This window comes from Xenopus laevis, chromosome 1S, assembly GCF_017654675.1.
Source record: "Xenopus laevis strain J_2021 chromosome 1S, Xenopus_laevis_v10.1, whole genome shotgun sequence".
NCBI lineage: Eukaryota > Metazoa > Chordata > Amphibia > Anura > Pipidae > Xenopus > Xenopus laevis.
Window position 1 is genome coordinate 98,307,011 of NC_054372.1, and position 72,089 is coordinate 98,379,099.

General features: G+C 38.4%; 1 protein-coding gene across 1 annotated transcript; it reads left to right on the plus strand.

Annotated features, from left to right (window-relative positions):
* Positions 1-22,303: 22,303 nt before the first annotated feature.
* ugcg.S (UDP-glucose ceramide glucosyltransferase S homeolog) lies at positions 22,304-52,491 on the plus strand. The gene is given in 9 exon segments (NM_001095097.1): positions 22,304-22,632; positions 32,357-32,498; positions 41,162-41,264; positions 43,715-43,816; positions 45,118-45,230; positions 45,454-45,632; positions 47,068-47,154; positions 48,372-48,561; positions 49,259-52,491. Coding segments are annotated over 9 exon segments (1,185 nt in total). The 5' UTR covers positions 22,304-22,534; the 3' UTR covers positions 49,430-52,491.
* The last annotated feature ends 19,598 nt before the right edge of the window (positions 52,492-72,089 follow it).

A 72,089-nucleotide genomic window follows, 5' to 3' on the forward strand; every position in this document is an offset into this window, starting at 1 on the left:
CAAGGTCACACTGCTGTCTCAGGGGCCCCCCACCCTTCTAGGCAAGGAATTTAAACTGGTTGTTTGGGCCTGAAAGCAAAGTCACACTGCTGTTTCAGGGGCCCCCCACCCTTGCTGTGAAGCCCCCTCTTGGCCACCCATCCTTGTCGTAACCACCCTCAAGTTGCCCCCCCACATGAACAAGTGCACACACATTTTATTGGCAGGAGAAGAAGATTGGGACAGTGGTGACAGATTCAGACAGGGAGCACATCTGGGCTTACGAGAGCCATGTCCATCCGTTTTTTTCCTGGTGTCCTGCTGGCCCAGTTCGACCCTGCCTAATGAGAAAGATAAGTAATAAAGTAAGAATGACGATAAAATCGAAATCTCAAAGTCAATCTTTTTTTGACTATTGACAACTAGATATTATTTTCAGCTATAGGCTGGGAAAAGCTAGAATAGGAAGTATAATAATGCAAAAATTAAAAAAAAAATTAAATCCAAATGAAAATATGCTTATAATATATACATCTATAACTTATTAAATAATTATAAAGCTGAACTTGACCACTGATTTAATACATTAGAGTCCATGTCTTAGCATTACCTTTTATTAATATGTATGTATTTATTTGTATGTATATTTTTATTAATATAGGGCTACTTATGTACAGTAGAACATTACATCAATAGAACAAACTGGGTCAATATACTAATAAAATAAAATCAATACAAAATACAGTTACTTTTAAGTGCAAAGTGTTAAAGAGACAAGGGGAAGCAGGTCCTTGCCAGCAGAGCTTACAGTCTAAGGGATGGATAACTTATAGACATCAATAGGAGGATAATAAGTACCTCAGTTTACACTGGATGTCCCTTCCTCATAACTCTTTGTACTTAGTCAGATGTCATGTAAGTAGTGTTACGTTTTTATTTTTTTTATTTTTTATAATACCGTAAATTAATTTTGGTTTTCTCAAATTGGGTGTGCTATCCATTCCTTGCAGCATGTAAGTAGTGTTGGACTTGAGGACCTTGGGGTCCAGTCGAGGACCTGACATTCAATTCCCCATTTCTCACTTTACCAATGAAAAATTAATTTTTTGTGCTCTGCATATTCTCGCTTACTTGATACTTATACTTTATGTATGGTAAGGCTTTTAGTCTAATTATAATTTAAAGGTTTTATTTTATGTATCTTTTGAATTGTCATGGCAATAATTCATACTTACTTTTGAATTGAAAATTGAAAAATCTTGATTCCTGTAGCTGTTCCACCCAGGCTACCCTTATTTATAACGATTCATGTATGTGAGTCTATGCAATGCTTTTAAGCTTGTTTCGCTTTAGTACCTAAATATAAATATACAGACAATATAGGTAAATATATTTTATGAGAGTATCTATACATTTTCAGAACATTTATAAATACATTAATAATACTGTACCTTTGTTGTCGCACAGTACACGTCTAGCATTTCCAGTGCATAGGTTATATTTTCATAGTTGCTATTTTTCAAACACTCACAGGGTAACTAGGTGGTGCTTTTTCTCAAAAACCATTAAACAGTTATAAATGGTAAAATGATTCTGAGAAGTTTAGCATTATTTAAGATGCCCAGTTTTATAAATACTGGTAATCTGTGTTACACAAAGAGATGTATCCATGGTTTGTCACAGCAAGCTTTCTCTGGAAAATTAGCACCAAAGAAAATGTTAAGAATTATAGCTAATCACTTTCTGTTGTATAGATTTGCAGCTGGTTCTGGTACACCTACATGATTTCTCATCACTTCAAATACAGTGGTGAAAAATCAGTGGTGAAAAAAAAAAAATCAACGGTGAAAAAAATCTCATCATCTTTGTGCCATTAAACTAGACAGAAGGATATCATGACTAAAGTACAGAGACACAGAAATATTAATTAAAATGAATACAGAATAAGAAACATTTCATTATTTTAGGCAAGACTAGAACGTATGTTTACACATGGTAACCATATCAGTACCATAGTTTATTTTTCTAGGTTATCATTCAACCTAAAGATAGTGACCAAGTGTTCTTCTAAGAATCTAACAAGTTGGACAGCTTCCAGGGAGGAAAAAAAGCTCCAAGTAATTTTAGGGTTTATATGTATAAATTATCCCAACACTCTAATCAATGGCACTTAGTCATATTTGGTAAAAACCACAGCACACCACTACTATGCTTCAGGATACTAGGACTGACATAAGGGCAGGTTTCTGCATGTACTCTAACATGAGCATGAGCATTAATGAGTGAGGTTTTTTCATATATGTCTAGTTGTGGTTTAGTAGCAGCAACCTAGAATAGTACAAACTAAAACAGAACCCATTAAAGTAATTAATGAGTCGTTTTTACTTGCTCATAACTACCACAACATAGATCCACGTAATCACATAATTATTGAAGCCTGGGGAAAAAAAGCCACACATATTACTTTAAATTAAAACCAGACCTATTTACTGCTAATCCAAAGAAAGGAGAACAAATCCATTTGAGGTCACTTGGAATTTTTCTTCAAAAAGGGGAAAAAGGGAAACATATGCTGTGACTCAAAAAAAAAAAGGAGCTTGAATACTGTACTACATGGAGTGAAATAATTGTCACACAAGAATATATATTACAGTAATTAACTTTAGCACTACCATCATTATTTTCATACTACAAAAGAAAAAAATGACCAAAGAATGAACTTTCGTTATAAATATGCCTAAACTTTTTTTTAAAATAAATATATTTATATTAAATATTTCTTTCAAGGTATCACTATTATTACGACTGCTCTGAAACTGCTTATATATATTTTCTAATGAGTCCACTACTAAAGACTTCTAAAATCAGTAACCTGGCCTCCACTGCAGCCCCTTTCAGGTTTAACATGTTTATTCAGGTTTAACATTTTATACAAAATGCCAATGAATAGTTGTAATTTGCAATTCTGTATCACAACACACAATAAAATAATATAATATTAAGGAAAAGAAAAGAAAGTAAAAATAAAAACAAACATTTTGCATACATTTTCTGTTGTCACCCTGTCATTGATTCAAGTTTCCTACATGAGCAGAGAATATAGTCATATCACATTCAGTGGGGTATAAACAAGTGGGATCGTCTTTAGTAATCCAGGGATTCCATATTAGATCATATTTGTCCAGCTTATCTTTCAGCAGGTATGTAATTTTTTCGTTGGCCACAATCCACCATATTTTCCTTTCCAGCGCTGATCGGTGAGGGCCAGAGCCCTTCCACATTGAAGCTAAAACACATCTTGTGGCGGAGCAGATTTGAGTAGCTAATTTATTGTGATTTCTGGAGAGCTGTAAGCGTCTGCCAAATAGCGCCGCCCATGGGTCTGGAGCAACATTAGTTTGGAGAATCGTGGAAATCATGTTGAATGTATCAGTCCATATATGTCGAACTATTGGGCAAGTCCACCAGTTGTGCCAGTTATCAGCTTCCTGACCACAGCCTCTAAAACACGTCTTGGGTTTAGTAGAATCCCATTTGTGGAGTAAAGTGGGTGACACGTACCAATCATACAATATTTTGTATGGTTTTTCCTTTATGATAACATTCAGAGAAATCTTTGCTATGTCGATGAATATTTCTGTCCATTGCTCTTCCGGTAGGCTTTCGCCTATGCGCGTCTCCCACCGTATTTGGTGTTTAGTTTTCGCTGGTGGCCTATCATGCCATATCAGTCTATAAAGTTCTGAAATTAAAGCTTTACGGAAAGACAAGTTACAATATAACCATTCAAACCTAGTCAGTTTAGCTATAGGCGTTATAGGAAATCGAGTAGAGATGAAATGAGATATTTGCAAATATTGGAACTGGTCCTGATCTGTCATATTAAATTTATCCTTACAGGTGCTCCATGGAAGCAATTTGTCCCATTGAATAACTTGATGTAAGGACCATAGCCCTTTGGTGGCCCAGCGTTTGTAGCCTAGGGTCACCAGGCCTGGGGCAAAATCTGGATTATCATGAATTGGGACAATCAGACCTGGTGAGCCTTGAAGATTATATTTTAAATGGCAAGAATCCCAAACCAGTAACGTATGGTATATATAAGGAGATAAGTATTCTGAGTGTGGTGGTCTATGTTTTTTGGTGAGCCATGGTAGCCCTTGGACCCCAATAGGATAAGTGAGATAATGCTCAATTTCAACCCATCTATGAGTCCCTGTAGCCGAGTTCCATTGGACCAACTGTGATAATCAGGCTGCCAGATAGTAGCTTTTAATGTCCGGCAGTCCCCACCCACCCCTGCCTTTAGACCTGGCCAATATAGCTGTTGAGATTCTAGCCCTCTTGTTTTGCCATATAAAAGATGTTACATAAGATTGAAAGGCTTTTATTTCTTTCTCTGGTATTGTAATGGGCAGTGCCCTAAACAGGTATAATAGTTTCGGTAGTATTTGCAGCCCCTTTCTAACCAGATTTGTTAAGCTCCCATCAGCAGTACTGATGCATGCGGAAACTCCCATGCCCTAGGAAGAGACTATTTTATGTACTGTGCCAGACAAGACTCAAGAAATCAGACCTCAAGAATAGAACCACCCTTGTCACAAAGCACATTAATGAAAGGTATAAATCAAACCTCCTATTTAGTTTTTAGTTTCAAAACATGGGGGTGGTTTGGGAAAAAAGAACAGTAATTGCAGGTCATTATTATGTTGGCCTATTAATATTAAGTAATTTGATGGTGTGGGCACAGGAAATGCTGATACCTCCTGTGGTGGTGTCATTTAAACCTACTTCTGTCAGATCAGAATTTGCTATGAGGCTTAAATAAACATATGATAGGAAAGCTTGCAATTACTTTGGTTCACATGCAGTGTAAATCAGATATTACAATTATTAGAAAAAAATATACAAAGGTCCTGCAGACCGTCCTTTTTTAAGGGGTCTTTTCATTCCTTGACCTCCTCCTCTCACTGAGCACTGGATTTGCTGGCACTTAATTAAAACTGAATGGGAGGTCTTACAAGTCCCCTAAAAGTCAGAGAGTGGATATTGATTGAGGTTCAACCCAATCCCTTTATTATCCCTTTATACTTTATGCTGTAAAGGTGTTACTGAGTTCTTGCAGGGCCATTATCTTTCCCCCTATGTCTGTGGATAGCTGGAAAGGTACTCTGCATAGAAGTGAAGTGAGGTCCTACATGTCCCCTATTAGCCAGAGAGTGGATATTGATTGAGGTTCAGCTCCATTCCTCTATCCTATTATTTATGCTTTAAAAAGTGTTACTGAGTTTCTGGAGGGCCATTATCTTCCCTATGTTTGGAAGATAATGGTGGTGAATTGAGGTTCAGCTCCACTCCTCTATCCAATTATTTATGCTTTAAAGAGTGTTACTGAGTTCCTGCAGGGCCATTATCTTCCCTATGTTGGAAGATTGGAAGATAATGGTGGAAACATTCTGTACATGGAATCTTGGTCAATCGCCATCCGAATGTGTGGAGAAATAAGAAGCATACAGTATGTAGGCCACCTGTGATTGAAACCCTTTAACTCCCAACTTGGGAAATGCTATCATTCCCAGCAAGGAAATCCTAGATGAGCACTCATAATCTTGGATGCTGGTGTGCAAATGCAAAAGTAATCATTAGTTTTAGCAAAAATTGATTGGTTACTGTGAGTTACACCACCTGGTACAAACTTTGTTACTTTTATTATATTACACCTTGAAGCGACACGGACACGTTCCTATAAAAATCATAGAAATGTGTCCATATCAAGGAGGTCCTCTAATAGCCCCCAAAGCCACCCCAGCCCCATGAACCTTTGTTAAGCTGAAGATCTAATGGATCCTCTGCATTATTTTAATGACGTGGGGCTGGGGGCGGCACAATCCTTCCATAGGCTAATTACAATTACTTCAGCCTATGGAAGGATCACTCTGCCCCCAGTCCAGCATCACTAAAATAACACAGAATATCCTTTAGCAGTGTCAGAGGGTCAGCTTCACAAATGTTTGCGGGGCTGGGGCTGGCTTTGAGGGGGCTTTTAGAGGAAAATATTCGGCGTGCAGCAACTCCTTTATATGGACACGGTCCTATGATTTTTATAGGAACGCCTCGGTATCGCTCTAACTGTGAAGGAATGTTTAAATGTAATGATTGCTCCATTGTTGTTAGGTATGCACTGAATCCAGGCACGTGCTGCATGTGAGGTCAAAAATGTCAGCTTCTTTGAGTGTGTGTGGCAAAAATTCACATGATTTGCATCTGGTTTGCATCAAGCACTTAGATTCAGCCAAATCTGAATCCTGCTTAAAGGCCAAATCCAGAATTGAATCCTGGATTCAGTGCTTTTCTTATTATTGTTAATTATTTTCCCCATGAACAAAAGACACAAAAGTTTGCCCAGCAAAAGTTTGCTTAGCAACCAATGAGATGCAGGTGACCAATAAATGCCACCTACTTCATTGCAATTAGACCTTCAGCAAACATTGCACCTATTAGTAAACCAAAAATATAACCCACATTTTGATATGAGCTCATTCAGTTGGGCTTATGTAGAAAACATAAACTCTATCTGAACTTCCAAAAAGGAACCATTTAAACCATGTTAACCCTCCCTCACTTTGCCCAACTTTTTCAAAATTAAAAAAAAGGGGCTGAAGAAGGCTGCAGGCAGAGAGAATGGAAGCTAAAATTCAGCCCGAACCTGACTGTGGCTCGAGGACATACTACAGAAGTCGTCCGAAAACCGCCTGACCCGTGGGTCCCCCTGGCTTCGGGCCAGCCCGCACATCACTACTGTACATATTTTTTCCCTGTTGAACTCTGAAGTGGCAATATTTGCCTATACATATTTTTACACAAGCACAAAAAATAGATGCTGAAAATGTATTCTGTCTATTCTTCTAAATTGCAGATTGTTGTTTTATTTTTATTGAATTTGGAGAGTTTGTTTAGTAGAAATGTGATTAACTAGATTCTCTTTCTCCCGCAGTTTCCCAGAACAACCACAGAAAGTTGGAAATAAGAAAAGAACATAGATATTTCATCAAAAGGGAAAAGTATGTATGTTTAGCATGAGCCATATTTTTTGAAATTGTGATGAACCAGGGTGTATACTGCTCCTTTAAAAGGTTATGTAAAGGGAATAACATTGCACCAAGTCTAGCAACCGATTAAATGTTTGTATACTAACAGGTGAGCAGTGTATACCACCAACTGACTGGTTGGTATTGGCTACTGGACCTGGCACAAACTTTGTTTGTTTTGTTACATAAACATGAAACTTTTACTCTGCAGTGCACTTCTTCCTCTTTCGTAGAAAAGCAGCATTTTATTAAGATTCTTTCCTTTTCCTTGTTGCCTCAGTTTATTGTTACACCGCAAAGACCTAAAAGGTTTCCCTGTCCAAATACTTTATGTATGAATAATTATTTGAGTATAATTATTCCTGTTTTGCAGGAGGAAAGCAGTGACATGTGAAAGATAATCTCAGAGTATACGTCATGGTAATGCTGAGTAATGCAACCAAGACTTTCACACAAATGTTAAGGCAAGGCAGTCATATGACAGGGCAAGGTTTCAGATAGGGCCATGTTCAGCTTCCTTTTTTGCCTTTTTTCACTTTTTGGGTCAGGGCACACAGGCAAATTCGGGGAGATTAGTCTCCTCTTCTTCAGGGTGACTAATCTCCCAGAACTGTACCCCCTGCCTTCCCGCCGGCTAAAATGTAAATCACCGACTGGATGGCACTCGGAACGATTCGTTTTCCGAAGTTGCCCGAAGTTTCCTCGGGCAACTAATCTCCCTGAATCTGCCTGTGTGACACACAGAGCTAGTAGCAGTTACTTATCATGGCTACCAAATACACAATAGTGATAATTGGTTTAGCTACTGTAACTCACTACGTGTGTTTTAGAAGAGGCAATTCTTAGTATTGTTCATGGTAGGATATTTTGTTGGCATTTTGTAGCCAATTAGAACTACTAGTACCCAGTTTCTACCCTTGCACAGTATCACATACAGACACACACACTTGTCTCTGTTTTGATTCCCTTAATAGTTTATCGTGTTTATGAAGACAAAGTAGATTTCTTCTGCAGTTCATAAAAATTGCAGAAGTTGATGTTCATTAATACAGCAATGTATTTAAAGTAATTTTTCGCCATGTATATGTAACCCTTTCGACACCCCTTTGTCGATGTTACACTCCACATGTGGCGCTTACCTGATGGCATGAGGCAAACCTGAGCCACTCCACAGTGGTATTGGGAGAGACTGGGTACCTGGTACTTACTAGCACAGTGCCTACACCTAGTGGGATTCATGAATGCACCTACGGGTGGGCCCCACTAGGAACAAAATAATAATGCCCACACAGTATTGGTTAAACTGAATAACTCTTTATCTAAAATAAATGGCCCACTAATACATGCAGCAATCCTAATCGGTGGCAATAGGGCCTCACTAACTAACTTGCTAGCGCAATCTGTCTACCTAACTTAAAAAGGCCTTTAATGTCCATTCAATAAACAGTGTCTGTATCTTCAAGCGCTTCTTTTAGGTGCTTTACCTTTAAACAGGATACTCACTCCAAATCCTCTTCGGATGCTTTACAGTTTGTTATCAGGCGAGTCCAGCACATTCAGACATACAGTGCGACCGGCCCCTTTGGATGCTCACATTGGAATCTCCTGCTGGTTGTTCCTCCAGTCTGAATTCCTTTCACACTCTCTGGGGGCAGATCTGCTAAAGGGCAAAGTGACTAACGCTGGAGAAAATTTGCCAGCGTGACATCATTCAGGCACTTCGCCGATTTACAGGCACAGGCATAACTTCGCTAGCGATAGATACAGACGATAGAGATCATTCGCACTCTATGACCAGGCGAATTTTCAATCTGGCGAATGGACGTAACTCCGCAAATTCACTAAGATGCGAATTTTACTGAACGTTACCTCTTTCACCAGACTTGCCTTCGCCAGCTCAGACCAGGCGAAGTGCAATGGTGGGTGTAGGACTGCTTTAGGTGGAGCCTCTCAGCTCTCTGGTCTCTTTCTAAGTCCACCATGTGGTTTTCTATGCCAGGCTGTTCTCTTTTGCCAGTATCTGCAACTTTCTCTTCCTTCCAGCCATTCACTAGCTGCCGTGTCACTTCCTGCTGCAGATCACTGAACAGCTTGTTGCTAGGTAACAGCTTACAGCACACAGACACAGGTTCTGTGCTTGACCTCTTATAGGGATAAGTGCAATGGTCTTGTACTGATTCCCTACATATAGTTTTGCGGAAAATTTCTGCAGCAGCGAAAAGTTTAGCAGAAAGACACCAAAAATTGCCACATGGTCAGTTTTGCGCGGTAGACAAAAGTGTCACGGTAGTCAAAAAAGTTGCCCATAGACTAATATATTTTGGTAAAAAAAAGTTGCTGCGCCAAAAATGTTGCTGCAACAAAAATGTCGAACATAGACTTTAAAGTGTTTTGCGAATTTTTCGCCGTTTCAAATATTTTCTAGTAGTTTCACAAATTTTTTGTGAAACGGAACAGATTTGCTCATCACTATTTTCTACTTTTTTATGTATCAGAGACTGATACAAGGGATCATTCACCATGACACTCAACATAAGTGCTAGAGCACTAACCGTCATAAAATTGTTCCCCTTGGTGCTCATTCACATACCTCCCAACTGTCCCATTTTCTGCAGGATAGTCCCGATTCTGACAGCTCCTGAGTCTCTCTTTCATTTCCTGCACTAATGCTAGAAAAAGATACAAAGCTTCTGAAACTTCATTTTTACTCAAAACTGTCAAAAAATATTTATGCTAAACTAAAAGAACTCCATCTCCACCATAAAAAAAAAAAAAAAAAAGAATAATAGTGGACAAAAATGTGCATTTTAAACATCTCAGATAAAATATAATGGAATATAGGAGCAGTATAACAAAAAGGCACAGAGCAAATCTTTACAATAAAAATGTATACAGTCAGGAAGAAAATGAGCAGTATAGTAATATTTTCCAGTATCAGTAATCTGCAAATGTGCAAGGCCAAATGTATGGTAGGGATTCCTGGGAATTAGAGTTAAGATAGTGGCACAGCACTTTCTTAGAATCTTTGGACTAATGGTTCATCATCATTTGTCACTTACATAATAACATGCATAATAACTGGGTGTGATTAACAGGGCACATTAAGTTATTTATTGTGTTGTGGAACATCAAGAACTGGGGACCATTTCAGGTGAAAATAGTTTATTTGACACAAGCTCTGAACCCTGATCAAAGAAATCACAACGTTTTTATAAACTTGAGAACATATGACATATGGCATAAAAGGATGTTACTATTGCGAGAGCATAGAGATATCTCTTCACAGCACAGAAAAATAAAGAACTGCCCAAATAACCAATGTGATGGTCTTCCTCAATGTCAAGGTATTATTACCAAGGCTATCCTGAGAAAAGAATCCATCCAGGTCAGGGGGGCTCCCAGGGGAATCTACCTACACAGACAGAGCGGTGCCAACTCAGCCAGGCGCCCTATGCAATCTAGCCGGCCACGGCGCCGGCTGAGTGCGTGCTCTGGTGCGCATGTGCGAAACTGCGAAAGCACAATTACGAAAAAATATCCACGGCAGTCGGGGAGAGACAGGACCGGACAATGGGGTAGGCAACAGAGCAGGTAGGTGCCTCGCGCCCCCCCAGCTTTGTGCCCTAGGCACGTGCCTACTCTGCCTACCCCTAGTTCCGGCCCTGTACACAGAATTTAATTCTCTCTCAATAGCTTGTCTGCTTCTGAAGAATCTGCCAAAAGTTTGTTCCTACTGTATGTGCGACTTTATGGTTGCATAATCTAAATATAAATATTAATAAATGGGTGGACATGTTAAGCTAGAGCGTTTAACATCCCATTATACGTGTAAAGAAGTCATCGAGTTATGCAAGTTTAATTTTCATTACAGAATACACACCTATATTTACCCAGCTTTGTTTCTTCTGCATACAAAAAGTACACAGAGAACAGGGCTATACAGAAAAAATACAGAAACAACTTGTTTTCTGGAACAGTTAGTTCGTTTTTATTGGCATAAAACCTTTTTCTGCTTCAAACTAGAAAAGACAAAGTGAATTTCAGCAAAAGGTTTATATAATTTTAAGGCCTATTCCATCTAACATAAAGTTGATCCAGTGTGAACATACATGTTAAAACAGCTCAGATATGTAAACATTATATAAAAACTTAGCATGTATTCCAAAAATGTAATGCCATTTTAGGTAAAAGTAATTAAAAAACTGCTGTGCTAAACCACTTGGGGCAAAAAGTTTGTGTGATTGTTTTCTGATTGCCCCCTACATGCGTGGGTATTTTTCTAAAATAACTTACAGGGCCAGTAACATTAATTTTTTTTTATTTAAAAAAATCAGTTCTAAAAGCTACAACTAATGGTCATACCCTAATACATTTATATAATACCTTACATTTTTTTAAAAAAAATCCTTCTGCCCATTCACAATGGAAAAAGGCAATAGGGCGTCCAGCTCTCCACTGCGTGGTCTTCCCCGATGCTGTTCTTTCACACAGTACTCCCGCTGTAAGAAACTCAGAGCAGCCACAAGGTAAGTTGTAATGGCTGGGAAGAGGCAGAGCGACTGAACAGGAACAGCTTGGGAAGATTGGCTGCAGGGATAGAGGGAACGGCTGGGGAAGAGTGACTATGGTCATGGGAGAGGGACAGCTGGGGAAGATTGGCTGTGGGGAGAGAGAGAAATGCTGGGGGAGGGAAAGGAACAGAACGACTGGGGAAGAGAGGGAACAACTATCATCCAGAGGAGCTTCTCTGGTGTCTTGGTTAATGTGTGATGTCACTTCCGGAATTGACGTCATGAAACAGGAAGTCGGATCACAGCTGCACGCACGTAGGGGAGAAGAAGGAAAAAGAAGCAAGAAGATGGCGGGAACCCCTTGGACACCGTGGGACAGCGCCAGTTTGAGTTTTTTCTGATGTCTTACACAAATGCCAAAGAGCAGCATATTGGAAGTAAGTAATGTATAGTGATGGGCGAATTTATTCACCAGGTGCGAATTTGCGTAGAATTCCTGCGATTCGCTGCAAATTCCCGCGATTCGCCGCGGGCGAATACATTTGCGAAACCGATGCGAAAATTCGTCGGCGTCAAAAAAAAGGACACCGGCACATTTTCGTGAGCGCCGTTTTCCGAATTGTTCGACGTTTTGCGAATTTCGTGGGAAATTTGTGAATTTTTCGGCAAAACGCTCCAAATTCGCCCGTCACTAGTAATGTATATTAATTCTTTTTTATTGTGCCATTTAAAAATGGTGTTACTAGTGCTTTAAATATATCATGCTAGCCCCTTTGATCACTGCATGCTCAAAGAAAAACATTTTTTAAGTGCTTTAACTTCATATGAAAACACTTTTAGTCACCAACTAAATCCTTAATCACTAAAATATATATTTTCACTGATTCCATTTATTGCCAGTTATTAATTTTATCAACTTACAATGTTTGACAGATCTGAGCTGTGCTCGACACTCCTTTGACTAAAAAAATAAACTCGAGTAGAGAAGCCTGTCTCATGTTCAGATTTGTTTTTGCAATTAATATTTCATGTAAGTTCACTAAAGCTGAGCACTTACGATAAAAAGGACCAGTAGAAAACACTTCAGGCTGTGACACAAAATAAAAGCCACAGTTTAATTAGTTTCTACGGTGCTATTCTGTAAGTGGGTTTGAAAAATTCCAACATAAAAGGCTCTTATTTAACTTGCCAAAATTATATACATCGATATATGTGCACCTTGATCAAACAACATGCTAAAAATATTTTTGAAATCATTCTATTTATCCTATAATTCAACATATATTTATATTTGTAATTATAGGTAAAACCAGATACTGAAAGTGCTTTATTTTTGTCTACTTGGCTATAATGTGCATCTGCAAAGATGGTCACATATCTGTCTTTTACTAACTAAACAAACCACACTCATTAATTCACTTTTATTTTTGGGTGTATCCTTGATTTTGCCCTATCCTTTATTCTTTATATCCAGTCACTTACTAATTAATATAACTTTCACCAATGGAATATTTTCAAAAACACCATAATGTATCAACCAAGATGACACCAAAATGTGGATTCACTCTCTCTTATCATATCACACTGACTACTGTAACTCTCAGATAACTGACCTTTCCCTCCCTCCAGAGACTGTCACCTCTCCAGTGCATAATGAATACTGCTGCCAGGCTCATACACCTCAGGAACTGTTACTACACTCCAGTCTTTTCTACTACCTTTCATAATAAAATTCAAACTAATGACTGCAGTTAATGAGGTTGCAGAACGTAGCTCCATAACGGCATGTTATGCTCCATTACTGATCAACTGCTCAGCTTATCTCTTGTTACCTTCTCACACATACTCGCTTTGCAGGTGCTGCACCATTTCTCAGGAATTCTCTACCTTGTTCTGTCTAATGTTCTCCCAATCTTTTAAAAGTTAAAAGGATTTCAAAAGATCTTTTAAAACACATTAAAATAAGCTTGTCCTCATCTAGCTTAGAATAGCTTAAGTGTGCACTATAGGCAATGTTCTCATACAGCCATACAGTATAGTTTTTCATAATTGGATCCTCTGTATACAGTTCTTTTTTTTAACTACTAGCCGTTATGATGTATGGCGCCTTGATCCCCACAACAACGTTAAAAAAAACAGCAAGCTGATGTGGAATTATGAAATGGTGGGGGTCTCATGGTAAAGTAAGTAGTTGGCATATATACAGTAGTGTGTCATGGTCATAAATACATAACCAAATATGAACATTTATGTTTTATTTTTAAACTAGGTTTTCTTCATCTACTTTAAGGACTTGAAAATCAGGTGATGTTTTAGGTTACATTCACTCAATTTCAGTCAAATTCAGCCACTTTCAAGCACCACTTTCGCTTTATAGACGATTTGTTTGTACTATGCACTGGTTCTACAGAACAGTTCTGGACAATGGTCCAGGAATTGAACACACTCCCTTTGACCATTCGTTTCACAGCCAACATTGATGAATGTTAAATTTTTCTTAAATCTCACATTAACTTTGTCTGGATCTAGACTTTCAACAGCCACATACAGAAAGGATACTGGGCACAATACTACACCGCACCTCCTGTCATCCTCCCCACTTGTTACACAGTATTGTTACACAGTAAAATCTCAGATGCTTCAGTGAGGAACAATTCAGAACCAGACCAGTTGATGCAACATCACTGGCGAACCAGCCGAGATAAAACTTACACAGCCCTGCAGTTTAATGCACTTTGATGCAGTGTGGTCTTTGGTCACCGCATATGGATATAGGTGCCCTGTTATAGCACCCGTTCACCAGCCTGGCATATAATATAATAGTAATAAATAGTAATAAAAGCAATACCTATACAAATATTGGGAATGTATGCTCTTATCTTTTGGCCTGTGTCATAAATATTACCTGGCAAGTTGCTAACCCCTTGAGGATGGTGTGTATGGTGTATATGGGAGTTGTATATAAATATATATATGTGTGTGTGTATATATATATATATACATACTGTGTGTGTATAGTGGTAATCACCTGAGCAAGATGACGTGATCTGCAGCAAGTAGGGGATTAGATGGCCACCACATGTAATAGCCATTAAAAAACACAGGACTCAATTACGATTGGTATGCTAAGTTGGCTGTTGGCTGTTGCTTAATTGTCTGCTTAGATCTCCATTTACCCTGTATTTGTGCTAAAAATTATATTTTGCTTTATACTCATTTCTAAAACACACTAACAGGTACGTAACATTATGAGAGAATCTCCAGGCATCTCTGTATTCCTACAAAATAATAATAATGAATGTATATTATAGTTCCTATAGTTACTACTGCTTGCACTATACAAGAATGCTATACCCCAACCAAACCTTGCTGTTTGGCGTATTCTAGCATTAAACATTTTATGTTATTTACCAAAGGGAGTTATACAGCACATAGCTGATAACATTATTCTTTATTAAAAGTATACTGTCATGGGAAAACATGTTTTTTTCAAAATGCATCAGTTATAGTGCTGCTCCAGCAGACTACTGCACTAAAATCCTTTTTTCAAAAGAGCAAACAATTTTTTTTTATTTATTTATTATTTTATATTTAATTTAAAGGACCAGTAACATCAAAAAACATTTTTAAAAAATTCGATACTACACATCAAAAAATAAACACCAAGACAAATAAAACTTTAAAATTGCAAAGACTTTATTAAGAAATAACTTACCGAAACTCCACTTCCTGTCTTGTTCAGAAAAGGCCAAAGGGCGACCATCCATTGTGCGGCGCTGGATTTCTCCTCCCTGGCTACTGACAGCATCACATCAAACTCTATGGAGCAGTTGGAATTCTTCTGGCACAGTTGTTCCCTGTCGATATATCTCCGTTATCTTCCCACACGGTGAGCAGAGGGAAGCTGCATGGCGTTCATCTTGTACCAGACGGACTCACAAATAACCCTCCACTCTCCGAATCACTCTCGAAGCCTTCGGGGTATCTCTTGTATGTGCAGTGCCGCCCCCCAACTTGCACACAGAACCGGCTACACAGAGAGGAGGATTTTAATCCATCGATCGAACGATTTTTCTTCAACCTAAAAATTGTTAGAAAGCCTATGGGGACCTTCCCCATAGGCTAACATGGCACCTAGGTAGGTTTTAGGTGGCGAAGTAGGGGGTCGAAGTTTTTTTTAAAGAGACAGTACTTCGACTATCGAATGGTCAAATAGTCGAACGATTTTTAGTTCGAAACGTTCGATTCGAAGACGTAGTCGAAGGTCGAAGTAGCCAATTCAATGGTCGAAGTAGCCAAAAAAACATTCGAAATTTGAAGTTTTTTTTCTTCTATTCCTTCACTCAAGCTAAGTAAATGGGCCCCTAAGTATTTGACAACTTACTGAATTTATGCATATAACATGCCTTTAAAATTCTAAATGCAATTGGTATTCATTTTTCCAGTACTCAAGCAGCTCACTCTCCCTAGGGTATAAGCAGAATTAGCAAAAATTGTACTAATAACAGCTAGGACTAGAGCTTGAAACCTACAAACACTTCAGTTTTCCTTATTCAGGTATATCTTATTATTTATGAATGTCTAGCATGTAAACCAGTCTAACTAAGATTGGAAAATCAAGGACTTTTTAGTCATTTATCTATATTTCAAATATATTAGACTTGGCATACTCCAGGAAAAATAAAAATTGCAATGTGATATTGCTTCCCTTGGGAATATTTTAAGTTATATTCAAATAAATGTATATATCAGGTTCAGATTTATAGGTCACAGAGACAAGGGCCTTCAAGAGCAGCAGGCTCGTTTATAAGTGCAAGCACAGGTGCAGCATGCTAAAATGGAGGCATAATTACACAGATTAACAGTATTCATAAAATGCACACACAGGAATAGATGCTGCATTGTGGAAAAAAACATTGCATAATAAGTACTTGCTAAGTGCTTTCCTATGATAATCCCAATGTAGGGACTAAAATATAACACTATTGAGTGTTGATCAATTTTGACTATTCGGTCATACACAAGACAGCTGTGCATTCTGTGGAATATTTCCATTGATAGCTGCGTGTCTGAGCTTTGGTCTTACTAGGTTCTGCTTTGTGCAGAAAGAGCAGGCAGGATGTACAGGCAAAATCAAAATCTTCATGTGGGCAGCACTCTGCTTGTGAAGTTTGCTTGGGTGCAGGGTAAATAGACTAAATATTGAAAAAATGACCAGCAACTCTGAGATATTGGTGAATTAAAGTGTATTTAAGAATCACATGAATATATATATCTATATATAGTTTCCTGCAGGCAGCCGCACTCAGATCCTGATTTCTTAGATGTGGGTGCTGGTTCAAATATTATGTATAGTTTTCAAATAGAGCCGCACTCCATAATGCACATGGAGTGCAGCTCTATGTGAAAACTATATCTATATATCTATATATCTACAGTATATATATATATATATATATATATATATATATATATATATATATATATATATATATATATATATATATATAGGACCTTAGTGGGGATATTTTCAACTATATAAGGCCAATACAAACACATACAACTAATGATTTAGTTGGCTGTTCAGTGCAGGAGATCAAAAAGAAAGTTGGGACATTTCAGTAACAAACCCGGGACTGCGGGTTGAGCTGTCAAAATCGAGACTTCCCATGAAAAACAGGACAGATGGGAGGTATGCAGTGATGTGCGGGTCAACTTGCACCTGACCCTAACTGGTCTGCTCCCAATCTGCACCCATTCCAAACCTGCCTGGCCCTTCTACTTATAGACCTACTCCCGCTAGGCCATATCTGACATCATGAAAGGGGGCAGGCTGGGGCAGGTGTGCCTATAAGTAGAGGCTTGTGGAAGAAGAAAGCAGCACAGGAAGGTTGCAGGCAGCGAGAACAGAAGGAAGAGCTCTACCTGAACCCGTCTGCAACCCGCAAACTGTGTGAGGATGTTGGCCCGAACCAGCCAACCTACTGGTCCTGCAGGTTTTGGGCCGGCCCACATATCACTAATGTCTAACCATAGCTTGCCCATTGGGTTTTCATCAGTTGATGTACATGAATTAGTAACAGAAAATGTAAGGCTTCTATTCCAAATAAAATGGGGACTGTTGTAGATGTAGTATAGCCATTCAAGCAACATTAACAGATTAGCGAAGCAAGGTAAAAGAATGATGATATAACAAATATGCAAATAATAAAACATTTTCATGTAAATGTGGAGTACAATCTCTTATTGAATTGAACAATTAAATCATCTATAAACATAATAATTCAGACCCCCTACTTCAGACAAGTAGAATTTACCAGGAGTAGGTTTATGGGGGACTTGTTTAGATTGTTAAACTTGTGCACAGTACACTGAAAGTTGTTTGGATCAACTAGGGATTCATCTGACTCTACTCACGACTAGAATCCAGAAATACTCGGCAGTTTGACTGATGAAAATAGAAAACAATTTTCATATTTCCTTTCAATCTAAGGTACTTAGATTTTCTAAACATACGTTTCTTTATTTTTTCTATATTTATATAATATTTTTTTAAATATATATAAACCACATTTAATGTATTTTCTGGAATGAGAAAATAGTCACTGCTAGTAACTGCATGTCTTTTCACTTCAGTCCAACCCTATAATGACTACTACACCAGTCATTTTCATTGTGAGGCCCTGATAACAATGACAGCTGTCAACAGGGACAGCAGCAAACATTCTTATGTAGTGACAGGCATACATTTGGCCTGGTTCAGTAACCCATAGCAACCAATCCCATGTATCAATGAAGTACACTAGCAGTAAAAGTTAAATGTTGATTGTTTGCAGTGGATAATTGTAAAATTGTAAATTGTAAAATATTGAGAATTTTACTACAAAAGTCTTTAACTGATGAAACGTGTTACATGTTAATGCTGCTCTCTCTCTACATCTCTATAGTTTGTACATAATAACTTGTATAACATTGCCCCATTTTGATAGGCTGACACACCTTTCTGCATTTCACTCAACATCCTTAAGCAGATCTTTAGGAAATGCTAATTTCTAGGAGTACAGTATGCATGGCACGTTCGCAACTAAAACTTTGCACAAAATGTGACACAAGAAGAAGCTTAGCATGGGGTATTTAGCAAAGAATGAAAGGACAAGGGGCTTAATTTATTAATACCCCAGGTACAAGTACTTGAGCACACCACAGAGCTTGTTTGGAAAGTAATTGTTTCAAGGGCATATCTGTGCTGTGCACCTCACACCAGATTAAAACTCTGGAGCAAGGAGCAGGGCTCAGTAATGGTGGGTTTAAAGGAGAAATAAACCCTAAAGTTAAAAAAAACCATACCCTATATAGACCCCCCTCTGTCCTAGCTTAGCTGCTACACCTGGCAAATACCCCTAAGTCTTTACTTACCCCTCCATGCAGATTATGTCCAGCGGAGTTCACGGAAGCCATCTTCAGTCGCTTCAGTAATCTTCAGAATGAGTCTGGCGCTTCGGCAATTTTTGTGAGTTTCAGTGCATGCGCAGTTGTCACAGAACAGAAAATTGCTCCAACTGCGCATATGCTGATACGCCGGCCTCATTCCGAAGATTATCGAAGAGAAGAAGATGGCTGCCGTGAACTCCGCTGGACATAATCTGCATCGAGGGGTAAGTAAAGAGTTAGTGGCATTTGCTCAGGGTAGGAGCTAGGCTGGGGGAAGGAGGGAGGGGGGTCTATGTAGGGTAGGGGGGGGTAGAGATTTTTTAACTTTAGGATTGAATTCTCCTTTAAAGGGGTTGTTTACCTTCCAAACACTTTTTCAGTTAAGTTGTTTTCAGATTGTTCTCTAGAAACAATTACTTTCCATTTCTTATTTTTTACCGTTTTTCAGAAATCTAAGTTTAAAGTTTTATGTTCCTGTCTCTGGTGTTTGAATCTGGCAACTCGGTGATCCAGGAGCCTCTGAACCATTACAATTTGCTACATTTAGTTGCTACAATGAGTTGATACATTTCTCAGCAGTATTTGCAGAATATTAACTATTGTATCAACAGCTGTCTTTGATGAAACCTAGCTCAGCAGCGATGAAGATAAGAAATGCATCAACTAAATGTATCAATAAAAAAAAGTTTAGAGGGTCGGTGACTCCGCTCCCAGGGCTGCTTTAAAAAAGTGAAGAATAACACTTTACACTTCAATACTAGAAAAACAGTCACACGTAAAAAATAGAAAGTGATTGGAAAATAATTTATTTCTGGTGAACTATCTGAAACCAACTGAACTGAAAAAAAGTGTCGGAAGGGTAACAACCCCTTTAAGACAGCCCTGTCTTTACCACCTGCCATAGAACAGGTAGTAAAAAACAGGACTCCTCTGCACCCTGTACCTGCCAGAGCACCCTAAATCACCAGCCAGGGTTGAGGAATTTGCTGGTAAATTTATAATATTCTTTTGTTATTTGTTCAGCCCATCTACCCAATTAAGCCCTGATCTGCCCCAATTCTAGCTCCAGATTACTTCTCTGCATGATGGCCAAGAATCTGCTGCAAGTCTCACCACTTTTCACAATCGATCTGCCAAATTGCATCACTGACCTGCTCATTTGCGTCATAGTTTCACCTCTTACATCACTAGCTCACCAACCCAGACTGGTAACTTTATTTTTAAAAGGTGTCACACCACCCACTCTTTCATGAATACAGCCAGTGGGCCACCAGGAGAAAACCAGGTGGACCCTGCCACCCCAGACCATCTGCTTCCCTTGCTGGGAGATATGGTTGTTGCAGCGACAGGCAATGGCAAGGTTGTAAAATGACATGGCTCTGAGGTACATGTTGAGGAAGGGTGTGTGTGGCAGTGGAATACATGGCAATGTTGGGGCCTTTGAGGCTGGGAAGGTGACAGCCCTGGTGGGCCCTGGACACCCAAGTGTGACACTGAATACAGTGCATGCAGTGTTATATTGACTTGAGAAGCACAGCTGCTGAATGATGGCTTGGGTGAACCCCTTTCTGAGTCCTAATTTGTGTTTAAAATATTTTTCAGAGAATTTTTTGGCTGTAATATATGCACACTGGTGATTATAACTAGCTACTGTAAATTGTATCTTGTTATTTAAGGCAGTTGTGCATTGACTGTGTATTTACTATCTTTATTTCAATTCCTGAATCCAGGGCCGCAATTAGAATTCACAGGGCCCTGTACAACAAAATTTTCCCCCACCACCGCACACCACAGTTAAAAGGCCACACAGACATCAGCGCTAAAAAAAGTGAACACCCTACACACGTTATAAAAACCCATTGATGGTCAGGGCCCCCTTATAAGTTAAAAAACTGTGGCACCAGGGCCCCCCATAAAAGTTTTTTAAAAAAACATTGGCGTCAGGGCCACCCATAAAAGTTTTTTAAAAAAAAAACATTGGCACCAGTGCACTCCATGAGTTGAAAAAAAGTATTGGCTCCAGGGCCCCCATAAAAGTTTTTTAAAAAAAACATTGGTGCCAGAGCCCCACCTTACAATTTAAAAAGAAACATTGTGGCCCCAGGGAATATTTTTTTAAAAAAAAAACATTGGTGGCAGGGGCCTATAGAGTATTTAAATAATACATTGGTGGCCATGGGTTTAATAAAATAAATAACACATTTGGGTTCAGAAAGAACACATGACTTCAGCTCTTCGGAACTTCAGCTCCTCGGGACTTCAGCTCTTCAGCTCCTCGGGACTTCAGCTCTTCGACTCTTCTGGCCTTCAGCTCTTCTGGCCTACAGCTCTTTGGGCTCTTCAGGACTTCAGCCGGCTTGCACTGCTTTGGCCCTGTCAAGTGCAGCACAGTCGGGACCCCCTACAACAGTACCCGCAGTGCCCTGCCTGAATCAAGATTGTACATCATCATATGCATCAATCTGAGGTGTCTATCACAATTTTCTCAGGAGAACAAGCTGTGTGAATGTTTTGGATTGTGTGAAGTGCATTTCTACTTTCAGTTCTTCCAGTGTATGAATGAGGCCACTAGACTGATAAAATCCCATGAATTAGTCCATCTTTTAGTGCAAACTAACTTTATTTCTATAGGATTTTCATCCCAAACTGTGCTAATAATCCATGGCGCATGAACTAATCATTTTTAGCGCAAATACAAAGTTTCCAGTTTCTGATTAAAAGGTCAGCTGGAGGTCCACTCAACATGCACAGGCGAAGGAGTGAGATTTCGCCCACGGCGATGTAGTTCGTGCCTAACAGAACATACACTAGGCGCTCCTCCTGGTTCAACCTGCTCCCAAAGGACTTCTGTTCTCCCCCCACTACGGTAGTGATAACACACTTTTCCGGTCCAGTCTTTCCCCGCCCCTGACACACAGCTCGGTGTCTGTGGCAATTGTAGGACAGATAAAGGATGATGTCATTATCGACCAACCCTACGGAGAGGCCGGGCGATACTAAAGGAAGGAGGGAGGGTAGTGTCCTATGAGGAAGCACGTGCTTCACTACGTCACCCAATACCAGGCTACAGATGCGTGTACGGGCAGGCGTGGCTGTTCTGGAGCTGAGTGACTAAGATATGGGGAGTATAATGCTGAGGTCTGAGTTAGGTGTGAACTGGGGTTGGTGGTACAGCCTCGAGGGGGCGTGGCCATGTATTCTGCCAGAGGAGACCTCTGCCTGGAAGTGAGTGCTGCTGTTCAGCTCATGTCAGTTGATTCTTCGCCGAAGGTTCGACAGGTCTGAGAGACGATCATTTTCTGCTCAGGGAAGCGGCGGCGCCAGATTGAAGAGGGAGTGTTTAAGGCGCAGGCGGCTTTGCTTTGGGGGATATTAATAGCCGCCCATACCGAGCAGTGATCCGATCCCTTCTGCTTTACGCTAGTCCCCTCCCACAGCGACAGTCCATTCAATCCCCGTTTCTGCCCCGGCCGCTGCTCTCCGTCTTCAGCTTCTCGGGGAGGAGAATCTCCAGTCTTCCCGGTCATGGCGGTGCTGGATCTGGCCCTGCAGGGACTCGCCATCTTCGGTTGTATCTTATTTTTCGTCCTGTGGTTCATGCATTTCTTGTCCATCGTCTACACGTAAGTGGCTGCCTTCCTACACCCCCTTTTATATGAAGTGGTTGTGTCTCGTCACATAATCCCGGGTCTACCTAATGGCTTTGCCTTTGTATGACTGCATGGGCAACTCGATCTCTCGGGGGGAGGCGGGGGTTGCTCTCAATATACACTTTCTATATTTTGTCGCAGCTCTGGTTACATCATCGCACCCGGCTTTAAGGTCCTTTCCTCACATCTGTGTAGGTGTAAATAGGAGCAGAATGGCCTGTTAACATAGTGTCAGCTAAAATACATCATAATGTCTCAGTGGTGGAAGAGTGACAAATGTGCTTAGACACACTGGCTAGGTAACCATTACTACTATGGGTCAGTCTTTAAATATGGACCCATATATATATATATATATATATATATATATATATATATATATATATATATATATATATATGTGCTTATACACACACCCACATACAGTGACACATTTACCATTCCCACTGTTTAGGGTAGTCTTGTTGCACCCCTACAGTATTGCTTTCCAGTTTCCACACTGTGCTGTTAGTCTGGGGGGATATGTCTGAGAGGAAGACACCACTGAGGAAAAAGGGGGGGCATTTCCAAGCTGTCATGTCATCTGTATTGACATCTGAAGTGTATATATACACAAGGAAGCTGCATAGAAACAGGAAGCTGAAGGCCTACTTTTTGCTTCCTGCTTGTTTAGCCATTGTGTTTTTGCATTGACACCCTGTATCATATGAAATGTTCAATAGCCTTTTCTGAGATTTGTAGAGTTTGTGGTGTGTGTAAGAAGAAAGATGGCATTTGTGGCAACGTAGAAAACTGCCATTAAAGAGACTGGCAGATAGTGTCGGTATTTGTGAGATAGCATAAGGACAGCGGCCTTCTTGCTCTTCTGAATAATTTTGCATAAAATAAAAAATCTTCTGCCCCTATTCAGTCACAGTAAGACTGCAGTACCATAACAACATTGTTCATTTACTGTCCCCCTCTGCACCAAAAATGCTGAAACTGACTATCTCTGCAGTTAAAGACATATATTCATTTTTTTGTTTTAAGGTGGCCATACACTATAAGATCTGCTTGTATGTCAAGGTCACCAAATGAGTGGATCTTAACCCAATATGCCCACTAACGGCTGGGCAGTATTGGATGAATCCGAATGGGCTCCGACAGGTCCCAGGACCGCATCAACTAGCCGATGCGGTCCTAGATCGTACAAAAAAAATCAAACTTGACCTATCGATATCTGGCCAATTTTTGGCCTGATATCGATCGGGAGGACCCGTCGGGAGCCCCCACACATGGGCAGATAAGCTGTCGAATCGGTCTAAAGGACCATTTTCTGGTCCACAGCTACAAGCACCCTTCTCTAACAGTTGGATGGTTGCTGGGAGCTACCATTCAGCAATAAGGCCTTGGATAAGCCTTCCCTTTGACATCCTGCTCATATGATTTCACATTAAATTACACCTTTTTATGCTTTTGACATGAAAGTATATTTAATCTCTAATGACCATAATATGTCTTATCTTATAAGGAAGTACATTAGTTAAGCTTTATCATGTTGCATATCAAAATATTAAATGCTCTTACAATAGTGATGATTAATGTTTTGCTGGAATAATGTTGTGACATTCTTGATTAGATATATAAAATATAATAAAGGAAAAAAGGAGCATTTAACAACATTTGTTCATATACAGGTGTAGTAAGGCGATAACAACAACCACACAGACATGTCAGCTAATGGAATTTCATGGGAGAGAGAATGAAGTTCCTAAAACATTTCAAGATCTTATCCCATGTGACCATTTACTAGGAAAGTGAATAAGGATTTAGATATCAGGAATAGATTAGTCACCATTATATTATCATTCACTTTTAATAAGTAATTATAAAGTGCCAGCATATTGTGCAGGGCTGAGAGAGATGATATTTTTCCGGATCCATCAAAATCTTAACTACATTCTTTAGGAATAGGGCCTTGGTTTGATGTCAAATAGGTGACTTAGGGACTTATTCTATAGTGAGAGATGCATTGGATTACGCAAAGGAAAACTAAATGAATTTTTATAAACCGTAGACCTTATTGGATCTTGTTAGGCCATCTTTTTACTGTCAGTGACACTGCAGATGTTGGGCAACTACTGGAAAGTTAATCTTAGGGGTTGTCTGAAATCAACAATCTTAAAGGGCACCTATCACAGCCAAAATCAAACACATATTAACAATCTGACCAGTACAACATAAACACGTTTAATCAAACGACATATATAGTTTTTTGAAAAAAAACTGCAGGTTTTAAAAAATCCCTTACTTTGTCAAATGGGTTCTTTCACTGAGGGAGGCCATACAGAGACTATAATATGCAAATTTCAGGAGCATGCTCAGATTGTAACACTGCTTTGAGTATTCTACCCAGAATGCTTTGTTTTAGTAAACTCCTCCACTAGAAGTATCAGGAGATTTCCCTATCTTGTCCCCTGCTGGTGATGTTATTATGCAAACGAAGGGCACACACTAAATTCCAGCAGGTGGCAGCACTACTGTAAAGCAGCTAACACACAGGTTTGGCTGATTTGAAAATAGCTTAGAAGGGTTGATAAGCAACAAGGTATTTCAACTGAGCATGTGCGAGATTTCTGAGCTGCAGTTGGCTGGGAAGATATAGGTAGGAGGAGCCAGTCAAATCCAAGATGCTGTAAAGTTTTGGTTAAAAAAAATCACCCATGTAAGCAACCTCTTATTTGAATCAGGCTGTACTCTCCCCTTTTTGCTGTTAAGTTGTGATTTTCATTTATGGTACTTTGTTTGTCATTTTGTTTGAGCAAGACCAGAGATCCATTCCCACAATCCTGGGCACCTTGAATACTATTGCTATAATACTATTGTATAATTTTATATCTGAGGTCCAACCCCTTTACCACTCTTACATTTCTGTGAGATGTAATTCTTGAGTTGCAGCAGTGTGGCCCAACATGTATCTATTTTACATCCTGGCAAAGGATGTTTTATTTCTAAGAGTATTTCTTCACTTACGATAGACTTATTACATTTATAGTGTAGCTTTAGATATGCTATCATTTGATTTATGCTAAATTTCCCTAAAGTACATATGCTTCTTTTCTGCTCTGTTGCCGTTTGCTTTTGTTTTGTCCTCTATTCGACCTTGTTGTAATGCAGCGAGATGTCTCAGCAGACAAATTCTAAAGTTTGTAGGAAAATCTCTCCTTCAGTGTTTAAGTAGGAAACTGCCCTTAAATGTTGTCCCCATTCTTGACTACTGACTAACGTTCTTACATTTTTCATTTTGCTCAATACAAGCAGCCAGTTCAGTTCTTGTCAGTTAAATGTGCATATATAACAAGCATTCATTGCACTTAGGGACATAATTACCTGTATTAAGGAAGTAATGAGCAGATTGCTGTTTATTGATCAGGCGGAAGTATACTCAAATCACATGTCTAACATATGCTCCATTGGGAAAGAAAGCTAGTTATATCCTGTACACAATTTTGCCTTATGTAGATTATTTTACAGCTATACAATTTCTAACTGAGCACTTAATATACTTACATAATTGATGCTTCTTATATGGCGTTTCCCATTTTTTTTTTTAGAATAAAAGAAACTTCAGCTCTTAAATGGGCGGTCTAAGTAGGGTATTAATTAATCTATGACTTCATTGGAAATGTTAGCTGCTAATACAGAATTGAATATCTTTCTTTTTAAGTTTGTTTGGTCCACATGGGTTATTAATGAATGTTTTACATATGGGATACTGGAACTATATACATTTATTTTGAGGGCATTATAAGATATAAAAATCTGTGTGAAAACCATTATTATCATCATCCTTTTAGTGCCGGCATGCACTCATTGGAGCTTACAATCTAAGGGTTTTTGCACTTTCATACAAGGGTTAGTTTTATTGTATTCTGTAGGAGGTGAAGGGTGGCGAAAGCACACAGACATATACAATGTCGTTGTAGCAGGGCATAATTAAACTGGGCAGTGCCCAGGTCAGAATTCAGGTCCTTGTACTGCATGAAAGCAGTGCTAACCATCGAGCCATTGTCTCACCGATAATGCTTTTTTGGAACTGAATTTATAAGTAGCACAATGTCTCACTGTTGTTTCTAATATACATTTTCTAAAGGAATTATCTGAATAGGAAGTGATGATTACAAAGGGGAACACTCATCCATAAGAAACAGCAGATATGTTAAAATCTTTCATATAGAAGCAGTGTGTGTTTGGTAGCATTATAATCTTTATTTTATATTGTGTATCACTTTACACAGGATACTTCAGTCACAGTGAGCCAAAGCACTTTAGAAGTTTGCTGCCTGCAGATATGGAAATACATTTTTACCCTAAGGCCACACAAGGATATTCGGGGAGATTTTGTCGCCTGGCTACTAATCGCCTCGTCTTTTGCGCGGCTATCTCCCCGAACTGCCTCAGCGTTTTTCCCCATAGGCTACAATGCAAGTCGCCTGCGCTAATGCACACGCGGCGATGCGTTTTCTATTGTCGCCTGAAGTGGCCTCAGTTGGGCAACTGTTGAAAACGCATCGCCGCGTGTGCATTAGCGCAGGCGACTTTGCATTGTAGCCTATGGGGAAAAACGCTGAGGCAGTTTGGGGAGATAGCCGCGCAAAAGATCAGGCGATTAGTCACCAGGCGACAAAATCTCCCCGAATCTCCTCTTGTGGACTAGCCCTGCATAAGAAGCTCTTACAATTGACAGCAAAATTAAAATAAGGACTTGCTGAGCATTTTTTTAAGGAGGTAGATCTATTTCCCAGTATTTGTGCGGTTAGCTGACTTTCCACTGTGGAATGCAGCCTGGCAAATTCCTGTGAGCTTTTTTTCTTGAAGTGCCCTGTTACTTATACAGCTTCTGTTGAAGGCAAAATGACTCTGTAGTTATCTTAATATATAGTGTAAACAAAAGTCAGTGAGAACAGTGTTTTGGGGAGCAGTGGTCTCCAAACCGTAATTGGCTAAAGTCTGAAAATTACAGGTTTTAATAAAGCATCGTACAAACAGTTATAAATATGTAACCCAAAGCTGCCACCATTTTTTGTTTAATTGGTTTCTTAAGTTTTATAGGCATTGATAGTTTCTATGGACCTCACTTGCCTTGGACCAAAGTGACCAACAGCTTTTAACAAAAACACAAAATGCCCACATTTATTTTGTGCGATCTCCTGGTAGCATTTCACCAACATATATTTTATCTGTATGTGTGGGGTTTATTACACAATTGTTATGCTTGTCACAGGTTCAGCTTTTCAAAATAGTTATCCTTTGATGCAATTTAGTCTTTTTTATTATTACATTTAATACATTTTATACAATACCTGCTCTGAATGACGCTGACCATTTTAAAAGCTGCTTAGTGATTTTTATCCCTGGAAAGCATAGTATTTGAACATTTCCTTTGCAACTGATCCCTACTCCAATCTGTTACAGCTATAGACATGTCTCCTATGGGAACTTTTGCGGTTATTGCTTTAAGGGGCAGTTCATAGTCAGTTCCTAAGCAATTAGCTGTTTTGGTGTTTTTTTTTGCTGCTACAGTGCCTTGTTAAATTAAACAGGACTTCCTCTCATTTTAGTAGGTAAAAGTGGAGAAACCAACTTGGTTAGGGTGAGACAGACTAAAGAAATCCTTCACCATTGAGGTTTTTGTTTCAATGCACTCTTATTAATTAGAAATTGTTTTATGCTGGTATAATATGTAAAGAATATATATTTAATCCCTCTAGGGTAAAAAAATAATTGTAGCAACAAGAAGACAATTACCTTAAAATTGCCCCTCCCATGAATCATTAAAGTAAATTACATTTTTTGTAAAACCTTCAGATGTTATCAGTATTCAAGTTATGACTCTGAAGGTTGCATGTGAAAAGAAAATAATTAAGATCATGCCCTTGAGCTTGGAGCTAAAGTGATATTACTAAGGCATATGCTTCTCTCTGCTCTATTATGTATGTGTACTGCATCGTCCTGTGTGCAGGTAGAGGAAGCAAATTTTCGGCACAGAAATTTGTAAGTATGGATTTTTGAGATGATCTGTGCTCCTTGTGGTCCCTGTGTGACCTTAGCCTTTTTCTTCCAGTATGCTTTTTAATTCACTGCCTGGTTTCTGGAGTAAGTATTAACCCTATGACTGTTTCAGTTCCAAGCTTTCAGTTCAATTAAAGGGGAACTCCACAAAAACAACTTAAGCTTTTTGAAAAGTGAACATAATTTCAAGGAACTTTGCAAAATACATCAATTAAAAAATATGTAGACTTTTCATGATTTTTTTAATGGTTTCTGACAATTTCCTAAGCCTAGCCCCCTGCTCTCCTGCTGATCTCTGACTACTTTGATGAGCTGACTACTGTTACTTTGTATCAACAGCCAGCTGTCCTCAGCCTGCATCCTCCAAACCACACAATTCCCTGCACATATAATTTCAATAAGGAAAGGAACATCCCAGTGCAATGCATTGTGGGTTATGTAGTTCCTGCATGATATATGTAAGATGTGGAGAAGTTGTTACAATCTGTAATATCAGTGTTTAGTCCCTCCTTCCCTGCCAGGATTTGAAATGATGCAGTAAGAGAAGAACTGTTAACCAGCTGGATTTTAGCATAGAAAATTAAATTTATTCATACTTTTTGAAGAAACCGGTAACTGTGATGGGTATATTTGGGGTTTCTGTGTTATGTGGGCCTCTTCATCAAATTTTGGTTTGGAAGCTGGAGTTCCCCTTTAATTTTCTTTGAGAAGTCAAACTAACAATTGCAAATTTGGTCAGTTACCTCTTTTGAAACTTGTTAAGGCTTTTATCTGTTGAGATTGTGGGGGCTGAATGAACAATTGCATTAGTTTTCTTGGTTTTATAGTGGTAGCCAGTTTTCTTTATGAGGCAGTGCCACTTTGGAATGTGAAGCACTTCAGTCACCAAAGATCTGCAAATCTAACCTTTAAACAGAAACTCTAAACAAAGTACAGTACTAAAAATGCAAATCTAAGAAAAATGTGAATATGTTATTGAACTATTAAATGGTTTTAGTGCTATTTGTGTATGTAACATTTGAAAGCAGGCAAACTTTGTGTCACATTGAAAAAACACATGGTGATAGCAACGTTGAGGAATTTCAGAGCAACAGTAAGTTCAAGACAGGAGTTTGTTTCTTTGACATAGCAGTGTTTGGAATTTGAGAAATCAGATGCTGGAATGGCATTACTTTATATACACACGTATATATATTAAACTATTTTAAAATCACATGCAGTAATGCTATATATTTGTTGCTGCTCGGGAGCTGCATGGATTCTCTCTTATGTAGCATTTGCTTCTTTAGTAACATTTGTTTTAATAATATTACTTTGCTGATGTTCACAAAACACTCAAAGCAATTACAGCCTTGTTGTCAAGGGACCAGCCTCTACTGGCATTGTGTGTTTCCTTAACAGAATGACTTATGTGCCAGAATTTATTTATTGAATTTTTAACTGATTAATATGGCTGGTTTGTAAACTTCAAATGAGTACATCTTTAAAACCAGTTTCATAGAAATATGAGGAAAACTTTACACTGAAGTAGTATTTTTTCATACATTTGTGTTCAAACCAATGTGATTTTTACACTACTGCGTAGAATATATTATTGGTTATAAGATCTTATTCTGCACTAATAAAACACTTATCACTTTCTTTGCAGCTGCATTGGTGTTTTTCAAGTTTTGGCCCCTGGCAGTTTGGGGGCCTACACCTTGGAGATACCTGACACCAATGGGAATTATTTTTTATAACTGTGAAAGCACTCCATTCTATGACTTCTAGAATGGAGTGAAAAAGAAATTAAGCATTTTTTAGCTTTTGGGTGCAGGTTTAAAGCAACAACTGTGTCCCTTTAATAAATATGCAGCAATATTGTTTGCCAAAATTTATATACTCCAAATGTTTAATTGACGTGATTAAGATTGATCCTTGCCCATACCAATGACTCATTTATGAGCATGACTCTGAATTCAGTTATTAAGCAACGCATGTCTGAAAGCAACTGAAGTCTGAAAGCACCTATCTGTTATTCTAGTCCCCTGCTACACTTTATATAGAAAAAGTTTGGTATATAAGTATTGTCCAGCTTTACCGATTAATTGTTGTAAAAGCTGTTCTGAATGGCACAGCACAGTTACATTATCTTTAGAGTATTCTTCTATTCGTGTTTGAACCCTCACTCAAGGATTACTACATTGTTAAGGGACTGCACGTCCCTTGCATCAACAAATGTATTGTGTTTGAAAGGTGGCTACGGTCTGGTCACCATTTTTTTTTAATGAAATGCCACTTTGCTACATTTTCATGGTCTAGGGCACCCTCTAAGTATGTGCAACATCTGATCCAGTTACTGCTGGTGTGCATTGTTTTTTTAATAAGTCATCTTTTTGCAATGTGTGCTTGGAGTTCTATTGCCTCTAGATATAAAGAATGGATGTAATATGAAACAGAAAGTACCTTTCCCCAGTGAATCATCTATGCATACAGTTCTGGGAACTAGGGGTCTGTAATATCCCACCCTTCTTAACAGCTGCACGTTTTTCTTAGTGCATTTATACACTGACCTATCAACACCACATCAGTTTCTGAACTGTAAGCAGTGGGTGTAGCAGCATCCCATACATAGTAGTGCTTTATGCTATTCAGAGAAGGACTTTATATGAAATTCTGCAGTGGTTGTTCAGGAAACTGAAGACAGTATTGTTTGATTTAATGGGATTAATACTATACAATCTCACTCTGGCAAGGTATGCATTTATTTAAGGATAAGAACATTTTGCACACAAAGTGATATTAGTCTATGGCAGTCATCTGAAACGCTTAGACAAGTAATTTTTGGAGATTGTTGTGAAACAGGAACTGCCACAACTGACAGGTGCTTGCACAAATCTTTCCAGGCCTTTGACATAGCAGGCAATATGGGGGCATATTAAAGGTATTTGAGCCATGTATGTTATACTTGTATTTTGCCTTTGGCCCTGTTTGGATTAAAATGAAACCACTTCATCATTTTTTCTTTCTTCAGGGGCTTAAATGATGAGGCAGGCAGAAACTCATTGCCTTATAAATCATTTTTCCTCTGCACAAAAACTCTTAAGGATATCTGGTTTGAAATAGCACAATAGACTTCAAATGTTTTAAATGCAATCAAGTAATGCATAGTTAACATAATGTGAACTTAAATATTGCCCCACAAGGCTCTCTCGGTTGTTATATATAATGTGAGGCAGATACACACAGAGAGCAGACACGCACAATACTGGTTTGCAGTGATATAGAAGACCACATAAAGAGTAAATGAGAATTGTAACAAGGTGTAAGGAATATAAAGTGTTAGAAAAGGAAAACTTTGTAAGGGTAAAATAGTATACACACTGGTTGACATACTAAAAAAGGTGTTTTTTATTTATTTTTTATTCAAAATGTTAACCCAGGTATCCTTGCTGTCTCTGGTTCTGATCAATTAAACATTAGACAGATCTTTGACTCTGCTAAGCCTCAATAAGATACAACATTTTGGTCTGATTATCTGAGGCTCTTGAAATTGTTTGAACTCTGTTCAGGGTTGATTGAGATTATTATTCAAGGCAAGTAAATATTGTGAGGATTTAAAGATTGATTGTGTTTTACATTTTTTTATTGTCATTTCTTTTTATAGAAGGCTACACCTGAACAAGAAGGTATCTGACAAGCAGCCGTATAGCAAACTACCTGGTGTTTCACTTCTTAAACCACTGAAAGGGGTCGACTCCAACCTTATCAATAACCTGGAGACATTTTTTGAATTGGACTATCCAAAAGTAAGTAACAATTCTTGTATTAAATTCTGTTTTTTTCTGAAGCATGGTTAGATGCTACAGAATTTTTAAATTGTTGGTGGGAAACATTTTCCAATAAGGCAGTCATGTTTCTTTGTATTGTACAAGATTTCTACCAGTCTCATTGCTCTAATTCGAGTTGCACTGTCAATAAATTCAAACGAGTTGTTCGCCTGCTCTGTACAATGTTGCAAATAGAAAAGTGCAATCTAAACTCACCCCTTATATAAAAATGCACCAGCTTTGTTTTCAGGCAGGAGGATACATAAGCATAAGGTCACAAAAAAAAAAAAAAAATATGTTCCAGGTCTATAGTTGTACACTGTTGAGACAGTGGGTTGAGGAACTCACACTGTACAATAAATACGTTTAAAATGTATATAGTCCCTTTTTTGGTTGTGGACAGGATCCAAAATCAAGTAGCATTGTTTTTGGCCGAAGGGTATATGGATTGAAGTAGTCAGATAAAAAATATATAGAAAGAACTGTATGTACATTATATTATGTTTAGCAAAACTAAACTGAAGATTTGTATGATAGATAAGTGACATTTCACTGAGAAAAAAGAACAAATACCTCTGCAAAGATGTTATCTGAAAGAAGCTAAATTTAATACTTTAGCTAGTGTATAATTATGAAGCTTGCCTCACAGGCTTTAAAGCACCTTTACAACAGCATTAGCTTTAAAACCTTTTCTTTCTGTGCAAACCTTTTAGGCATGCTTTGCCAAGTCAAATATTAGAGCCACACCTTTTGTTAACATTGCTTCTATTCAAAAAGGCACATACAGATTCATTAGGACGAGCCTCTAACCTTGTAAGAATTATCTGTAATCAAAGGGAATACAAAAATGCAATTTGTATGAACTAGATGGATCGTGTTCCTGGGGCTAATACATATACAGAATAATTGCATACATCAGTTTAAAATATCAGCAGTTGTTAATATTACCATAAAAAAATGTGTACCTGGTTACTACAGGTTGTGCCCTTTGTCCACAAAGTAATACATGTTTTAGGGTAACATACACATTTAATTCAGAAGTTCATGAAGGGTAAAAAAGGCTTTACCTTGTGGCACTTTTGTCCTGTGTTTGATGTGATTGGGTTTAGGGAGAATGGACCGTCCAGCAGCAGATGCATTATATGCTCTGGTAGCAGAGCAATTATAATCGTGCAGATCCAGTATAACTGCTACCTTTTTTGTACATGACCTCTTTAGTGTGGTTTCCTAAGATAGAGCTGCATTCATTGTGTGTGGTGAAGTAACAGTTAAAAAAAAAAAACAGAGAAAATTTCATTATGGCGTAAAAATATAAAGCCCATGGGTTATGCTTATCGTTCATTTCGTTCCTGTGGGTTCAAACCATTCAGAATAAGGCCTTGACTGATCATAGGTTTGTCACTTTAAAGATTTATTGGATTGAAGGGTAGTACAAAGGGTAAAGTTCTGCTCTTTTATTCAGTAATAATTTACCTACCTCGGTATTTAAGTTGCATGTATTTCTACACTGTCATTTGTATTAGGGCTGTATATTTGTTTGGGGCTAGCCTAGAACTGATTTGCCAAAGTAACAACTATTTTTGTTGTTGGACTGTAACAAATATAAATATAAAATGTGTGTGTGTGTGTCTATGAAATGAATGGACAGCATCTTTTTCAACTTGTTGACTTATAGCTTCATTTAGTATGAAAAATTTGCATGTACAACCAACGTCTTGGTCCTAGTCGTAACCTTTTTCAAGACCTTGAAAGAGGTCCCAATGGGGTCCGAAACGTTGGTTGTATGTGCAATTTTTTCAATATACTGAGAATGAATAATACTGTGTGTGCAGAGTCCCCCCCTGACTTGGATGAATTCTGTGCTCAGGCTAGCCTTGGTACTATTACATTGACCTTGAGGAAGAACCATCCCATTGGTTATTTGAGCATTTTTTTTGTTTGTCTGTGCTGTGAAGAGTTATATCTATGCTCCTGCAATGGTAACGCCCTTTATGCCCGTAAGTTCTTATGTTATATGTCACCAAGTTTATAAAAACAATGATTTCTTTGTTGGGGTTCTGACTGTTTGTGAGTTCAGAATCCACGTAGCTCGTGTCAAATAAACTTTATCTTTTCACCTCAAGTTGTCTGCAGTTTTTGAAGTTCCACAACAATACTTAATGAATATATAAGTTTGCGTGTGCTACTTTTCGATGTCTTAAAAAAATATTTGTGTGTGTGTGAGCGGCATTTCTTTAAGACACTAAATAATTAAATTAAATCATAAAGTACATCGGACAGATATCTATGTGCCAGGCAGAGCAATATCCATTGCCAAATACTGACTTGCTGATGTTTAACAGTGGGTTTAGGCCAGTAAGACCAGCACTTATATATTTTTTTACATTTTAAGGTGATATTTCAATTGCAGGTGCTGAACAAATAAACATTTCTTGCCACCAAGATTCCCATACTGTAGAAGTATAGAGAGCAATGAATATTTACATGCTTTGTATTGTAAGCAGCATACTGCCTGTTTGATCCCTCGTGATGTGTTAATCATTTCCTGTAGTCTTTTAAATCTATGATAATGATTCTGACTCTAGATATTTAAAGTCATGTGCAAAGAAAACTCTTGTGCTACTCTTGTGATTAATAGGTGAGTACTGTAATCCTAGTTTTAGTATTTGATGTCATAAAATCTGTTATCACAGCTATATTTATCCGGTACAAGCTCACCTTGTACCATACTAGTAGTCTGTCTGACTTAAAGTACTCTTTACACAAATTAATACAGTGCTGACAATCATTACCAATTGGATTATGTTGGTTGTGCATTCATATTTGATGAAGAAAAAAAACATAACTTCAATAGTAACCAATTAACAAGTCTCTGCATATTAGTTTTTGAGTGCTTGCAAAGACAATGGTTGAATAGTACTTTAGGCTACTTTTATCATACTTCACTTACAAGTGACAAGTACTGATTTTTATCAGACATTACAGACATTAAAGATGATTTCACAGTATAATGTCAATGATTGGTGCCACCTTTCTTGTCTAGCTCGATGTTAAGGTTATAAAGTAATACTTGACTGACATACACTGGTGATTATGCTAGTGCATTTTTATCAGTTGTATGTTCTGATCACCAAACTGCCCTGCTTCACCTACTCCTATGTAGCACTGATTTCTCCTTTCCTTTGTGTGTATAGCAATCAATGGTACTGATATTGCTGACTTGAGTCTGTGAAAAACTTCCTGATCCATTGCATGGCTATAGCAAATATTTGTGACAACAGTTTGGGTGTTCCCTTCCTGTTCAGGCTGTTGCATATTAAAAAAAAGAATTGGTTGTTGAAGGGTGATTAACACATGCTCTATGCATACATTTGGCTATATTTATATATATTCCAGTTTTGCAGTATGCAAATCAAATCTGGCATATCCTCTTTCTCAGGCCCTGTCTGTCATTGAAAGATACCTGAAATATACCTGCATATTCAGGTTTTATAATGACAAAGTGGATGAACTGGCTATACTATAATAATAAAAACATATATTGTAACATTCATAGCTATATTGATCCCAGTATTTATATATTAATAAATATGTAATACTATCCTTCATTTATGCGGGGCTTTACAAAGATTATCGGCCATTCACATCCAATCCCTGTCTCAGCTTAGTTTACAGTCTAAAGGTGGCCATACACGGGCAGATAAAGCTGCCGATATCGGTCGTTTGGACCGATTTGACAGCTTATCTGCCCGGGTATTGCGGCTTCTGACGGGTCATCCCGATCGATATCTGGCCACGATATCGATCGGGAAGGTTGGATTTTTACCCGACCGACCCGTCGGAGCCGATTGGCGCATCGTAATTCGATCGTTCGGCCATACGCCCGAATGCTCGAATTACCCCCGATATAGCCACGCAGTTTAGTGGCATATCGGGGAAAGATCCGCTCGTTTGGCGAGTCTATGGCCACCTTAAAGTCCTGATCACATTTGTTTTTTTCAGGAAACATGCCTGAATGTTTATGTGAGTTTGGTTATATTTTTCCATCACACCACAATACCCCACAAAATCTTATGTTATACATCTGTCTCATCAGAAGGTTGCGTTAGCTTTTCCCATGTTTACATGCAGTAAATACATGTCATGCAGTTGGTTTGCCTTCTTTAACCATACATGCAGTTCCTGTGTCTTTATCATTCTAGTTGTTTAGGGGCATGTGTTTATACCTGGGCTAGCAGATATATGGGGGCAGATTTACTAAGGTTTGATTTGTAAATTTAATTTTTGAGTTGGATTTTTGGTCAAAACTCACAGATTTGAGTTGGGAATAATCCAAATTTGAATTCGAAATTTATACCTGGACCCTGGGAACAACTCCAATTCAACTATTCACCACCTAAAACCTGCCAAGTTTATGTAGAAGTCAATGGTTTGAAGATGTTAATAGCCTTCCTGACATTCAAGTTTTAACTGGTTGTTGTGTACGTACCTCTGTATTTTATATATATATATATGTAATTCATGTGATTTCTTTGTATAAGCACATTCATTTTACAGCGATGCGCAATATGTTGGCGCTCTGAAAATATTTGATAACAATAACTCTATTCGCGTTTAGTCTAATTCAATTAAATTTTTTCGAATTTGTAATATTCGTTTGAGTTTTAGGCGTTCAAGTTTTTTCTTAAATAACCTTCCATTCGAGTTTTGAGTATATTCGGATTTATTAGAGTAAAAATCTGCTGCGTGGTGTACACAGCTTATGTATTGTTATGCATGGCTTAGACTAGAGGGATGCTGGGAACTATAGTTTATAAACTGTAGTGTTGAGTGTCCTGCATCATTCTGATTTTAATAAATATACATTAGTATAATACTGTAATAATTTGTAGTATTGTTCATTGTTTAACCACACATTTGCCATGTCTCAAGCCTATACATTTATCAAATACACATGCATTTAAACTGTATTTCCTTAGCTAGCATTATTGATTTTTCCCCCATCTCTAGCAAAGAACAGTAAGCAATAAAACATATTCCCATATGCCTTTTTCCTAAGGCATTCACCCATGAAAATGTTATGAAAACATGCATTGACTAATCAACCAATCAGTGCTAAGTGTACTGAAAAAACAGGGAGCAGTTCTTTGTTAAAGATATGAAAGCTGCAAATATACAGATAACTTTGCAAGAAAAAAAATGAGTGCAACACTCGTTTAAGATCTTGCAGATGCCTTTTTGCATTTTAATGGTGGATGTATGGTCTATCTATCTAGAAGTGTGGAAGAAGGAATGTCACACGAGGCAGTGAACATTTTCAGCCCTTCGCTGTGTTTGACAGCTAAAGCACAATTGCTTTATCCAGTGTCTTAAGGAACAATAACACCAAAAATTTAATGTGTTTGCAAGTAATGAAAATATATATATATATGTACTGTTGCCCTGCACTGGTAAAACTGATCTGTTTGCTTCAGAAACACTACTATAGTTCATATAAACAAGCTACTGTGTAGCAATGGCGGAAATTGAAAAAGGCTATATGGCACAGATTAAATAGTGGATAACAGATAGCAGACAAGCTCTGAAGAACATAATGTTATCTGCTGTGTAACCTGAACCTTTTCTCCTTTGAATGGCTGCCCCCATTGCTACACAGCATGTTATTTATATAAACAATAGTAGTTTTTCTGAAGCAAACACACTTTTACCAGTGCAGGGCAACACTGCATTATCGTTTTATTGCTTTAAAACACTTAAATTGTTTGATGTTTCTGTTCTAAACTATAATTGCACATCGTACATTGCAAATTTCTGCAAACACATTGAAGTCAATGAGCATTTTTTCACGCAACATTTTTCAAGCTATGCAGTGCCAGCAAATAAAGTACAAGTAAATGCATATTACTAAATATTCTCATTTCTTTCAGTTATTGGCATAGTAACCTGAAACTACAAACTGTATTAAAAATATATATTCTAAATTGATAAATAAGGGTACCTGGCCTGGAAGAGGTCAGTGTAGCAACCTGTCATCTGGCCTGCTGAAATCAGGAGTGCAGGGATAGTGCTGCAGGCCCTTCACTGCTGAATTACAGATGGAATTGAGAGCAGAGCAAATCTTTTTATGCATTCCACATAGGGCTGTGGAGTCCGTACATAAATCCTAGCTGTAGAATAGCTGTTAAATGCAATCCAAAATTAAGTAAAATATTGTTCTTAGAAACAGAATTGCTTCTGAGGTAATTTTTTTCAGTGCTTGTATTTAAAGTTATTAGGAGTCAATACATTTTTGGCGACTTCGACTCCAGATACCCAAAATTACTCTAGATTGCTCTGATTACACAAGTGGATCTAATAGTTTTATTCCAAGCTTTGTGAAGATATGGTTTCTGTGAGGTGCCCCTTTAATCACTTAGTCAGTGGCACATGTAATGTTTCTCTACCAGGTTACCGGTTTCTCTTTGTCCACTTCACATAGTACTGACCTGTCCCTTTGTGCATAAGCAGCTTCTAATCACTCATCTCCCATTAATCCAGTTTAGATTAACCTGTCTGAGTTCTTGCTTTGTATAGATAACCTTAATTTAATAATAGTTTACTAAACTAAATTAAATCCTTTGATATCCAAAATTTGGTTAGCTTGTGAAAAAAATGTACCAATATATATTCTATATATTATTGTAGATATAATATTCTATTGTCTTGGATCTTAGTAATGTAGCCAACTTAAATGTCTGTCTGACCTTTTATGGGGTCCCCTTTTCGTTTCATAAAGAGATGTTGTCAAATGTCTGTATGACCACAGCCTTGCTCAGTGGGGCACTGATTTACTGGCAGTATTTTCTAGGATAATGCAAATGTTGGGAAATAAAGGGGTCACGCTCAGCAGTGTGACACTGATATCAGCATAAAAGTGTTGTGAAAGAGAAGAATGAATTGTAATGTACCCCATAACCCCACTACATTTCTTGAAATCAAATTCCATTTACCTAAACCTGTGAATTTGCTGATAGAAATACTTATTCATTTTTTATGGCTTATAAACTTCATTACTTTTATTCTGACTTAATCTTCATTGTGGAGTGAATGGACTGTAAGGGGTTAGTCCTTGCTGGTAGCTGTCATGCTTAATGTGAAGCAGCTATTTAGAATGTACTTTAGTATATTTTTAGTGCAAATGCTCCCTAGTTCATTTACATTCATCCTTGAATCATTGTGTGGCATATTTGTTCTGACAGCCTTTTAAGATTTTTTTTGTTTATTTTTTAAGTGCCATGTTAAAATCCTCTTTGAAATAGAATCCAATTGGCATTTTGGCTAGGTATACTTTCAAATGTTCTTTGCTCCCATTATATTTATTATGGCAAGATAACTGTAAGAAAATTCTTAATCATTGTAGTGTGGGTGTAAAAAATCCCAAAGGCATAAATAGGCACTGTGCTGATTAATGTATTTGTCACATTACTGCTTTAAAGGCTGACAATAAATACAGACATGTGATGAGGGCCTGTAAAATTTTCAGAGGATGAAGGTTAATTCTGTGAAATTCCTGGCATTTATTACATTTGCAAGCTCTGTTGCAGAGAATGCAGTGCTTCTAAATCTGTGAGACTTCATTACTTTATGCACTTCTCTGCTCCATAGGGGAGCGTTTAATATAATTAAACTGGCAGTCCTGTAGGATGAAGAGTGTGCCTTGGGCATAGTTTTCATACATGGAGTCTTGTCACTACCACTTTTTACAAAGAAAGAAATCACCAACACTTGCCCAAGATTTTGTCAGAAGACACATTTGCGTGTAGTAATCATATATGTGTACATTAGTCACAGTAATTCTCATTAATTAATTATAAAATGTGATCCCCAGCAGTTTTATGCTTTTTTTTTGACACAGACAAGATTCTATATATGACATCATGGGGCATACAGTATTTATAAAGAATCAAATTTGTGAGTTGTGTGAGGGTTTTTCTAACTCCGATAAACTTGAATTTCGAATGTTTAAGTGTTAATGGGAAAATCCGAATGTCAAAAACTAGCATGAAAAAATGACAGGGGAAAAAAACTCTTAAACGATCGAGTTCATGCCCTGAAACAACTCAAATAGATCGATTTAATGTCTGTCCCGAAAACTTGCTTGAGTTGAGCAGAATTTTTACATTCGAAATTTCAAATTTTTTTATTAACTCGCACACATTCGAGTTTTAGAAAATATAACTCGAATGTGTGAGTGTGGGTGCAAAAAAAATTCTTATCATGGAAAAAAACACATTTGATTTTTGATAAATCTGGCCCTAAGTGCCCTTTTCCAATAGGTATAGATCGAACTAGAATTAATAAAATACACTTACCTGTTTGACGGGTTCTAATTTCTAAAAAAAAAACAAATGGGATTACAGCTGCAAATCCATATACAATAGAACCCCCATTTTACATCCCCTGATTTAAAATTTTCCCTCATTTTACATTGTTGTTTTGTGGTCCCACCTAAATACTATGCATAATACATTTCCCTGATTTTACATTTTCTTGGATTTTATGGTCCCCTGAAAAATGTAAAATGGGGGTTCTACTGTAGTTGCATTTTTAAACTCTGTGTTTGCATATAATTGCTACATTTATTTCTTTCTCTTATTTTGCAGTTTGAAATCCTCCTTTGTGTGCAAGATCTTGATGATCCAGCAGTGGATGTATGTAAAAAACTGCTTGGCAAATATCCCAGTGTAGATGCCAAATTATTTATAGGTAAGTCGCATTGTGAAGGTGTTGTCTGACAGATTTTATGAACAAAAAAAAAAAATCTTTTCCTTGTAGTCTCAGAATATTGGTGGCAGCAGATAGGAATGTGTACCAGATTATAGAAACAAGCTATTGGCAAAGGATGGATGTTATTGAGAAATAAAGTGTTGCCTTATGCACTCTCATGCACAATGTATGCCAACTGATATAGGCGGCATTTCTAGAAATGTTATACAGGTATCGGATCGTTATCTGGAAACCTGTGACTGATCCCAGTTTGCATTCCTTGCGTACGTAATGCCAGACATTTTTCATACAGACCAAGAGCAACATTACCATCTAGCAGCTATAATTTAGGAGTGTTATAGGCTACTTATGGTTATATCCTATGTTATAGTTTAATAGCCTAGCAAAGACTGACAACCACAATTTATAAAAGGGTGGCTTTGATCCCACATTTCTTTGATTATAATTAAATTCACAGCAGGGTGATGCACTTTGGAGGCAGTGACTGTAGTTCTGTTAGCAATATCGGATACTCTGTATTAAAGACTTTATGTGGCACCTCTTGAAGTAATATATGATCACAATGGTCTAACTGCATTATTTCATTATTATTTAATTTCATCTACATGTATAAATGTGAATGTATTTATAATCTCCCCCCCCCCCATTTGGGGGATAGTAAATGTATGTATTAAGGGATTATTGCATTTAGATGCATTTTCTTATTGACAGCTTTAGGCTGCTTCTCATTGTCTTGTGAAGATCAATGAAAACTCATTTGACACACAGAAAGGTGTCTCTCAAATAATTTATGGAGAGGATGAATTGTAAGCTTATATGAACAGATCAGTGTAAAACTAAAAACTGGATAAATAGCCGGTGGAATATAAAAAATGCTTCTAATATAGTTAGCCAACAATGTAATCTTTAAAGGCTGGAGTGACTGGGTGTCTAACATAACAGAACACTACTTCCTGCTTTTCAGCTCTCTAACTCTGAGTTAGTTAGCGACTTTAAGGGGGGCACAAGTTTGTAATTAATCCTCCACATGCAGCTCAGATAGTAACCAATCAGTGGAAAACAAAAGAGTAATAAAGAGAGTAAGAAAGTAATGTTCTGTTATGTTAGACATCCAGTCACTCCAGCCTTTATACATTACATTTTTGGCTCACTTTTTTTTAAGGGTAAATACCAAGTTTCTCTGTGAGAAGCTTATATAATTCCATTAATCATGCAGCTTCCTCCTGCCAACTATGAATATTTCATATCAGCCACTACACATTCCCATTGTGAGCTTTTTGCAAAACCTTGGAATACTGGAAGGAGGAGGAGTTGTCCTAGACCTAGAGGTTAAGTGATCAGTGGGGGGGGATCTCATGCTAGAGACCCTGGTTCGATTCCCTGTGGCAACTCCTTGTGACCCTGGACAAGTCATTTAATCTCCTGGTGTCGTGGCTACTTACTGCGCCTATAATGGATACCTTGCTTGTGGTAAAAGTGCTTTGAGTCTCATGGGAGAAACCCAATCTAAAAATTATTCCCTTCCTTGTGCATTTTGTGACAGAGCAGCCTATGAGAGAGGCACTGATTAAGACTTTATTGTAACCTAAATAATTTAGTGTTTTAAAGTAATGTAAAGTTGCCCTGCATTGGTACAACTAGTATGTTTGCTTCAGAACCACTACTATAGTGTATATAGACAAGCTGATATGTAACCATGGGGGGCAGCCATTCAAGCACAGGATACATAGTAGATAACAGATAATCTCTGAAGAATCCCATTGTATACTCCAGAGCTTATCTGTTGCCTGCTGTGCAAACCTTTTTCAGCTTTGAATGGCTGCTACCAATGCTACACAGCAGCTTTTTTTTTATATAAGTTATAGTACTATACACCAGTTGCACCATTGCAGGGCAACCATACATTATATTTTAATTACTTTGAAATACTTTCATTTTCTGGTGGCACTTTCCTTTAACTTTGTAGGGCAGACTGTGCATGTTGAAAACGGTTTTGTTTCAATGGAATGAATTGTAATATTTAATGCAGTTAAGTAGCTCAGATGAGATTTTAACACTGGAAAAATACACATGAGGTATAAATAACTTTAAATGTAATTTCACACATGCAGAATGTGTAGTTTCCATGCAAAGTAATTGGAATAAAAATAAGACATTTTGTTGAACTTGCAAAATAGGGTTGAAATGCTTGCAAGGGCAAGGATCAGCAATTACATAAACTGTTTTTGACATAAAACACCCACTGAGTGCAGTGCATACAAAGCAGTTCATGAGGCCAGCCTGTGCCCCCCCCCACCTCCCCCCAAATAAGGAACTTCCATCTTTAGATTTCGGGACTATCTACTGTATTAGAATTGCATGTAAATACTAATTGTACAATGCTCATTGTATGTTATATGTATTTTTTTTTTTTTTTTTTTAATCTTTAGGTGGTAAAAAAGTTGGGATTAATCCAAAGATAAACAACCTGATGCCAGGATATGAAGTGGCCAAATATGATCTCATATGGATTTGTGATAGTGGGATAAAAGGTATGCTTTGAAACAAGACCATTTCCTCCTTTATTTATGTAGTAAAATGTGTTCCGTAAAAACGAATCCTCCATATGAAAATTACTGTGTTGCGACTGTATTTGTGGGTTTTTTGTGTTTTCTGAGAAACTTCCTTTTAGAGAAATTTACAGAAAAAAATTAAAATGGTATACGCCTTTGACTCATTTTAGGCCTAGAAGAGAGATACATTAATTGGTGTTTTAAAGGGGTTGTTCACATTCAAACAACTAGATGTTTTCTGATTGATCACCAGAAATAATTACTTTTTCCAATTACTTTTTATTTTCTATGTGTCACCGTTTTTCAAATATTGAAGTGGAAAGTGTCTTTTTTCACCTTCTAAAACAGCTCTGGGAGTGGGGTCGCCGACCCTATAAACTGTTCTAAATTGATACATTCAATTGATACATTTCTTATATTTATCCCTGCTGAGCAGAATCTCTGGGTTTCATTACAGGCAGCTGTTAGAATTGATACAATAGTTGCTAATACTCCAGAGATGCTGCTGAGAAATGTATCAACTAAATGTTGCAAAATTGTAACAGTTTAGAGTCTGCGCCTGAATTACTGAGTTGCCAGACTCAAATTTAAACTTAGATTTTGGAAAAACAGTAAAAAAATAAATATTGGAAAGCAATTGAAAAAATCTTTATTTCTGGGGAACTATCTGAAAACAACTAAACTGAAAAAAGTGTGAACAACCCCTTTAAATTAAGATTTTTTTTTCTTAAATTAACAGCTAATGACCGATCAAACATGTGTTCTTTCTTGTTCTTGTGTCAGAAGAGACTGTATAGTCTAGCAACCAAGGAAATAGGAGTCATTTGCAGGTATTGGGGAATGCAGTTCCCAGCATTCCTACAAATGCACAAAAGCTGAAGGCATCTTATATTAGGTCGAAACCATCGGAAAACTGAATTTTCTCTGCAGCTATGCAAATCATTTGGGAAAGGAATACTCTGTAGATGTGTTAAACAGAAGCTTTGCTACAGCTCTGTAACCACATGTATTAAATAATCATCAAGCTGTTTAGCAATCTCTGTAGTTTAGGGATGTTGTGGCCTATAGCTGTTATAGAATTGCATTCTCAGCTGAATGAAGGCAAGCTATAGTGTCATCCATGTTTATTCTGAATATTTCAGTAGGAAGTGCTGAATATAATATATTTATCTGAAGGCAGCTAAAAATGGGCAGTTTAAATGTCCATGTCATACACACCTCTTGATAAACTTTAGCTGTAACACATAACCATTGCTAATTAAGATTGTTTTATTTCCCAGTGAAACCAGACACATTAACAGACATGGCCAATCAAATGACAGAGAAAGTTGGCTTGGTTCATGGACTTCCATATGTGGCTGATCGGCAAGGATTTGCTGCTACTTTAGAACAGGTAAGCAGCTACATTTTCTCAGACACCGTCATGCGGGTTCCATAAAATACTTGACTGAAGTGACATGTCTCTGTTATCTTAAACTATTCTGTTTTTCCTTTAGGGCATTTTTCCATCTCTAAGACAAAGTTGTGATTGCCCAAATGTTTCAAACTGCCCATTTGTATTATATGTTTATTATGTTGCCCAAAGATTCTAATCAAAGGAATTGTTTTGTTTTCAGGTTTACTTTGGGACTTCCCATCCAAGATCTTACATCTCTGCCAATGTAACGGGTATCAAGTGTGTAACAGGAATGTCTTGTCTAATGAGAAAAGAAGTTTTGGACCAAGCTGGGGGATTAATCGCCTTTGCACAGTATATAGCTGAAGATTACTTTATGGCTAAAGCAATAGCTGACCGGTAAGTTTGTAAGCTTGAATTATCATTGTATTGAAAGGGAAAATACTTCTTAAAGGGAAACCAGAGAGGTAACGTAAGGAAAGAGTGATAAATAAATAGAGTAGCCTTCCAAACGATGGCATTTGGACTAATTCAGTAAAGGAATCCAAACACACATTACCTATAAAATAAAGCAATTTCAACCCTTTAAGTGCCACATAACCTAGAATCTACGTACCAAAGTGCCACAAAACATAGATTCTACGTTCTGCGGCACATCCGGGCAGGGGAGTGGAGGAGCAGCTTTTAAAGCAGCTCGCTCCTTCCCCACTATCTCATAAGCCGCTAGGCAACGAGAGGAGTGGAGGAGGGGAAAGTTCGCCCAAGGACCCCTATAGCCGCAGCAGATACGCGTCTGGAAGTTTTGAAGTGATTTCAAGATATTTTATGAAAACCGACAAATTTGGGAAAACATTGCGACTCGGCAGTTTAGAGTAGAAAGACATGGTTACCCATCTTAGATTTAGCTGAATGTGTACTTTCCAAAAATATAAGGTATTGGGGGTCAACATATCATTTTGTGTTTTTACCCGGCAAAAAATGCAGTAAATGTGTTGCTTATTCAGAGGTCAAAGTGATTTCTTGGTCAGTTTGTATGTGCTAATTTCATTTTGGCATCTTTAACGCCTGATAATTTGGTAATCCTATAGACAATGGGCATCAAACTGTTCAGTGGACTCCATGCATTCATATTTAGGATGTTTTCACTTGGTACATAATACTATGTGGGAGATAAGATGCTAGAAAGTGGATGTTTTTTAAAGTTGAATGTTCCTGTGTTTCAGTCTGGCTCAGAAATTCAGGTGCAGATTCTGAATTGTTACAATTTTGCAACATTTAGTTGATACATTTCTCAGCAGCATTTCTGGAGTACAGGTATAGGATCCCTTATCCGGAAACCCGATATCCAGAAAGCTCTGAATTACGGAATGGGCATCTCCCATAGACTCCATTTTATCCAAATAATCCAAATTTTTAAAAATGATTTCCTTTTTCTCTGTAATAATAAAACAGTTTCTTGTACTTGATCCCAACTAAGATATAATTAATCCTTATTGGAAGCAAAACTAGCCTATTGGGCTTATTTAATGTTTAAATGAATTTCTAGTAGATTTAAGGCATGAAGACCCAAATTACGGAAAGATCCGGTATCCGGAAAACCCCAGGTCCCAAGCATTCTGGATAACAGGTCCCATACCTTTATTAGCAACTATTGTATCAAAGCTGCCTGTAATAAATCTGCTCAGCAGGGACAAAGATAATAAATGTATCAACTACATTAACAGAAGTGTTTACAAGTGAAAGGATTTTATCTGTTTTAGCTTATCGGAAGAGAATTAAGGGTTATATGCTTTTAAATAAAACAAACGTTTTTTTTTCTTTTTTAATTGCTTAGCGGTTGGAAATTTTCCATGGCAACACAAGTTGCAATGCAGAACTCCGGGTGTTACTCTATATCCCAGTTTCAATCCAGAATGATCAGGTATGTTATTAAAGCTAAAAGCATTTATAGCTAAAACACACAGATTATTACATTATTGATTAACATTTTGCAGTGCATAGAAAAAACAACAAGACCATGTCTACATTCTTTTTAATATCTTAGCAGCACTGCTGTGTTTTTATATGCTAAAAATTAGTGTATTTGGATTGTTTCTTCTCTATTGGAAGTTGCCTACTGAGTTACATTCTTATATCACTTTTCAAAAGATCTCAGACAAAACAGGGATTTCAACAATCATCTGCCCTAATTATGCTGTAACAAAGGTGGTTTAGGGCATTGTATCCAGTATAATATTTGCACAATTTTGACAATGTCATGTTTCATACATCTGGAAATCACCCAGCTGAATTGGGAGATTTTACAGCAAGTGATGAAAATGAGAAAAATACAAATGAAAACATTTTTCTTGTTAGAGTTGTTGATTCGGTCATTGACCAAAAAGAAGGGTCTCCGTGAATTTCTGCCTAAAACATTAAAAATAATCTTTTGGCCACAATCTGTTTCTAACACACAATTAATGCTTTTGATTTATAAATTTACAATACACAAGAGCAAGGAATAATATTATACTGTAAATGGTGCTTATTAATGTTATCCGTTATAACTGGTGCTTGGTGATGTCATTTCTGTCACATGACTTCCTAAAACTTGTGTATTCTAAATACTGCACCCACTGTTTTAAAATATGAGTGTTACTATATGATACACTCTTGCTTAGATGTAGCTCAATAGTACTCGTTATGGCACATCATAGCCAGGGTCAGACTGGGCTGGGGGCTGACAATTCAATGAATGCTTTGCATATGGGAAAGAAAAAAAATGCAGAAAAAATGCTCATAAAGACAATACTTCTTCTACCATCACATTGCCATGCTTCCTCCTCCAGTGATAATGCTGTTGCAAGTCAACATCTAAGTGTTTACTTCACTGATAAAATAATTTAAATGATAGATATTTTTTTTAGATTAATGCAGATTGCAGAATGTCTTGGGCAGGTGCTACAACCCCTTGAATCTTGTGTCACCAAGTGTTTATTTTAACTTTTAATTGCAACAGGCTTGAAGTATGAATATAAAGTATTCTTTTACATAATTGTCAGTTTATAGATTTAAGTAGATCCTATGTTACACTGGCTGCATTACATCATATTTTGCAAAAAAAAAAACCCATGTGATAACCATTACCCTTTCTTCCAGGTGGGCAAAGCTACGGATTAACATGCTGCCTGCAACAATCATTTGTGAGCCCATTTCTGAATGCTTTGTTGCCAGTTTAATAATTGGTTGGGCAGCACATCACATCTTTCGATGGGACATTATGGTGTTTTTCATGTGTCATTGTTTGGCTTGGTTCATATTTGACTACATTCAACTTAGAGGAGTTCAGGTATGGCTTTCATTTCTTAATTGCTATGAAGAAACTTGAATGAAATAGTCACAAAACCAAAGCATCATTTCATATTATGTTTTATTTATATTTAACTATTTGCATTATTTGCACTTCCTATTCACTTTGTAGCATTAATGGAAATTGTGTTCCAATAAGCGTCGATTCACTACATATATTAGAGTAAAAGGACAATGTACCTCTGCTTCACAGAGGTTTTGTTAATGCTTCCCAGTGATACTTATATGTAAGGCACATGAACAATCATATGTAAATGTGTTAATAGTTGTGACACCCCTACTTATCTCCTCCAATATTTCTTGAAAATTATTTTTAGCCTTGAAATGTTTTTTTTTAAAAACGTTAATAAAGCACAGTTGGTATCATGGTATTAGGTATATTGGGGTATATTTATGATAGAGTGAAGTAAGAGATCGCCACAGTCCTATAGCGTGAAATTCCACCACTCTCCATTAATTTCTATGGGATTTGGAAAGGTGTATTTATTTGATAAATACTCTTTTAAAAATCCCCTAGAAATGAATGGAGAGTGGCGTAACTTCACTCTAGTTGTCTATGGTGATCTCTTTGATAAATATACCCCATTGTCACTTTATAAATATGTGTTAGTAATACAATGAGGCTGACGTGTCACTTCCAAGCCAATAAACTAATAATACTCTTGCCATTTTTGCAGGGAGGTCCTCTTAACTTTTCCAAACTGGACTATGCAGTTGCCTGGTTCATCCGGGAATCTATGACAATATATATCTTTCTGTCTGCCTTGTGGGATCCCACCATCAGCTGGAGGACAGGCCGCTACCGATTACGGTGTGGTGGTACAGCAGAAGAAATCCTAGACGTATAGCTGTGGACTGTACATAACAAAACAAAGGAAAAACTTAAAATTTAAAAAAAAGTATTATAAATTATGTTTATACAAATGCTTTTAAAGAGAAGAAACTACCTTTTGAATAGTTTTATTACATGTATGTTTTGCTATCTGATCTTTATTTATTTTGCATGGCACTTGCATCTGTGAAGAAGTATGTTTAGTAATCTGGGCTAAAATGGACAGTACATTTTTTTGTGTGTGTGTGTGTGTAAAATGGGAGAGAACCATAAGTCATTATAAATACTTTGCATTCCCACCCAGAGGAATGGGTAAGGAGACGCAACTTGTGGATTTTTGGCTATTCCCAAACCACATCTTTTAATGCACTCAAATAATTGACCTAACTGTGAATATTCAGTGTTACAGTTCAGTCAACAGAGTACCGGTATTTGGCTATCCCTGTAATAAAGGTTCCCTGCAATTTATGGTAGGCAGCCTTCTTTCCAGATGAAAAATAGATCACATTCACCTTGAAGGACAATATTTGTACCTTGAACACCGGTTGTGAAATATTCCTGCATATTTATTTATTTACAAACAAAAACTGGATATCATATACCTTGTCTAGCTACCTCACACAGTTATTAGACACGAGGCAAATAAAAAGGAAATCTCTATATGTGTGATTGTATAAATTAAAGCCAGGATGTTTAGGCTGCAGCCTTCCAGCTGTTCCAGAATTAACTCTCCCATCATTCTGTGCCAGTGACTAACTGACGGTAATGGGGATTGCAGCTCATTAACTATGAAGGTCCTTGGTTTTGCCATCCGTCGTGTTTTCTTTCTATGGTGGAAAACTATTGTTGGTTTACAGTGTGCGACCTTCGTTAATTGGGTTTTGCTAGGATTCTTCTTGCTGATCACTGTTCTGTATATGGCTTCTTGCTAGCTTTCCTCCTGGTGAGGTGATTTTTGGTTCAACAAAAATTACACTTGTTCTCTTTTTTTGTTTTCTCTTTCTACATAAAATGAAACACAATTTACATGCCATTTGACACAAACTATTTTCTTACTCCACACCGTATTGTTAATAAGAGTAATTTTGTGACACACGTATTTAATATCTTTTTAATGCATGTATACTATTCAAAATGAAAAAAACAAACAAAAAAAATCAGTAAATATTGTAAATAGTATATATATTTAAATATATAAAGAAGTTTGCGTTTGATAAAAAAAAAATCGAAGGAGCTGTACACAGTCTTAATTTATTAGCTATCAAACAAAAAAAGGGTACTGGTGGGTTACCCTACACCACATTTATCTAGTTGTGTTTAATTCTTTTTTTTAAAATTCATACCGAAAGAGCAAGATGTAAATGCATGCTGTACATTTTTTCCTGCTGCGGTAAGGAATTTGTAATTGTTGTTTTTTTTTTGTATCTATTTTGTCTGGTTTCCCTTGAAGATGTGGTGAGCTGGAGCAATTTTGTTGATGTGCACGTACTGTAAAGAAACGAGCAGGAAATGCAGAAGCCTTTAATATGTATATAAGTCTTGAATATATTTACCCGCTCTTGCATTAATTTGCTGGCTAGCCTCGTTGACATGGTCATGCTTGCTTGAACATCTCAGAAGATGTTACTATTTGATCTTTAAACTGTGGCTGTCAAACCATTGCTGAGCTACAACTCTCAGCGTCCCATTGTCTCCTGGGATTTGTTGTTCAGTCGTAGAGCTGTCAGTTGAAGATCACCGCTTTAGATCTGGCCAGAGAACTTCATCAGTGTTCTTATAAGCAATAACTACCTTTTCAAATTGACTGGGCAATTATTTTAACCTTGACTGAGCCAATAGATGTAATTGCCCCAATAGTCTCTGGCCAAAGCAAAAGCATTGTGGCTAGCTTGATAATAATATGCCTTATGACATCAGATGTTTTGTTTGAAGGGCATTTATATTCTGCATGGGTGGGTGAGGCTTTGATTGCATGTTTTGCATTCTTTACGTGAATCGGGGGAAACTCTTCCTTGAGGAAATGTCACATTGCAAGCCAGTCTAGTTGTGATCCACACAAGCTCTCCATAAAGCGCATCTGACGTTTGCTAATGGATGTTTGTATATATTTTTGTTTCTCGTGTTAAGTGAAGTTTGCTGCCTTCCGCTATATGGCAGAGATGACAGTGACATGTACAGTACCTTAGTTATAGAATGGTGTATAATCGGAACGAAGGAAAGGCTGGACAGACCAGTTTTTTTATGTTTTCTGGATGATGATTTGCACTTCTTGTACAAATGTTTATTAAAGGGAAATATACACCCCTTTTTTTAACATGAACTAAATTAAAAATATATATACAGTGCATAAGACCTATCTTTGATAATTGAAATGATTAAGTAGCTATTTTGTTAGAGTTCTACATGATTCACCCAGTCCAAATTGTTGAGGATTAACCATTTATATACCCAACAGCAGGCACATATATAGACTTAAGCCAGCTATTCATGTTTCTTTGAATTTTTTAACTCCTACCCTTTATGTGCCCATTTTTCCCCTGCTTCTGTTGCCCATACCAATGTCTTTGCCTTTGACTGCATTAACAGAGCAAAAAGCTGCTAATTGTTTCTAGGCAGGGGTTGCAAGCAGCCTAGAAATGGCTACAACAACCATAATTGCCTTCTTGGGTTGGGAATAATTTGCAGAAAAAAATGGGCAAACCAACATGGATTTATGTTATGAGATGACCGGGATATCTGTAGCTAAATACTCAATCATAGCATTTATCACAGTGTGGGCTTATACACCCTATTAACATGAGATCAATTTACTATAATTTTATAAAAAAAAAAAAAAGGTGTATACTTCACCTTTAAAGAAAGGTTAAGTTTCGCTGAAGCGCATGGCTGAATTACATCAATTGTTTCCTTGGAAATGTTGGCTTCAGTATTCTAGAGGGCATAACAAGTAGAATCTTTTGAATTCCAAATACTGTTTATTTAAAGTGGTCTTAAATTACATGCAAAAAAGAAAATGTCTAGGATATTCATTGTTTATTTCATAATTGTCATTTTGAGTTTGTTCTAAAAAAAAAAAAATGGGAAAAAAAAATAAATTTTGATTCCTGTCAAAATGAGCTGATGTTTCCTGTCATTTATTCTTTGAATATAAAATGTATTTACTGCTCATTTACTGCACAGTAGCTAAAAATTGGCCTAGTGTGCTAGTGTTTAATACATCTGCTAAACCTTTTTAAAATCTTACTAAGCTGATGCAGAGTTCTTACCCGAACTATGTTAAATGTCCTCTAATCTGTTTCTAAGCCTGGATTCATAGCTAGTCTTCTAATAGGATGTATTTCCTGTATCCAAGATGACTGTTGCTGTTTAAGAGCATGCGTCCGATCAGTAGTTTTCTCTTAAGTTCATTACTTAAACCACGAGCAGACACCAGAGTGGCTTAGCCATTAGGGTATCTACCCATGGGTATTAACTTTGCTGCATGGTGCTGTTTTATCCATTCCACCTCACAGTAATGCAATTGTTTATTGATCTCAGTCTGGCCAGTTGGTCTGTGCCCATATTAGAAGACAATAAGGCTAAAAAAAATAGTTTTTTGGTGGGTACAATTTGTTGATACTTTCCTAGAGGTTAAGCTACTCTGCAAACATTTATGCTTCATACCCTAATGGTTAAGCCACTATGCTGCACACATTTGTGGCTACATACCTAATGACTAAGCTACTGAGCTACACACATTTGTTGCTACATACCCTAAAGGTTAAGCTACTATGCTGCACACATTTGTGGCTACAGACCTAATGAATAACACACATTTGTGGCTACATACCCTAAAGGTTAAAGGAATTGTTCAGTATAAAAATAAAACCTTGCTAAACATATAGGATGTACAACATAAAAAAATATTTTCAATATAGTTAGTTAGCCAAAAATGTAATGTATAAAGGCTGGAGTGACTGGATGTGTAACATAATAGCCAGAACACTACGACCTGCTTTTCAGCTCTCTTGGTCTACCAGGCAGTAACCAATCAGTGACTTGTTTGCTTTTGAATATGACCTGCATGCTAAGGATCAATTGCAAACTCACAGAACAGTTATGTCCCATGCGGCCCCCCTTAAAGTAGCTAAATAACCCAAAGCTAGAGATCTGAAAAGCAGGAAGTAGTGTTCTGTTATGTTAGACATCCAGTCACTCCAGCCTTTACACATTACATTTTTGGCTAACTAACTATATTAGAAACATTTTTCATTTTGCACAGCCTGTCTTTTTACCCAGTTTTAATTTGTACACTGAACTGTTCCTTTAAGATATTGCGATGCACACATTTGTGGCTACATACCCCAATGGTTAGGCTACTCTGCTACTAGCTAGGACAAGCAAACCCTGGGTGCTGCCAATGTGTCTGGCATCCCCCCATTGAACAGAAATGCTTAGCATTTGTCCCTGGTCTGTGCACTAAAAACCAAACCAGCTCCTATGTATTCCTGGTGTGGTTGTTGGTGCACATACAGAATGTGCATTACCATTTCTATATTGTGCAATGTACATTCTTGCTTAGAAAACAATAGCACCAGTCAGGGGGAAAAGGTAGCATTTTTGCTCACTAGGGGTTCTAAACAAACTGCCATGCTATAGTGATTTCAGGGTTTCTTGTCTTTGAAGGACTACACTTGAAAAAAATCAGACTTGGTTATAATGATCAAAGTGAATGCTTTGTAACACTGTAATGCTTACCTGCAGTTAGCATATTATGTTTCGGTCCTGTTTGACTGGTAGTTCAGGTGTAGCCTGTAGGGCAAGGAGAATGTACAGTTAAGGTCAGCAGAAGAAAGGGTTGTCCCTAATCTACAGCCAGATATTTACATTATACTAGAAATCTAGCTTTCATCTTTACTTAAAAAGCTGAGCTATTTGGTATCACATACAAGGGGACTTATTTACAAACTGACCACATTTGCACCTGAGCAGTAACCCATGGCAGTCAGTCATTGTTTTTATTGTTTTGCCTGAAGCTGATTGAAAAAGCTAATTATGGGAAACTACCCAGCACCATGCATGGGTGTGGCCACCTTTGTATTGTTCTATTAATTTGGGAATCAGAACAGCAGGGAGTGAAGAGACGGTGCCGGTCCACTTCACTTCATAGGCTGAACAAAGGAAAAATCTGACATGGCCCATCAAGTTTTATATTGCCCTTACTGGGCTGCCAATATAACCCAGTTATCTACATAACAAGGTTAACATCTGTAAACTAGCTTGGCAGATGCATATACAAGTATATCATATCTACAAGTTACTTTGGTTGATCTGCTGCTTTGTAAGAACTACTATTGGATTGTACCCAACAGGTACAGAAAGTACAGTATATGCTGTGTTTTATCCAAATGTTTTTGACTTGCTGGTACTGAATGCTCACACATGTTTTACTGTCAATTTTCTTTGAATAGGTATGATTAGCACTTTGCACCAGATTTATCAGGGTAATAAAGTCTACCATCTATTAACTATCATGTGTTTGAGATAAAGATGTATATAAAGTATTATACCCTGCACTTTTGTTGCAGACTAAACCATCAATCTGACTAGTGCTTTAGTAGCAGCCTGTCACTTTTGCCCTTTTAGACTTTGTGTGAAAGCACAGAAAAAGTGATGATGTAGTAAAACTGCTTCTGAGACACAGGGACTCGTTTACATAGAAAGCTCTGCCGAAAACAAAAGCCTCTACAGTGCACTGCACTTTATAGAAAATCCATAAATATCAGTGAACATATGACATATTTTTGGGCTTTAGTTTGACAATTTGGCATCATATTTAATGGAGCAATAAAAGTGCAATTTACTAGTTGATGGCATGAGAGAATAGCCCTTGTTTGGCAAAGGCTTACACTCCATGTACCTCTGGGCCTTTACCTGGGGTATGGCGTTGCAGTGACATAACAATGCCCCAGATTTCCCCAAGAAAAACTTTAGAGGGGCCTGACTCATTGCAGCTCTTACTTGGCCCTCCACCTGGCTGCCTGCATGATCGTGTTCCCCACTCCCCCGGATGCTCGCACTGGAGTAATCAAGAAAATAAGGTTGGGTTTGGGAGATATGCTTTACTACAGAGGAAACAGACCCTGTTGTCTGTGCCCCACCCCTGTGGTCTGCTTCCTCTATAGTTACACCACTGACCCATGCCAACAAGCCCCAATGGAAAAAAATCCCACACAAACATTGCCATGTCTATGATCTACCCATTAAAGGAATTGTTCAGTATAAAAATAAAAACTGGGTAAATAAAGCCTGTGCAAAATTGAAAAATATTTCTAATATAGTTAGTTAGGCAAAAATGTAATGTATAAAGGCTGAAGTGACTGGATGTCTAACATAACAGAACAGAATGCAACTTCCTGCTTTGCAGCTCTCTTGGTTTCCACTGATTGGTTACCAGGCAGTAAGTGATTGAGGGGGGGGGCATGAGTCATAACTGCTGCTTTTGAACCTGACCTGCAAACTAAGGATCAATTGCAAACTCACTGAACAGTTCTACTACAGCTGGATTTTAGGGTTTACTGTATTCTAATACTATTTCTGGACAGTGGGCTTTGACTTTGGGGTTTGTTTCCAAAATCAACCAGAAAATCTGGACACCCAGACAAGAACATTAAAATTAAATTGTGATGCAGTGCGCTAGTACACAGATACCCACCATGCCCACTGTGCTATTGTCTGCACAGCACCAACATATAGAAATTCCAGAGAGTCTATGAAACAATGCTACAAGCTCTAACATGCTTTGCTGTCCTAATGCTTATCTTGTGATCATGTGATCATGAAACAGCATGATTAGTTAGGAATCAGCTAATATTATGAGTAATATTAAATCCAGAGGAGAAACAATCCCACATAGTGTAAATCATCTAGGAAAAAAAATCTCCCATCTCCCTGGTGTGTACATAGTCCAAATATAGCTGCAATTTCGATCTGCTGAAACGTGAGCCTCCAATTGAATTACTTCCTTAAAGGAACAGTAAGACCAAAAAAATCGAAGTGGTGTAAATTAATGAAAATGAACGTCTTGTTGCGCTGCACTGGTATAACTGTTGTGTTTGTTTCAGAAACTCTAGTTTATGTAAACAAGCTGCTGTGTTGCCATTCGTCAGCCATTCAAGGCTGAAAAAGGAGAAAAGGCACAGGATACATAGCAAATAACAGATAAGCTCTGTAGTATACAATGGGATTCTTCCGAATTTATCTATCTACTGTGTGTATATATATATATATATATATATATATATATATATATATATATATATATATATATATATATATATATATATATATATATATATATATATATATATATATATATATATATATATACTGTGCTTGAATTGCTACCCCCATGGCTACACAGCAGCTTGTTTATATAAACAGTAGTGTATCTGAAACAAACACACCAGTTTTACCAATGCAGGGCAACACTACATGATATTGTCATTCCTTTAAAAAACTTTTTTTGTGTTACTGTTCCTTTAAGGACAATGGCACACATGGAGATTCCTAATGTTTTGCCGCCTGTCTGTTGACCTGGAAATTACACAGGCAGCAAAACACTGAAAATCTATCCATGTGCCAATGCCTTAAGACTTCTTTTAAGTATAAGAAGGGAAAGTATGACATCATATCTACAGCTGTTAGGATACCCCTCTGGTGATACACAGTCTGTGATGTCATGCAGGAATGGGGCTGTGATGTATGGGGCAGCAAAACAGGAAGAAAGGTGGATGGGGTTGGAAAATTTGAAGAATGGACAGCGAAATGGGTGGACTGGGGAGTCTGCCCCGGGAAAAGAAATTGACAGTGGAGGGGGAAAATAGAAGGGAGGGATTTACAGGGCAGTTTCAGCTGTGATTTTGCTATACTGGTGCCAGCCCTCCCAGGTGAATTACCGGCTAGGCCGGTCAAATAGCATCCAGGTGGCATCACTAATCTGAAAGTGCTCCTTCAGATATCAGTATGGGAGGCTATAATTTTGGGTGTATACACAAGCCATTAGACTGGATAAATTTAGCGATACACTGCCACAACAAAGGAACCCAATACATAGGACATGAAGAGTCCCAGGATTGCCCCACAGCACTTAAAATCTTCTTACAGAGATTGTGTCCATTTCAATAGGAACTCACGTTTTGAAGAAACATTTGTAGTAAGGGTTAAACTGTATCCAAAATAAACAGCATGCATTGTAGCTGCCTAACACAAACACCACATTTGCCACCTGCAAAGCCACAAACGCAGATGCAGAGCTGCTTCCATAGCAACTTCTTTCACTGCAGTACAGAATGAAGGCCAAGTAAAAATTACACACCAGCTAGCAAGGATCTCACAGGAGCATTTTCTATAGTTACATAGAATACATTGTAAGAAGAATAGGGCACGATTGTGTACGCTGCACTCTCTTGCCTACCAGAGACTAAATCTAACATGCAGGTATCCTAAAGGGCCATTAACCCTGTAGTGCACATTGGTTAGGAAATGTAAAAGGCATTTTAGTACATACATGTTCATCTACTGAAAATTAGCAGTCAGATTTTCAGACTTTGCAAATTTAAATATCCAGCAGGCCAGGGTCCCCCGATCACTTGCGTGGCGCTTATTAATGCCACTGATGCAGGCAGGGCCGCCATTAGAAATCACGGGGCCCCGTACAACAAAATTTTTGGGGCCCCCTGGGCCCCGCCCACACTGACGACCAAGCTCCGCCCCATATCCCGCCCACATCGCAGTTAAAAGACCACACAGACATCAGCGCTAAAAAAGTAACCCCCCCCACACAAGTTGTAAAAAGCTATTGATGGTCAGGGCCCCCTTATAAAAAAAATTGGGGCCCCAAAAAAAAAAAAAATTAATTTTTTTTTTTTTTTTTTAAAAAACATTGGTGGCAGGGGCCCCCTTATAAGTTAAAAAAAACTTGGGGCCCCAACAAAAAAAAATGTAAAAAAAACTAAAAAATAAACAAACATTGGTGGCAGGGGCCCCCTTATAAATTAAAAACATATTGGGGCCCCAAAAAAAATTTGAAAAAAAATTAATTTTTTTTTGAAAAAAAAAAAAAAACATTGGCGGCAGGGGCCCCCTTATAAGTTAAAAACAAATTGGGGCCCCAAAAAAAAAATTTGGAAAAAAAAAAATTTTTTTTGAAAAAAAAAAAAATGGTGGCAGGGGCCCCCTTACAAGTTAAAAACAAATTGGGGCCCCAAAAAAAAATTTAAAAAAAAAATTATTTTTTTTTGAAAAAAAAAAAAAACTGGTGGCAGGGGCCCCCTTACAAGTTAAAAAAATTTGGGGCCACCAAAAAGAAAATTAATTTTTTTTTTAAAAAAAAAAAACCAAAAAAAAACAATGGTGGCAAGGGGCCCCTTACGAGTTAAAAAAAAAATTGGGGCCCCAAAAACAAAAGTTTTAAAAAAAAGATTGGTGGCAGGGGCCTATAGAATATTAAAATAATACATTGGTGGCCAGGGGATTAAAAAAAAAAAAAAACACAAACTGGTGTTCAGTAGAATTGAACTCATGGCTTCAGTACTTCAACTTCGCCTCCTTTCGTGACTTCGGGTCTTTTCACCGCTTCAGGACTTCGGCTTCGGCTGTTTTCGTGACTTCGGGTCTTTGCGCTGCTTCAGGACTTCGGCTTCGGCTGTTTTCGTGACTTCGGGTCTTTTCGGCGCTTCGGGACTTCGGCTTTTTCCGTGACTTCGGGTCTTTTCGGCGCATCGGCTTCGGCTTTTCGGCACTTCCGCATTCGGCACTGAAGAGGAATGACGTACGGCTCGGGCGCTCGTAAGGGGGGCCCGGATCTTCAAAAAAATGCAGCGCTGCCGGGCCCCCCTTCATGCCCGGGCCCGGTACGCTTGTCCCCCCTGTCCCCCCCTGATGGCGGCCCTGGATGCAGGGGTGTTATCAGTGCACTGTTAATCTGATTACTATATGAACTGCTCACTTGCTATTGCTACAGTGTGTCTGGGTTTGTATGTTTCATTGCATGTCCCTAGATCTATGTCCAGATGGTACATCAGAAACCTCCTTCAGTCATAATAATAAGCAACTGGAATGTTCTGAAAGCTTTCTATTGTTATCATCACCTTTACATCACTTTTGTCATCTCAAAGGTTTTACCATACACCTTTCTCTGGTGACAAACAAATAAAGAAGGGGAGTTTCCCCTGGAAACATTGAAATGCTTCACAAGTCAATATGTGGTATATATGTATATGTGGTATATATTTATATGTGGTATATACAGTTCCTTGCAAAAGTATTCACCCCCCCCCCCTTGGCTTTTAACCTATTTTGTTACATTCCAAACTGTAATTTAAATGTTTCTTAATCTTTTTTTTTTATATGATGGATCTGCACAAAATAGTGAAGTGAAATGAGAAAAATATATATAAAAAAGAATTTTGAAAAAATAAAAACTAAAAATTGGCATGTGCATATGTATTCACCCCCTTTGCCATGAAGCCCCTAAAAAATCCTGGTGCAACCAATTACCTTCAAGTCACTTAATTAGTGAAATGATGTCCACCTGTGTGCAATCATGTGTGTAACATGATCTGTCAGGATAAACACACCTTTTTTGACATGTTACCACAACAAACCTGCCAAGAGAGGGTCATCCACCAAAACTCACAGACTGGGCAAGGAGGGCATTAGTCAGGCAGCACAGAGACCAAAGGTAACCCTGAAGGAGTTGCAGTTGTGCTGTGGGGATGTTTTTCAGCAGCAGGGACTGGGAAACTTGTCCGAGTCGAGGGAAAGATGAATGGTGCTAAATACATGGATATTCTTAAGCAAAACCTGTGTCAGTCTGCCTGTGATTTGAGACTGGGATGGAGGTTCACATTCCAGCAGGACAATGACCAGAAGTATACTGCTAATCAGGGCAGCCATCAGGGGGGGCCCCGATGGGTAAGGGGGGCCCGGCCACATCACACTTACTTGATTAGCCGCCCCCCCTGCTTTCTGAGAGCGGACGACTTTGGGAAGGCAGGGCAGGAGTACAGGGGGAGGCAGCTTCTGTCCATTACTTTCCCTTATTGGTCACAGAGTTTAAGTCCCGGTTACGCTGCTCAGGGATTGGATAGCTGAGGTTTGAACTTCCCCTCAAGCTTATCCAATCACCATGCAGCTTTACGGGGAGATAAAATTCTGTGACCAATAAGGGAAGAAAATGCTGTCACTGGAAGAATATGCAGCCACCTGTTCTCCCCTCCTCCCATCTGTAGTTGGCAGCTCACTTACAGCAGGTGGGTCACTCTAATGTAGTAAGTACAACATGGCAGGGCCCCCCTAAAGGTCACCATTTTTTTTAAACTTCTGGGGGGGCAAGATTTTTACATGGACGTTTAAGGGGGGCCCTGGCCACCAATTTCCTTATAACGTGGGGAGGGGAGGCCTGGGGGGACCATGTGGGGTCCTAGCCACCAATATTTTTTAATGGGGGGGCCCTGACCACAAATATTTTTTTATTCTTTATTAACATGTGGGAACCCTAGCCACCAATGTTTTTTTTTTTTTTTTACTGTGTGGTGGCAAGATGTGGCAAGCTCATACAGACTTATCCAAAGCGACTTGCAGCTGTAATTGCTGCAAAAGGTGGCTCTACAAAGTACTGACTATAGGGGGGTGAACAGTTATGCATGCTGAAGATTTCTATTATTTTGTCCTATTTGTTGTCTGCTTCACAATAAAAAAAAAAATCTTCAAAGTTGTAGGCATGTTCTGTAAATGAAAAGGTGCAAACTCTCAAACAATTGATTTTAATTCCAGGTTGTGAGGCAAGAAAACATGAAAAATGCCAAGGGGGGTGAATACTTTTGCAAGGCACTGTATTTGAAGTGCCTTATAGGGTTGCACCTGGCTGGTATTTTACTGGCCTGGCCAGTGAAAATTACATTTACATGTTATTAATACGGAAAATACATAAAAATTATAGGAGGGCTGTTTTTTTTCAGAAAAGAAGGCAACCCTAGTAGTTCCATACCAATAAATTAGTGCAATTCTGATAATTGCTGTTGCTCCTCCCCATCATACATACTCGGATAGGTTGAAAATTTACTAAATCTGGGCATGTACAACCATGATTTGCTATTCACTCGGATCCCATATAACTTGACACAAGGAAGTCTGTAGTAATAGGACAAATGTATGTCCGCAAGTGAAGTAAGCAAAGTTACATTTCTAGAACACAGAAAAAAAATCGTCAGCGCTCGGTCTAACTCACGATGTGGCGTTGACCAGCTGCCGTAGACACCATTATGCCAGCGCTCGGACTAACCCACATTCTGGAGTTGACCAGCTGCCGAACCATAAAAAGCCAATGTTTGTACACAAAGAGAAAGAAAACATTTGCCAGCGCTCAGTTTGCCTTTAAAAAATAATGACAAGAAAGGTGGTGTTAGTGCCACACTTTGGTCAAAATATGTAAGCTCACGTGCCATGTCAAGGCCCCTCATTGTACGTGAGTCCTACACTGTTTGTGAGCATTTTTAGAGCAGTCACCATGTTTTTTTCTCTGACAATGCAGCAAGTTGTACCAGAATTCCAGCATTATTGCAGGTCACAAGGGCATTTGCCCTATGCCTATCGTACAGTAATTGTGCCAAAATTACCTCAACTGTTTATGCACTTGCCATATATCATAATAATATGATAATCTAGATTTCAGCAAACTGTGGTAAAACCTGCTATGTTTCAGTAAGGAAAAGATTAAACAGGCAGAAATAAGCAGTGCATCAGCTTTCCTGTGGTGCTGTTAATTCAATATTGGGCTTTCTCTCCATATCCAAGAACAAAAATTAAAGCACCACACCCACAGATCGCTATGCGTATTTATAACTAGTTACTTCAGCCAAAACCACATGTTGTGAGTGTGAGTGCGCTAGGATCTGAAACTGATATGTAATTCTTATCTGCAATATCATACAGAATATCATATGAGGCTGTTCATATATACAGATGAACAAGTAACAATATTGCCCCACTGGACTTCCGATGGCAAAACTGGCAATTGTGTATTTAATTTATCAGATAAGCTAAACTAAAAAAGAACAGATAGCACTATAATCCAGGCTAGACAGCGTGGTAATGAAATTAGCTGGAAGCTCTGGAAAATTAAGCACTTCCAGTAAGTGTATCAGATAATAAAAGTCATATTGAGGGAGCATTGGTGAATTTGGACTTATTCAAGGTCATAATGTCTCTGGTGTAATTTTTTTTCTAGCAATGTCCAGTGCAAAGTAAGTCTTAAGAAATGTGACACTCATAACTTGATGAAAAACAATGTGTCATTTTTCTAAATTTTTGAAAAAAAAAATTAGTTTTTCGAATCTTATAATTTTATTATATATTGAATTATTTGTTTATAATGTTGGAGTCTGTTGAAGTTGGCCTTGTAAATCGGAGCTTTCTTGATAATGGGTTTCCAAGGGTTTCCCCTACCTCTATATATGGAAAGCAAAATGGAATATGTCATAAAAATATTATCAAACACAACATTCCCAAAATAACGAAAAACTATAAAAAAATATGTTGGCTATTCAAAAAGGGATCCTATTTTCAGCCTCAAAACTATAGGCCAGTTAGTCTGAGTTCGTGCCAGCATGGTTTTATACGAAATATATCTTGCTAGACTAATTTAATTTCTTTTTATGAGAAGGTGAGCAAGAACCTTGATTCTAGAATGGCAGTGGATGTGATCTACTTAGACTTTACTACTGGTCAAATAAAGGAATATTGGGCAACAACATAGTATTTGTACCTGGATAGAGAACTGACTAAAAGATAGACTACAAAGAGTGGTGGTACATGTAACATTTTCTAATTGGACCAGTGTTGTTAGTGGAGTACCGCAGGGCTCTGTACTTGGGGGCAAATTCACTAACCTCCTGAAATTCTCCAGTGATGGCTTTGCTCATATTGCCACACTTCGCCAGGCGAAAATTCGCCAGGACAACTCTAATTCACTAAAATGCAAAGTTGCGTCCAGGGCGCCAAACAATGGAAAAGTTTCGCTAGCGTTAATTCAGCAAGCAAGCGAAGTTGCGCTAGCATTGGCTAATTTGCATACGTCGGGAAGTTAAATTTCAATGGACGGATATGTAGCAGCAAATACATTACACTACACAAGCCTGGGAAACCTTAATAAAAGAAATTAGAGTTGTTATATTGCCCTACACATGAGCCCAGTGTATAGTTTATGTGCCATAAGTAAGGAAATATAGGGGGGAAGCCAGGTACCCTAAAAAAATTTACGATATTGTGCGGCCTATCACCCTGAAAAACTGAAAAGTCCCCAGCGTTTTTTGTGACTTTTTTGGCCTTTTTTGTGAGGAACTCCTATCTACTCTATTGCACTTCACCTGGTCTGAGGTGGTGAAGGCAAGTCTGGCGCAAGAGGTAACGTCCATTAAAATCCGCATCTTAGTGAATTTGCGTAGTTACGTCCATTTGCCAGAGTGAAAATTTGCCTGGCGTTAGAGTGCGAAGTACCGCTAGAGTAAATCTCCTTCACTAGCGAATTAATGCCAGCATACTGTTTTTATTTTTGCTGATGATACAAAATTGTGCAGAACTATAGGTTCCATGCAGGGTGCTGCGACTTTACAGAGTGATTTGACTACGGTAAATTGAAAAAACTGCAGCAAACTGAAAAATGAGGTTCAATGTTTATAAATGCAAGGTTATGCACTTTGGCAAAAATAATATACAATAAATGTCAGTGTGTTGGGAGTTTCCTTAACTGAGAAGAATATATGTTTTTTTTGTAGTTGTCTACAGTTATCTAATTCAGGGCAGTGTCATTCTGTGGCCACTAAAGCAAATAAAGTTCTGTCTTGCATAAAAAGGGCATTAACTCAAGGGATGAAAACATAATTATGCCTCTTTATAGGTCCCTGGTAAGGCCTCATCTGGAGTATGTAGTGCAGTTTTGGACTCCAGTCCTTAAGAGGGATATAAATGAGCTGGAGAGAGTGCAGAGACGTGCAACTAAATTGGTTAGAGGGATGGAAGACTTAAATTATGAGGGTAGACTGTCAAGGTTGGGGTTGTTTTCTCTGGAAAAAAGGCGCTTGTGAGGGGATATGATTACACTTTACAAGTACATTAGAGGACATTATAGACAAATAGCAGGGGACCTTTTTACCCATAAAGTGGATCACCGTACCAGAGGACACCCCTTTAGACTAGAGGAAAAGAACTTTCATTTGAAGCAACGTAGGGGGTTCTTCACAGTCAGGACAGTGAGGTTGTGGAATGCACTGCCGGGTGATGTTGTGATGGCTGATTCAGTTAATGCCTTTAAGAATGGCTTGGATGATTTTTTGGAACGACATAATATCAAAGGCTATTGTGATACTAAAATCTATAGTTGGTATAGATCTGGATATAGTTTATGTGAGTGTATGGAGACGTCAGTGTGAGTATGTGTATGTATGGATGCTGGGTTTCATTTGGAGGGGTTTAACTTGATGGACTTTGGTTTTTTTCAAGCCGATTTAACTATGTAAAAAAGCCTTGGGTGATTTATGCCTTTTTTAAATTGAAGAAGAACTATTCAAACTCCTTGTTTGCTTTTTTTTAGACATTTATTTTCTTTGCAGTTTTTACTTGTTGTGCAAGCTGATATTTTACACGGAACTTCCCTAAATATTTTCAACTAGGGGAAGTTCTTATTTAAAGTGCTATAATCTATTTATAACAGAATGTATATTTGCTTTCTAAATGCCTATTGAAATGTAAGACACGTTGTGCAATGCCAGTATTTGTTTCTGTGAAATTATATACATTTGTTTGTTCTAAAGTAGTGACTGGTATACCCCATTACTATTCATATCTAAGGGTACTTTTTAAAAAATGACATGATGGAACAAGGCTCAAAATGTAGGCAAAATGTAAATTCATTTAGACCAGGGTAGCTATTTGTAGCATGAGAGCAACACTAAAATATAGGAAGTGTTGGGGAGCCACAATTAACAGTGCAGGTATGGGATCCGTTATCCGGAAACTCATTATCCAGAAAGTTCTAAATTACAGAAGGGTCATCTCCCATAGACTCCATTGTATCCAAATAATCCAAAATTTTAAAAATGATTTCCTTTTTTTCTGTAAAAATAAAACAGACCTTGGGCTTGATCCAAACTAAGATATAATTATAATGAATCATTACTAGAAGCAAAACCAGCCTATTGTGCTTATTTAATGTATACATGATTTTCTAGTAGACTTAAGGTAAGCAGATCCACATTACAGAAAGATCCGTTATCTGGAAAACCCCATGTCCTGAGCTTTCTGGATAACAGGTCCCATACAAGGTGCTGATTCTGTATAACTTTATTATTTTATATTATTTTACATTTTCCATTTGCCCACTTGTCCAACAGAATATGTTGCCAGCATCAGTTTAGTTACTCAAAACTTGTATTTAGGGACAGTTCACTCCATTTCTGCAATTAGTTATAAACAGTAGTTCCAGAGCCTGAGCATGCAATTTACTGTTCCTTAATTCTCTATAATTAACTGTAATTCCTCAAAGATTAAATGCTGTGTACATACACATACATACACATCCTTTAAAACATGTGAGATTTCACATATGTATATAGTACAAGTATGGGATCTGTTACCGTTATCCAGAAAGTTCCAAATTACAGAAAGGCCGTCTCCCATAGACTCCATTATAATAAAATAATCCAAATTTTTTAAAATTATTTAGTTTTTCCCTGTAATAATAAAACAGTACCCTGTACTTGATTCAAACCTAGATAGAATTAATCCTTATTAAAAGCAAAATCAGCTTATTGGGTTTATTTAACGTTTATATGATTTTCTAGTAGACTTAAAGTGATACTGACACTAAAAACTACTTTTCAAAATATGAATGTACATTAAAAGTTACCTATAGGTCATGTTTTATGCGGAGAGGTTTGTTTTTATAAGTAATTGTTAGTTGAAGTTTCTAAACCTGACTGTTTTGCCAACCTGACTGTCCCATCTCAGCCTGTCAGTTAAAGTTTCTAATGCTAATGAACTCCTGATGCACAAATATGGCTGCCCCCTCATAGGTGATCACAGGGAGTCAGATCGGTAATTTAAAAGCATTTGGCAAATACTTTATGACAAAATTATAAGAAGCATGCAAAGTCAATTTTATGGTAGATGTAAAAAAAGGTTCTGGTGTCAGTATATCTTTAAGGTATGAAGATCCAAATTACAGAAAGATCTGTTATCCAGAAAACCCCAGGTCCCAAGCATTCTGGATAACAGGTCCCATACCTATACAACAGGTGATGTAAATGTGGTTATGAGCAGAAGGAAGTGTGGTATTGCAGGTGCTTTTTCTGTATACATATTATATATCCGGATAATTACATTTCCAATTATATTTCTGCTGTACTGTTCTTTCTGCATCAAGATATGTTTTCTTTGCTACGCAACATCTTTCTAACACCTGTTGATGAAAATGTTTCCCTCTCCCACTGGGCAAAAGAGAAGCACATACAAAGCTTTCAACCCTTCATGCTGCTAAACTAATACCCTCTAATTGAGAACTTTACTTAGCTTCTGTACTTCTAATTATGCTGCCCACATGGGATCTGCAAAGTCTCCTTCAAAGATCTTAAACCTCCTATATATATCTGGAAATACCCATTAAAATAAATTTATAGCAAATCATGAATTTAGCAGACTTCCATAAGGCATTCTGCATTGCATTCAATTACTACTTAAGAGCATTGCTGTTATAAAAAAGTGATATGTTTCTTTCTGATGGCTAATAATGGCAATGTAAAACCAATGACAAAGGCACAGTATTCAAGTTAAGGTGGGCTTTGCAGCTCTACCTCATTTCTTGCTGAGCATCTAGATGCTGGAGGAAAAACCTGTTCCTCAAATGAAGAGAGATGAGCACCCCACTTTCACTTAGATACTGCATTCTCTGCACTGCATTTTACACTTTTGTTCTACATAGCAAGAAGCATGTTGAGCACTAGCGATTTTAATTATATATCTAAGTATAGAAGGGATAAGAGTCAGATTTTGGCAGTTTGGAAATGTTTTCCCACCCTATACTATTAACTGATAAAGAATCTAGGAACATTTAACTGTGAGCCCTGCTTAGTTTCATTGCATTTTGGTAAGCCTTAGGGAGACACAGAAGATTCTGGAGATAATGAAATAATGATAACTAAATTACAGTTTGTGCTAGAGGCAATGCTAAATGCATTGAACCAGCTTTGTAACACTGAAGTGCATTAATGACATTATGTAGATTTTGAAGTACTGCAAATGTGTGATATGGTTTTCACTTTGTGCTAAAAATAATAACAAGATATCTGGCAGTTGTAATGCGGGAGGCGAACACTGAAAAAGTAGTTTAAGTCATGAAGTAATACTGTAATCAAAGACAATCTTCAGTGGCTAAAGATCAGCTTGTTTGATGACCTGGCAAAAGTAGCAGATCTTTTCCTGTTGGCCAACCATAGCAAAACCCCCCATCGTGTAGTTGCCTTAGAAGCAAGACTTAGGGTAGCCATGCACTAGCCAAGTGTGTACACTATCTGAAACAGGATGCCAGGAAATAGGGAAAATTGCGTCATACTTACCGTGATTTTCCTTTCCTGGACCTCTCCATGTCAGTAGTTAGCGGGTTAGCTCCTCCCCCATATGCCCCGTCAGAAGAACCCTCCCATCCAAATCAATAAAGCTGCCTCCTGAACCCTGTCTTGGTGTCCAATTACAAGCTTCTAACTTTAGGTCTCGTTTGGGAGGGCCGTACTGACATGGAGAGGTCCAGGAAAGGAAAATCACGGTAAGTATGACGCAATTTTCCCTATTCCCTTGCCCTCTCCATGTCAGTACTTAGCGGGACGTAGCAAGCTGCTTAATCCCGGGTGGGAGACCAAAAAAGGAACTCAAGCATAGTCAGGTGTTGCACTGAGTTAACATTTATTAACAACAGATCTGAGGACATTGGAACCAAACTGAGAATTCCCTGCTGAAAAGACATCCACTTTGTAATGTGAAAGAAAAGTATTGGCACTTGACCAGGATGCCGCCCTGCAAATTACATCCAAAGACGTGCCAGCTTCAGCCGCCCACGATGTTGCCTGTCCCCTGGTAGAGTCCGCATTCACCTTGCAGGGTGTTTGAAGGCCTTGTGATGTGTAAGCCTTCCCGATGGTTTTCCTGATCCAGCTGGCAATCGAAGATGACAAAGCCGCTTTGCCTTTGTTCTTCCCTGCCAGAAGAATAAATAAGCGATCTGACTTTCTGAGTGGCTCTGTGGCTGTGCAGTATGCTCTCACTCCTGCGGCCACATCTAATGATCGCAAAATCTGATCTTGCTCATCCTCCGGAAAAGCTGGTAGAGACACTCATCCTTGATGTGGAATGTTGAGAGTACTTTAGGTTTAAAGGAGTCAGCAAATCTCAGGACTACCCTGTCCTGGAAGAATACCGGTCTGGAAGCGTCACATTTAAGTACTTGCAGTTCCCCAACCCTTTTGGCAGAAGTAATAGCCACCAGAAAAACCCCTTTTAAGGTGATATGCCAAAGTGAACATTCCTCCGTCGGATGAAAAGGTGCTGAGGCCAACATTGTCAAGACTAGTGGTAGATCTCACTGAGGACAAGAAGGTCTTTTAAGTGGTAGGATTCTTAAGGCAGCCCTGAAGAACCTAATCACCAAAGGATGCTGTGACCATCTGGTTTCTGAAAATGCAGAAATAGCTGAGACCTGGGTCTTCAGTGTGCTGATGCTCAATCCCTTGTCCAGACCCAATTAAAGTAATTCCAAGATGTTGCCTACCAACAGAGAGGCCAGAGACACTCCTTTATCCGTACCCCACTGGAGAAATACCTTCCAGATTTTTTCATACCTGCCGGTAGTAGAGGCTTTCCCGGATCTGAGGAGGGTCTCAATTACCGTTCCGGAGAGATCCTGAGCTTCAAAGTTCTGCCACTCAGTCTCCATGCCATTAAAGCTAATGGACTTGGGTCTGGATGAATGAAAGTCCCCTGGACTAGGAGGGGGCTCGATATAGGGAGTTTCCAAGGGGATTCCACTGAGAGCTTTAGCAGCTGTGGAAACCAGGGGCGCCTTGGCCATGCTGGAACTATGCATATCACTTCTGCCTTGTCCTCCCTGATCTTCTGCATCACTCTCGAGATCAGAGGCAGAGGAGGAAAGATGTAAGCTAAAGTTTGGCTCCACTTCTGGCAGAAGGCATCCAAAGCCAATGCCTTTGGATCCGGTTCCCTTGAGTAAAATATTCTGCACTTCGTGTTCGCTGAAGTGGCCATGAGGTCGACCTCCGGACGACCCCATCTGTGAACCAGCATGTTGAAAAATTGTGGATGTAGGCTCCACTCGTGTCTCAGAAGACTGTGCCTGCTCAGAAAATCGTCTCTCCCGTTTTCTTTTCTGGGAATATATACTGCAGTAAGATCTGAAAGGATCCCCTCTCTAAAGCGAAATAAGGGCTGTATTTCTGACAATAGAACCCTGCTTTTTGTGCCACCATGTCTCCTGACGTAGGCCATCGTGGTTATGTTGTCTGCGGCCCTCTAGTTGACCCTGGAACGCCAGACAAGCCTGCACTACCGCTCTGATTTCCAACACATTCGATGGTATGCGTGAGGATGTCTCCGGCCACCGGCCCTGAGCTTCTTGCCCGTTGTATTCTGCGCCCCAGCCTATACTGGAAGCGTCTGTGGTCATGATGGACCATGGTTCTGGGAATAAGTTGAATCCCTTTGCCACATTCCTCGGGTTGTTCCACCACTCTAGGGCTTGGTATATGATATGAATATCTTCTGGTCCGGGTCTATCCCATCCCAGTTGCGTAGCAATATTGACTGGATGGCTCTCATTCTCCAGTGTGCCCAGACTATTAGACCTATGGTCGATGCCATCAACCCCAACAGGCTTAACATTTTTGATGCTGGCACATGATGGGACGATATCACCTCCTGGGCAGCTTGAAGTGTTGCCTGTTGTCTCTTGTCTGAGAGGCATATTATGCCCTTGACAGAATCCAGTGAGGCTCCCAGATAAACCAACCTCTGGGATGGCAGAAGCTGGCTCTTCTCCCAGTTCAAACACCAACCGTGGGACTGCAGAAAGTGTATAACTTGTTGTTGATGACTCAGAAACTGACACTTGTATGAAGGCAGGACAATCAGGTCGTCCAAGTAGTGGAAAACCCTGATCCTCTGCCACCGTAGCTGAGCTACTAGAGTCACTAGTATCTTGGAAAAGACTCTTGGAGCCGTGGATAGGTCGAACGGAAGCCCCTGGAACTGAAAGTGATTTCTCCCTATGACAAACCTGAGGAATTTCTGTTCCTGTGCAGCAATGGGAACATGGTGATAGGCATCCCAAATGTCCATGGAGCCCATCCAATCCCCAGGACATATTGCGCCTTTTACTGAATCCAAGGTTTCCATTTGAAATTTCCTGATCTTCAAGGATCTGTTGATCATCTTGAGATCCAAAATCGGGTGCCAACTCCTCTTCCTACCTCCTCCGCAGGAACTGGAACAATGACCTGCAGCTGAAGCAAGTTCTTGAGGCAATGAAAAAGTGCTTCTCTCTTCTCTTGGTGGGCTGGGATTATTGAAGGGTGGAATGCATGCGTAGGAATCTTGGACCCAAATTCTAGTCTGTAGCCCTCTTTTATTACTCTTAGAACCCACGCGTCGTCTATGGAATTTTCCCAGGTGTTCCAAAAGAGGTGAATCCTTCCCCCTATTGGTGACTCCTGGGGACCACCACCTTCAGAATTGTCCCTGGTTGTTGTCTGAAGGCTTGCCCTTGGACTGACGAAAGGACCCTGGGTGATCCCTTTTCCAGTTGGCAGACTTCGTGTTGGACTTTCTATTCTGAAAGGAATAAGAATCCGATGGCCTTCCCGACTTACATGGCAACTTTCCTTTTGTATCTGTATACCTAGTCTTATTTCTCTGAGGAAGCAGTTGGCTTTTGCCCCCTGAGGCCTTAGATATCAAATCCTCCATCTTTTTTCCAAAAAGGACTTTTCCCTTAAAAGGAATAGAGCAAAGTGCTACCTTTGACGCCGTATCTGTATCCCAAGATCTGAACCAGAGGGCTCTCCTGGTGGAGACTGAAAGAGCAAGAGACCTAGAGGCTAACCTGGCCATGTCTACCATGGTGCTGGTTAAAAAGGAAGCTCCAAGCTTCAGTTCCGTCATGCATTCAATGATCTCGCTTCTGCCGTTACCCTCCTGAAGGGCCTGTTCCATGTAAGACAGCCAAGATTCCATGGCCTCAGCCACTGAGAGACCAGCTACAGCTTATTTAATAAATTCACTGGCATTTAAGAAGACTCTCTTCAGGTCAGTCTCCATTCGCTTATCCATAGAGTCTCGAAGCAAAGCTTGATCGTCTACTGGTAAAAGGGTATTTTTTGACAGATTAAGGATTGGAGCGTCCACCCTTGGAACTGAACAAAAGTCTTTAATATCCTCCTCTTGGAAAGGATATAACTTACTGAACTTATGCTGGGTTGAGCTTCTCTTAGAAAGTGTTTCCCACTCAGTTCCGCTACTTCCTGGTGAAAAGGAAAGACTTTGCTTCTCTTTTTACAAGGGGGTAAGAATGATGTAGT